Below are 72,089 nucleotides of genomic sequence, written 5' to 3' on the forward strand. Positions count from 1 at the left end.
ACTTGATCTGAATATTGGTCTCTTATGAAAAGAACTACAACATTATTGAGAAATCTTACTTGGCAATTGTCTTTGCTTCCCAGAAGTTGAGACACTACATGCTTGCCCACACTACATGGCTCGTGGCTAAAATAGATCCACTACAGTACTTCCTCAGTAAGGCAACTCTCACAGGAAGATTGGCTAAATGGGTTATGATACTCAGTGAGTTTGACATCCAATACATTGAACACAAGGCTATTAAGGGACAAGCAATTGCAGATCAACTGGCCAATGCACCCATATAGAGTCTTCTGCCGATGAACATTGATTTCCCAAATGAGCTGATTCTGGCACTCACGCATCACACATGGGTTACGTTCTTTGATGGGTCCTTCACACAACAAGAATCAGGTGCTGGATTACTCTTTATTACACCACAAAGATACTCATTGCCCAAAGCATACAAGATTCTATTTCCATGTACAAACAACATTGCTAAATACGAGGCTTTTATCAATGACATGAAAATTGTAGCTGAATGGAGAGTGGATTAGTTAGATATCTTTGGTGACTTTCAGTTTGTTGTCAACTAGGTTAATGATGTGTACCAAACAAAGGATGAGAAACTAATTCCTTACAAGCATACGGTTCATGACTTAAAGAAGTATTTTGCACACATCACCTTCTAGCAAGTTCTACGAGCAGACAATAAAGTGGCTGAGTCCATGGCCACCCTGGCCTCCTTGCTACAAATGCCTAAAAATGATCTCCGAAATGAGTTCTTAGTGGAAGCATTACACTACCTAGCCTATGACACCCCTGATTCTAAGATGATCTATTCCATTATAGGATAAGAGTCATCTCGCTACCATCACATCTATTCCTACCTTCTTAATCAAACCATTCCAGAAGGTTTGACCCAGAATGAGAAACGTTATCTAATTCATAATCCATCACATTATGTCATTATTGTTGATGATCTATTTAGGAGAGGTCTCAACGAAAAAATCCTTAGGTGTTTAGAACCTGAAGAGTCCAAACGTGCACTAATTGATGTTCATGAGGGCATTTGTGGATCTCATTCCAATGGCTTGACACTAGCTCACAAACTCCTTCATACTGGTTACTACTTGCCCAAAATGGAGCAAGAAGCTATCAAGTATGCTACGTCCTGCAAGCAGTGTTAGCTACACGAGAATCTCATCCACGCTTTAGCTAGAGAGCTAATTTCATCTACTACAACATGACCATTTCAACAATGGGCATTTGACTTGGTGGGACAGATCCACCCAACCTCCTCTAATAGACATAAGTTCATTATCATGGCTATAGATTATTTCACAAAGTGGGTAGAGGAAATACCTCTCACAGTTGCTAATGGAAAAACTATAGCACTTTTTATCATAAACTACATCATCTGTAGATATGGTGTATCATCCTCAATCATTACTAATAATGGAGGACAATTCAAGAATAAAGACCTCAAGGAACTGTGCAAGAAATTCAAAATCACACAACATTGGCCTTCCATTTATTACCCCCAGGGTAATGGCCAAGCTGAGGCATCCAATAAGGCAATCCTCAAAATTCTCCATCGCATAGTTAGCAAGTTAGGGAGAGACCTACATCTCCAGATCAATCCAGCTCTATGGGCATATAAGACAAGCATCAGAACTCTAACGGGAATGACTCCCTTTGCTTTGGTGTATGGAGCAGATGCTGTGCTTCCAATAGACGTTGAGATTCCTACCTTGAGAATCTCTATGAAGGGCCTTATCACTGATGATGACTATAGGATAGCTTGGCTTCAAGAGCTTGTGTTACTAAATGAACAACGACAAGTGGCATGTGATCATCTGCAAGCATATCAACAAAGAATGGCTAGGAGCTACAATCGGAAGGTCAAGCCACGTGATTTCCAACTAGGTGATCTTGTCCTAAGAGAGAACCCCAAGAATCAACAACAATGAGTACAAAAGGGAAAGTTTGAACCAAACTGGCTTGGTCTGTACATCATTACTACAGTATATGGATCTGTTTCTTATCAGCTTTCCATAATCGAGGGAGAAGTTCTCAAAGAACCTATCAACACTCTCCACCTAAAGTGGTTTTACAATTGATCTAATATCAACAAGCTCTTTGTACATATCTATATGTCCTGAAAAAATCTAAAAATCAGAAAAAGTCCTAAAAAAAAAATTGTTACCCTGGTGAAAACCTAGCAATAGGTGCCTTGGTAACACCAAAAAAAGTGAAAAATCTCAAAAATACAAAAAAAATCAAAAAAAGAGAAAAATACCAAAAAAATTGAAAAACAAAAAAGTGCCATTGGTGAAAATCTAGAAACAGGCATCATGGTAGCAAAAAAAAAGAAGAGAAATTTCTGCCAAGAAGGTGAAAACTTGGTAAACAAGCACCTCTTATTCCCAATGCTCTATTTTGTAGCACATCTCCTTGCTATTCTGTACAGTTGCTTTCATGCTTTCGCTTTCCTAATTTTCTTGCTTTCTGCTCCTGTATGCATGGATTGAGTCTTGTCATAGCTCGGGGGCATTCCCCCTTAGTGTCACTCTTTTTGACATTCTCCTCATAGAATCTCCTTTCCAATAGTCACCAGTGGTCCTCACTACGTCTATCTACTGTCGCTAGTGTCACTCTTTTCAAAGATTCTCCTCATAGAATCTCTTTTGCAACAGTCACCAGTTGTTTCAACTATGTCTGCCTACTATTGCTTGGGTTATGTCTATATATTTCTTTTTGGAAGATCTCTCTTGCGTCATGCACCAATCATTCTGGCTATGTTCGTCTACTATCACTCAGTCCTTCTTAGGTTCTTCATCGTGAAGATTCCTCTTTGACCTGAATCACCAATCGTTTTGATTGTATTTGTCTACTGTTGTCACCCTACTGAAGAGATTACTTTCAAGTGTGTTCTGGACACTAACAGTTGACATCAATCCCAAAACATTGAGCTAAAAAATGACATACTTGTTTGGATATGCTGAACATTTTCTTTGTTTGCTTTTTTTTTCTTTATCATATCTCGTTGAGCAACTCGATGATGTCATCTTTGAATAGAGAAGTAATGACTAGGGGCATGATCTTTTCTTTGCTTTTTGTTTGCAGTTTAGTTCCAATTAGTTGACATATTCCTATAAGAGGGGTGTCCACTATAAGAGTCTCCATCTTGTATTGGATGGCTGTGTCTACCTCGACTTCTTTTATATGAATACATCAATAACATTGGTTCTTCTCCTTGTTTGTTGGAGTGAACTCTTCATTCTACAATAAATACTAATACTCGTCCTACTAAGTGAACATATGGGTCACTGTGAGTATATCTAGCACACTTCTGTCTTAGGTTACAAATGCAAGGGTCATTGCAGATAGAATAAATACTAAATACTTAGCATAAGATGGATCTCTCATGTGTCTGGTGTGTTTGTATGCAAGCAACATTCAGGTCATCCTAGTGTTTATGCTTTGATGCTTATGTTAACTTGCTACATTAAAAGGGACAAATGTTCTGGTCATTATGGCTTATTGTGCCTCGAATGCTTACATTTAATCTCAAAAAACCAATAACGTATGTTATATTCATATTTCCATGATTGCAATGTTAGTGGGAATTGTATGACATACGAGCTTTGTTCTATATCCGGTGATGATTAAATATCGAGGCTTGGTAACCAGACCTAGGGTTGCATTTAACATAGTCTATCATTACATACTTCACTTGCATATGCACACAATTCGGTTATGATTCTATTTCTCCCCTGTGTGATGAAGGATTGGGGGCATCTTCAAACATGTCAGGTTTTTCCATAGCTACACAAGAATTTTGTTCATTGACTCTCGCTCCTCAATGGAATACCTATTACTGTCAAGCAACAAACATGCAACACTATGTTAGATGTCAGTCCTTTTCCATGTGCATCCCATCCATATAACTCATGATATCCATCCTACATAATCACATCACATCACTGCACTCATATCAAAGTAAAAATTGACATCTCATGTACATCAAAGTAAAGAAAAATAGACAATGACATGTATATAGGGATACTCAACTCAAGATCTCGTATATATATATATCAAAAGAATGGATCAGTAAAAAAAATGGACACTACTCAAGTGCAATTGATAAAAAATGATACATATGGTGCTAAAAGACCAGTCGATACATAGCCAGAGATCAAAATCATAGTCAGGCATAGATCATCTAACTCTATCCCATACCCTCGCCTCCACGAGCAGGAGTAGCAGGTGGTAGAGGCGGCAACAACATCTCTGGTCTGGCAAGAGGTTGTGCACCTCCAGACTCTCGTGCATATTGAGAAAAGTGTTGAGCCTACAGTGTCTCATCTGGTACTACAATCATATATGCAGCATAATAGTAGGTGGACTAAGCTGACTAAAAGTGGATCTCATCTTGTGCTAGCTCCAATCTCTACTCGGCAGTCTCTGTACACTCTCTCCATCGATCTATCTCTCACTGTCTCTCCACCAGCTGCGCATCTTGGACTGCCACTAAAATTTGGAAATCCCCCAACTGTTGGGAGGCTTGAAAAATTTGCTCTTGGTACCATCATCCCGTGTCCTACACCCCACATGCTGATTGATTTGACATATCCTCATCCAGCATCTTCAGTGCCTGCTACTATGGTGGTGCCTCCTGCTCAGTGGTCTACTCCTTAGTCTTCTATCTTTGCTATCGACCGTGTCCTGTCCCACTGCCCCCGAAACCTAGGTCTAATCCCATATGATGTGGAGGAATCTGCATTTGTTGTACCTTTTGCTGAACCTGTAACTGCTGCTGTAGTTGACCTAGCAGCTATGGCTATTCCTGCTGCTGCTAGGGCACCTATCTCTGTACCTACCCTGCCATCCCCAGTGGATCTATAAACTGTGGGAATGGATGGCTGATAAAAAATTCTTGATACACAGGTGTCATCCCTGTATCTACTACCTTTGGTAGGTAGTCCCATTGAACTGTAGCTAGGCTATGAATATCTATCATGGATTTCCCTAGATCCATCCATGCTGGCCATCCCCGCTCAACATCCTTCTGCAACTTGGCATAGGCATAGTACTCAAAAGAAATGTCCTATGGTCAGCCATACTTCTGCCACACTTGTGGAATCACAAATCTCTCTATGACTAATGTGGTCCTACCTGCCAAAGGTTGAGAACTAAACATCCATGGTAACTCTTTGGGGGCATCATCCCAGTCGTCTGTCTCTTGCCACGGTCGCCATACAATGGACACTAGGTCATCAAGACGTATCCTCCAGTGCTCAGTCTTACCTAGGTGGACTTGGGTAATGTGCCCTTGATATCTACATATATAGGGCTCCATGGGCTCTCTGGCATCCTCAAAAATGGGCCTGCATACGGGAAGGTGCTCCCATGCTAATACTTGTAAGATGTACACTCCAGCCACCATCATCTTCTTCACATGGAAGATGACCTCGTGCATCTCATGGAAAAGATGAGCCAATATGCATTGACCCCACCCAAACATCTCGAGTGCCTCCAACATCTTGTGAAGCATGGCTCCCCACTCGCACTCCAAACCATGTTGTCCTCTGTCAGGACATAAGAAACAGCTCAAAAAGATAGCCAGCACAGATGCCAGCCTATGCATCGGTCCATAGGTGTGCATCAGCTCATCCCAACTGATGGCCTTGCCCCTCGGTTGCTCTCTCCCAAACATAATGGATAGTGCCTCTATCCCTGCTTGGGGCATTGTATCATAGACGACCCGAGCACCATGAAATGGGATCCTCAGTATCCTTCATACATCCTCTGGGGTAATCATCTTCTCACCCATCGACAAATAAAATGTGTTTGTTTTCAAATGGAAATGCTCCATCAAAGCTATCAGTGAGCTGTGATTCACCATCACGGCTAGAATCCAACATAATGAAGACAAACCCAATCGAGCAATGTGTGCCTGATCAGCATCATCGAGACTCCGCAATAACTCCCCATATGGTGGGTAATGCAATCTGAATGCGATATCATCAAAGACCTCCTACACACACAACAAAAATGACAAATGAAACAATTAGTAGCAAGTTTAAATGATACACCAAAACAAATTAAAATGCAATTTTTGAGCACAAAATTGAAACTTTTAAGCATGACTGTCACGAGATTTGATGCAAAATTCATGAAATCTCATGCGAAGTCCTAATTTTTTTTGTGAAGTTCACCAAGTCTCACACGAAGATCTTAAATCTCACATGAAGAATCACGTCATTGCACGAGAAAAGATATTTTAACATGAAAAAAAAAATCCATTAGGGTGAAGAATCTTGTTCTTCTCGCGAGAGATAAGTGCCTCCTGCGTGAAGATCCTCCCACCGTGCACAAATAAACAACACACCCTATTTCTTCACATGAAGAAAGAAGATCTTTGCATGAAAGAAGATATGTCTCGTGCGAAGACTGATTGGACCCCCAAAAAATATGCTAAAATACGCAATAAATGACCCCGTGAAGTGTGAAAGTGAAAGTACAAAGATGGAAAATCGATGACTCACTGGTGGTCCATAGTCTACTGGCCGACTGTGATGTCTAGAGTGCTTGAATCAATGATATCTCACATTAACTGCCATGTCTCTCTTAGAGCTCAAAATCACTACAAGACAAAAGCACAAATGAGTTTGAAAATGACAACTTGGACCCTTATATAGGGGTGGACCTAATTTTTGAAAGTGCTCAGATTTGCACAAAAATCACCCCCTAGCTGATTGGACCATTCTGAATCCATTTTTGGGATCAAATTCAAAATTTGACACACTTAAGTGCCTCAAAAATGTGTTTTAAAATTTTGCGAACACGATCGAACGCTTGTGCAGATCAAATCTTTCTAATACTTTGCGATTCTTGGAATTCTTCAACTCTACATTCTTCATGTTTTCAAAACTCATTTTGGAAATATTCAACTAAAGTCAACTCTGGTCAAATATGGGTCAAACTTGGTCTTCAAAACCTCAGAAGCATGCTAAATTGACTTTGAATCATCTTCTGATCATTTTGATCTCTTCTATATTCTACTGAATCTTGGATTTCTCCAATATCTCTTTATGTTGCCTACATCATATTTCTGGTGTGTCATCTTTCGATTTCACTCCTGAAGGGGCAAGATGATTACATCATTGAACTAAATGCAACTCAATCTCAATCTCATTGCTTGGGGCATCTGGTTCCCATCTTATGTCCTTATGACTTGGGGCATCTCATCATTCAGGGCATCTTGATCCCTCTTATCTGGCATCTTTGCCATCTATCTTATCTTTTCATCAAATTGATCAACCTTATAACAACTCTTATCAGAGTTCGATGGACAGGTATTGGGATAGTCTAAACCTCAACTCTTGAGGATCTAGCCTTTCTCTGGGGATGATTCTACGACTCATGATTGGACCTTGTTATCTGCTATCAATCTCGGGTATCTAGGTGTTCTATCTAGATTCTTGAAGGTTAAGCTCCATTCTAGAAATAATCTTCTAAATGCTTATCAGTCTCAGGTATCTAGGTGTTCTATCTGGATCCTTGAAGGTTAAACTCTGTTCTAGAGATAATCTTCTAAATGATTGTCAATCTCAGGTATCTAGGTGTTCTATCTGGATCCTTAAAGGTCAAACTTCATTATGAAGAAACCTTTTAAATGCTTATTAGTTTTAGGCATCTAGGCATTCTGCTTGGATTCCTTGGGATTAAGCTCTATTCTAGAGATAGTCCTTAAAAGCTTATCAATTGGTCTTCGTAGCATCAACTTCACAACCAATCTTATCCTCACATCATGCTTTCTGATTTTCTTTGAATTGAATGCACTGTTTGCACATTCATTCAAAGAGGGGAAAAATGTAATACCCCAAAATTGGCTTATTGCCACGATCACCAATTCTGGTCTATTTTTGATCGATTTTGAAGTCCTATGTCACTAGGAAATTCTTATTCTACTACTCACTACCTGACTTAATTGTCAAATACTTGAGACCCTAATCTACATTAATCAGATTCATTATTTAATCCCTATAGTACGCACTCATATTAGCCACATTAAACCTATTTCATTTCAATTTAATTTAATCTAAAGTATTCATACTTTATTAAATTAAATTATCTCTTAATGGCTAATGTACTACGGAATTAAATTTATTTAATTTAATAAATATGCCTATTTTAAATTAATTAAACAAAATTATTTAATTAAATGGAAAGCTATTTCTAATTAGTTAAGCAAAGTTATTTAATTAAATAGGAAGTCATTCCTAATTAATTAAATGAAGTTATTTAATTAAATAGAAAAATATCTCTAATTAATTAAATGGAATTATTTAATTAAATAGAAAAGGTATTTATGAGAGCATATCTCATTTTATTAAATTAAATATCTCTCCAAAATCTCTCTTCAGTTCAAAAAAGGGAAATTCCTAGTTCACTACTGATCAAATTGGAAATGACTCAATTCACTTACTCTGACACTAAAGTCTATCTAAGTTGACTGACTGTTACACTCATATCTAAGCTAGTTAACCTCCTTTGATTTGGGAATCTTCCTTTATGACTGAACTTCATCTTCAATCCTAACTTTTGATTGAAATCAATCTCAACCGTTGATGGATTCCAGGAAAGTCTATTTAAGAGATCCTCATTTCTTCATTTTGGGAGGATGAAATAGAATTTGCATCGAATTAGTATTGAAATTCATACTCACAATTGCTCACATTTTCTCACATTTTTTCATACATCTTGCATTCTTAGTTTATTTTCATTTAGCTTAATTATGCATAGATTAATCTAGTTTTGTTTCAATTGTTCCTAGATTAGAATGCATTTCTCATTTTAGAATAACTTGCATATTCATTTAGACTAGCTTCATTTTATCAAATCCTTCATTCTTAGAGGGTCTAGTTGCTTAACACCTCAAATTTGAGGATATCTAACAAGCAAAATCCCTTTAGATAGAAGGCAACAGGTCGCCTTGCCAGCTGATTTTTGGATGAAAAATCCAATGTTCATTCCGAGATGAATCTGCAAATAAGGACCATGTTGAAGTGTGTGTGTGAAGTGTAAGGCCACATTCCACATATGCACTTAGTAAGTATTCTATCTACAACAACCTTTACATTTGTAACCTAAGACAAAAGTGTGCTAGATATACTTGTAGTGACCCATACGTTCACTTAGGAGGATGAGTATTAGTATGTACTGTAGCATGAAGAGTTCACTCTAACAAACAAGGAGAAGAACTAACATGACATATTCATATAAAAGAAGTCAAGGTACACCTGACCATCCAATATGAGATGGAGGCTCTTGAAGTGGACACCTCTTTTATTGGAATAGGTCAACTAATTGGAACTAAACCATAGATAGAAAGCAAAGAAAAGATCATGCCCCCAATCATGACTTCTGTAGTGAAAAGGACATCATCGAGTTGCTAGAGGAGACAAGATAAAGATAAAACAAAACACACAAAGAACATACTCAACATATCCAAACAAGTATGTCATTTTGAGCTCATTTTTGTGTCATAGGATTGATGTCAAATATCAGTGTCTAGAACATGTTTGAAAGAAATCTCTTCAGTAGGGTGACAACAGTAGGCAAACACAATTAGAATGACTAGTGATTGAGGTCAAAGGAGGAATCTTCAAGATGAAGAATCTAAAAAGGACTGAGCGATAGTAGACAGACACAACCAGAATGATTGGTGGCTGACACTAGAGGGATCTTCCACAAATGAATCTGGAAACATGACCTGAGCAACAGTAGGCAAACAGAGTTGAAACATTAGGTGACTATTGTGAAAGAGATTCTATGAGGAGAATCTCAAAAAGAGTGACACTAGCAACAGTTGGTAGACATATCTAGAATGACTGGTGACTATTATGAAAGATATTCTATGAGGAGAATCTCAAACAGAGTGACACTAAAGGGGAATGCCTCCGAGCTGTGACAAGACTCAATCCATGGATACATGAGTAGAAAGAAAGAAAAGCAAGAAAGTAACTATACAAATAGCTAGAAGATGTGTTGCAAGATGGAGCATTCATAACAAGAGGCACCTATTTGCCAGGTTTTCACCTTCTTGGAAGAGCTTTCATTTTTTTTCTACTATGATGCCTATTTCTAGATTTTCACAAATGACACTTTTTCTGTTTTTCAATTTTTTTAATTTTTTCTCTTTTTGATTTTTTTTCATTTTGTAATTTTTCAATTTTTTTGGTGTTACCAAGGTGCCTATTGATAGGTTTTCACCAGGGTAACAATTTTTTCAAGACTTTTTATGATTTTTATAAATTTTCAAAGGATATTTAGGTATGTACAAGGAGTTATTGATATCAGATCAACTGTAAAAATGCTTTAGGCGGAGAGTGTTGACAGGTTCCTTGAGCACTTGTCCTTCAGTTGTGGAAAGCTAATAGGTGCTGGATTCATATACAATAGTAATGATGTAAGGAACAAGCTAGTTTGGCTCAAACTTCCCTTTTTGGATTCACTGCTATTGATTCTTGGGGTTTTCTCTTAGGATGAGATCACCCAGCTGGAAGTCACATGGCCTAACTTTCTGATTGTAGCTTCTTGACATTCATTGTTGATAAGCTCACAGATGATCACACGCCACTTGTTGACGTTCATCAAATAACACTAGCTCTTGAAGTTGAGCTATCTTGTAATCATCATCAGTAATAAGATCCTTCATAGAGATTATCAAGGTAGGAATCTTAACCTCTATTGGAAGCACAACAACCACTCCATACACCAAAGAAAAGGGAGTTGTGCCCATTGGAGTCCTGTTGCTTGTCCTATACACCCACAAGGCTGGATTAATCTAGAGATGCCAGTCTCACCCTGATTTTCCAACTGTTCAATGAAGGATTTTGAGGATTGCCATAGTGGATTCCTTAGCCTAGCCATTACCCTAGGGGTAATAGATGGAAGACTAATTTTTTGTGATTTTAAATTTCTTGTATAGTTCCTTGAGGTCTTTGTTCTTGAATTTTCCTCCTTTGTTAGTAATGTTTGAGGATAGTACACCATATCTATAGATGATGTGGTTTTTGATAAAAAGAGCTATAGTTTTACCATTGGTGACTATGAGAGGTACTGCCTCTACCCACTTTGTGAAGTAATCTATAGCTATGATAATGAACTTATGTCCATTAGAAGAGTTTGGGTGAATTTGACCCACCAAGTCGAAGGCCCATTGTTGAAATGGCATATTGTAGTAGAGGGAATCAAATCTCTAGTTGGAGCATGGATTAGATTTCCATTAAGTTGACACTACTTGTAGGATCTAGCATACTTGATAGCTTCTTGCTCAATTTTAGGCCAATAGTAACTAGATCTAAGGAGTTTGTGAGCTAGTATCAGGCCATTTGAGTGGGATCCACAAATGCTTATGTGAATGTTAATTAGTGCATATTTGGACTCTTTGGGTTCTAAACATGTAAGGAGTGTTTCGTCGAGACCTCTCCTATACAGATCATCAGAAATAATGACATACTGTAAAGCATTATAGATTAGATAACATTTCTCATTTTGGGTCAAACCTTCCAAAATGGTTTGATTATGGAGATATGAATAGATGTGATGGTAGCAGGATGACTCTTGTCCTACAATATAACAGATCATCCTAGAATCAGGGGTGTTGTAGGCTGGGTAGTGTAACACTACCACCAAGAATTCATGTCAAAGATCATTTTCTAGCATTTGTAGCAAGGAAGCCAAAGTAGCCATAGCATCAGTCACTTTATTATCTGCTCAAGGAATCTGCTAGATGGTGATGTGTGCAAAATACTTCTTTAAGTCGTCAACCATGCATTTATAAGGAATTAGTTTCTCATCCTTTGTTTGATACATTTCATTAGCCTAGTTGATTACAAGCTAAGAGTAGCTAAAGATGTCTAACTGATCCAGTCTCCATTCACCTACAATTTTCTTGCTATTGATCAAAGCCTCATATTTAGCAATGTTGTTTGTACAAGGAAATAGAATCTTGTAGGCTTTGGGTAATGAATATCTCTATGGTGTTATGAAGAGTAATCCAGCACCAGATCCCTATTGTGTGGAGGACCCATCGAAGAACATGACCCATGTTTGGTGTGTGAGTGTCAGGATTGACTCATCAAGGAAATCAATTTTCATTGGCAAGAGACTCTGCATAGGTGCATCAATAGTTGAACCCCCTGGATGAGATACAGGCTTTAGACTAAAGCTAAGTGGAGCCAGACTGGGAGTTTGCATCGGGCTATGGACTATGAGCATTTATTTATTTGATCTATAGTTGCCTGTCCCTTGATAGCTTTGTGTTCAACATATTGGATGTCAAACTCATTGAGTATCATAACCCACTTAGCCAATCTTCCTATGAGAGCTACCTTACTAAGAAAGTAATTTAGTGGATCTATTTTAGCTACAAGCTACATAGTGTGGGCAAGCATGTAGTGTCTCAACTTTTGGGAAGCAAAGATCATTGCCAAGCAAGCTTTCTCAATGATGTTGTAGTTCCTCTCACAAAAGATCAGTGTGTGACTCAAGCAATAAATAGCTCTCTCTTTGTTGTTATTGTCTTCCTAAGCCACTAGGATTCCTAGAGATGTTTTAGTTGCTGAAATGTACAAAAGAAAAGGCTTCCTATGGATAGGAGGCATCAAGATTGGTGGATTGACAAGATATTGTTTGATTTGTGTTAAGCTTTGCACACAATCCTGGCTCCAATTGAATTTCACACCCTTATGTAAAGTCTTTGTAAAGGGTTGTGATCTATCTGCCAATTGTGAGATAAACCTATGAATAGATTGGAGCCTGCCTTGTAGACCTCTCATCTGAGTAGTGTTCTGAGGTGGTGGCATATCCATTATTACTTGTAATTTCTCTAGATCCACCTCAATTCCTTTTGCAGAGATGATGGATCCCAACAACTTTCCTGATGTGACAACAAATGCACATTTCTTAGGATTGAGCCACAAGTTGAAGTTTTCCATGTGATCTAGGATGGGTCCTAAATCTTGCAGATGGGTATTTAATTTGGCACTTTTGCCGAAGGTATCATCAACATAGTCCTCCATGGTCTTATGCATCATGTCATGGAAAATTATAGTTACCACTCATTGATAGGTTGTGCCAACATTTTTCAAGCCAAATGGCATTACATTCCAACAAAAGGTTTCCCACACACATGTAAAAGCAATTTTCTCCTGGTCTTCTAGCACAATTTTTATTTGATTATAACCAAAAAAACCCATCCATAAGTGAGTACATCTCATAGCTAGTCATCATGTCCACTATCATATCAATATTGGGAAGCAAAAAATCATCCTTAGGAAATGCCAAGTTGAGATCATAGAAGTTAGTAGAAACCCTGATAGATTTATCATGGTTAGAGATTGGAACACTATTGGATATCCATTCAACATAATCAATTGCATGGATGAAACCAACTTTTAGAAGCTTCTCCAGTTCTACTTTGATGAGTAATGCAACACGAGGATGCATTTTTTGAAGTTTCTATTTAACTAGTTTGATGCCTAGTGCTATGGACAAATGATGCATGATAAGGTGAGGATCCAGTCCTATCATTTCAGAGTATGTCCAAGAAAAATTTATCTTCTTTTCTCTGAAAAAGGTAATGAAATATTCCTTTTCTTTAGGTGACAATGACTATGCCAGATGTATCATATGAGGATGTTCTTCTATACCTAGGTTAATTGGTTGTGTTGGCTCTATCAATACTGATGATCTCTCCTAAAAGTGACTTGGAAGTGCATCAAATATCTCATCCACAACACCTTAGAGAGGTTTTCACCCTTGGATACATCTTTTCTTTTTACTTTTTTGGGTTCTGATACTGCCATAATGTGGTTTTCACCATCAGAACTTTTGCATTTTTCTTTTTAATTGTATGACTGAGATATTTTATGTCAACTTCAATCGTGTTGATGCTCTATTCATTGGTGGAAGATGTTACAAGTTTGACATCATTTAGGTAGCAAGTGAGAGCATAGTCATTCTAGAACGTGGGTACTTCATTGGATACATTAGGGTTCCAATCTATATGCTTAGGATGTGTGAGTGAGAGAGTAGTGGCTAGTTCAATTGCATTCATAGTATAGTCATTAAGTGCTTGGACCAGCAATTTGAGACCTATGGAAACTTTGTCCATAGATGTGTTTGAACACCTCTGAGTACTAACATCAGCAATTGATGCCTCTAGGACACTAGTTGGATTAGACCCATCCAACCTAACCCTAGATGTTTCACCCACTTTGATTTGGTTTTCATAGACATGAACTTGGTTAATGTCTTTATCAGTAGTCATTTCTGAAAGAGAGTCAAACTCATATTCCTTAGAATCAGTGCTACATGGTGAGAGGCTATAGAACTCCCCAACAGTGATAAAGATATACTTGCCTTCATCATCTAAGTTCTTACATAGATACTCAATACGTAATGACTAACTAGACTCTCCCTTTTCTGAATGATCTTTGGGTTGCTTAGTATTGTCCTCAGAAGAATCACTAGTATCATCCATAGTGCTAACATGTGGTGCAAAGTCATCTGGCTTAACAAAGAATTTAGCAAGATCATGAGGAATAGGATAAGGATAGGGATCCTCATCATCAAATTGTTCCTCTTGAGTGTCTGACTCAGCTTGTGACTCATTTTTAGATGAACTCTCAGGTTCTAGTATGAATTTATTAGGTCCCAAATGGAAAGGAACCTCCTTAAATCCTAGGCTAGTTGTATCATTTTTGCTTTGAGCTATTTCCTTTATAGGATCAATTAGGCCATTGTTATTGCACCCAATAGGGCCAGTTCCCTTGTAACTAAAATGCTTCATGAGCCTAAGGCCAGACCCATATTTCTCAGAAGTGATTTCTTGAGCTTGCTCTGTTAAGTCTACTAGAGTCTCTTCTTTGTAAAGCCATGCAACAATGGCTCTATTTTCACTTTCATCCTCTAAGGGAATTGTAGCCTTGACAAAAGTTCCATTATACTTGGTCTGTGGTGTTAGTAAAAATGACTTTTTTGATTCTAAAGGTCTCCCATAATGACAAGGAGACTCTAGAAGAGATGTTAATGACAAAAATGGCTTGGTATAGTACTCTCCCATGCCAACTTCTTTTAGTTTGAATGATTGCTCAATTTTTTAAAGCTTATTGTCATGATAATTAGTGCATTCCTAATTAGCAGGGATGAAATTTTTAGCAGCTTTGAGCATATTTCAGGTTTAGCTAGTGGTGGTAGAAATAGTAGCTTCAGAGCCATGAAATGAGAATTTGATGCATTGGTGATATGTGGATGGAACAATGTGCATCTCATGTATCCATGGCCATCCTAACAGAATGTTGTAAACCAAGGGAATGTCAAGCACCTGACAGGTGACATCCCTTTCTACAGGACTGATGCAAATGGGTAAGACCACAAGACCAAAAGACTTTTGTTCCACTTCATCATACACTTTGATGGTGATCTTGCATCGAGGATTAATAGAGTCCTTAGAATAATTCAATTGTCTAAGAAAAGTAGCAAAGACAATGTTTAGGCAACCACCATTATCGACGAGTACTTGAAAAACACATGTCTGATAGATCATAACCTTGATGTGTAGAGGTTGATTGTGCAGGTGACTCAGTGAGTTATCATCCTCCTCAGAGAAGGTCATAAGATAAGGTGAGGTCAGGTGACCTACCATGGATTGAAATCACTCAAGATCGAGATCTTGAGAAACATTTTCCTTAGTGAGGGCTTTATCTAGAATCTACTTGTGAGCAAGCAAGATTTTAAGCATCTTAAAGATAGATATTTGAGCATTAGTTCATTTCAGTTGATCGAGAACACTATAATTGGTTGCCATTGAATTTATTGTGAGTTTTGCACCTTTCTAGATGGACCAGCAAGGGCTTTGTCTTTATGTTGTTCAGGATCGTGAGTAGAAGGTGTAGGGCCTTTGAGCACCAACTTGGCATGAGAGCAAGTGACAAAATTAGCACAGTGTTGCGAAGGTGTGTTATCCATTATGTTGGAAGTAGGGCTCCTCAAGACAAATGGTATCTTGGGTTTGTTGTTATCTTGTTTGCCCTTAATTGTAATGACATCATAGTATTTAGAATCCACAAGTTCATCCATGTTGATCACATTGTCATCATTGGAATATGCATAGTTGATCTTGTTGTTCGATTTTGGTTTTGAAGTCTCTCCTTTTTCATATGCTGGGAAAGGCTCTTTGAATGCCTTGTGATCTGAGTTTTTGTTATGTCCATCTACCACAAGTTCACCAGCATCAATCATGTCCTAGAATTTATGGCACAGGTTTATGTAGTTGCTAGTTTTGTGTCCCTTATTTTGGTGATACTCATAGAATGAGGTTTCATTCCACCATGGTGGATGTGGTTGTGGATCATAGGGATGAGGGTTGTCCATTAGTGAAATAAGCTTGTGTTGTAGCAATATTTTGTAAACCACACCCAAAGGTTCACCCAAGGGTGTACACTCTAGCTTAGGGTGTGTGGCTCATGAGTTTTTCAATTTGTTCCCAGATGTCTTATTGTTAGGATGTGGCTTCTCAACATTTTTGGCTACATTGAGACCATTTGTGAGATTAAATGATGCCTTAGCAGGTTTGGGAGTGACATTGTCAACAACTCCATCATGTACAATTTCTTGGTTCTTGTTGACATAGTTGGTTTTATCCCTATTGGAGGTTGTAATGAACCCTTTTTGGGAGTCCATTTATCTACGACTTTTCTTTTATTTATATTCTTTTGCCATATTTTTTCTCTTGATGATTTTGATAATCTTCTATCTACTCTCAGATTGTGGATCATTCCTTCTTTCCCTTTATATTTTTCCTTACTTATGATTTTCAGCCCATTTGATGTGATCATGAAGTCCCTTTTTTTTTATGCCCTTGCTGGAATTAGATTGATGACATTCTTATAGCTTGTAATTTGAAAGGATTGCACCTCTTCATGTATGATAGGACACATCTCCTACCAATCATCCTTCATGTTCTCTCAATCGGATGTATGATAAGGTTTAGTTTATAAATGTTTATTGAATTATATTTAAATGTGTATTAATGATAATATAAATTTATATTATCATCAAATGATTGAATAGATTATAAATATTTATCTTTTGTGAATAACCAATGATAGCATATATATATATATATTTTAATTATATGATTTTATTCAATACAGATTAAATGTGTTTTATAATCGTAGTTTATGTATATTGAATAATTGCTATATTTTATAGGGTATATGTTATCATAAATATGTTATATAATATTGTATTTTATTATAACATATTCAAATATATGTTTTTATAAATATAATGCCATATTGTATTATTTTTTATATTAATTCTTGTATCATTAATATATATTATATTGATTAGTCTATTAATCAATTTATTATAATTATCATTAGTTATTAATATCATATATATTCAAATGTGAATATATTATAATCTTCTTTGGTTTCATAATGTAATTATAATATTTATTATTATCTATTCATTATTATTCTTAATTATTATCATTGTATAATATGTTATTCAAATATTCATATATCCTTAAATTTTGGCTCATGACAAGTCCGCCCCTCTTGAATTTGCTTGTCCTCAAGCAATAATCGTTTTCATAATTGTTTCACCTTATATAACAAAATTGACTACTAGATCCCATTCAAATTTTTACTTATAAGATTACTTCATTAAATTGTATAAAGAGCAACACATGTAGTATGCATTTGAATGCAAAGTATACATATGAATGTATGAAGACACAAAGAAAACACGAAGCATACACATTGATGCATGAAGACATGAAGTAGACACATCATACATAACCTTGATTAGATCCTAAAATGCACAATGACTATACTTCTTTGTTAGGCTTATAAACCCTGCAACCACAAAATAAGTATTAGTACACGCATATATATAAACTTCAAAGAAAATTTGAATGATAATAAGTTAATCCAAGCCAATTCCATGCTAAGCCCAAGAGCAAAACTTTGGCTCCCTTGGCCCTGGTGGTAGGTGTTAGGCATCCACATGAGGTGGTCTACTTAGTGGATTGCTTGTTTGGCTAGAAAGGTTCTTGTGACAAGGAGTCATTACTATCTTTCCCTTAACTAGCACTACAATAGGGTGTCCTAACCACTCTCCCTTGATTGCAGACTCCATAGGAAAGTTGATAGGGTGCCCTTACTATCTTCCCCTTAACTAGTACTACAATAGGTGTTATCCCCTAATTGCAGACTCCATAGGAAAGTGGTAGGATTCCCTCACTATCTTCCCCTTAACTAGTACTGCAATAGGGTATCATAGCAACTCTTCCCTGATTGTAGACTCCAGAGGAAGGATAGATGCCCTTATAGTCTTTCCGTTAACTAGTACTATAATAAGGTGTCTTAACAGACCTTCCTTAATTACAAACTCCATAAGAAAGTTAAATATGGCCTTCCCTCAATTGATACTACAATAAGGTGTCTTAACAGACCTCCCTTAATTGCAGACCCCATAGGAAAGTTAAATATGGCCTTTCCCTTAACTGATACTACAATAAGGTGTCTTAATAGACCTCCCTTAATTGCAAACCCCATAGGAAAGTTAAATATGGCCTTTCCCTTAACTGATAGTACAAAAGGTGTCTTAACAAACCTTAATTGCAAATCCCATAGGAAAGTTAAATATGGCCTTTCCCTTAACTGATACTACAATAAGGTATCTTAACAAACCTTCCTTAATTGCAGACCCCATATGAAAGTTAAATATGGCCTTTCCCTTAACTAGTACTACAATAAGGTGTCTTAATAGAACTCCCATAATTGTAGGCTCCATAGGAAAGTTATATATGGTAGGGTTTCTATATAGTCTATCCCTTAACTAGTACTACAATAAGGCATCTTAATGAACTTCCTTGATTGTAGACTCCATAGGAAAACTGCTTGAAATCCCTAAATCATTTCTCAAATAATCAATTTTACACCTTTATGATTACATTAATTGAGAAAAATTACAATTTCATATTTTAACTATGGTTGAACTTCCTCGAAGCTCCATTGGCTCCCCTCTCTGTTCATTGACTGAATGTTATTGATGTTCCCTTGATCATATCTCATCTTCTTCTAAAGACAATAGTGAAAAAGGATCTTCAATGTTTGTCTCACCCGCTTCTTGTAATGTCCCCTTTAAATTAATAGTCTTTTATATTACTTCACAGAATTTTTAGATTCTGACTCTCATGACTTTATGATTTTGTGATTCGCTGTCCATTAAATCATTCTCGCATGTACCAAACAACAATCTAAATTGGGATTCTACTGCATTCTAGGAATTTGAGATGGTGGAACATGGGAACTAGTTGTGGGAGCACTTTCTATCAGATTGTACTTCTACCATATAGAACTGCACCTATGCATTACAACATCGACTGTGGAGAAGGATAGCCATGCACTACCCATTATAGATGAGGCAATATTTGGATTATCTTTTGTGCCTTAGGATTGCTATATGAATCAAAAAGATTGAAAGGCTTCTTCAATTGGTAAACCAAAATTTATTGCATATCCATAGGCAGCCATTATGAGCTTGCCAACGATTCCAACCTCAAAATATTCTTGACCCTGAAGGATTACTTTCATGAAATTTTCCAAAGCTTGTGTTGAGGGTTTGAAACTTTGAAGAAGTGAGAGGTTTGTGAATTCTCTTCATAATACAGTTGACTCTGAATTTGATGCAAAAATGAATTGTGTATTCCACTGATTTGCAATTCCATTGGAGACTGAAGTTACTTTGACTATGACTCAATCTAATGTACTGCTATGAATAATAATTAGTGTGCTCAACATTGGCATAATTCTCTGCAAATTCCACAAAGTTCTAGTGTTATTGGAAACAATACAGAAGCTGCAATCCATATTGTTGTAGCAATGTTTCCCTTATTTGCATTTGCGATCAAGGAGTTAAGGTGGTGTGAGGACTGGTCATAGAACATCCATCATAATTAATGCACTGCATTACCAAATAGTGGCAACATATTATGTTTTAAGGTTGTGATATGGAATAGAACATTGGCAAAGAGTTGAAATAACTTCTACAAATGAATTTCTTCAACAAATTACCAATCGTCACTTCAATACCAAGTTCCTAAATAAATTGAGTGTTGATGCTCTATTTATATTTTGTGATTCTAGTCTAGATATGGGGAATAATAGCTATCTGTACACTCTAGATAAGAGCAATTTCCTTGCTGATGGCAGAGATTTTGACACCCATATTCTAACTGGTTGGATCTGTAATGGTTTTAGACAGGTTGGATTTATTTCTTTTAATCCTCCTATGCGACATATATTTTGTATCTCGTATTATCTGAAAGGCCGTGTTGATCTTTCTCCCAATATGTGCAATGTTTTTCTTTGCAAATACATTTCACCATATTCATATATTATTGTGTGAATGGAAGCTTCACTATATAATTCACAAGATGGCAGGACTTCTTGCTCTGATACCATTTGTAATGAACCCTTTTTGGGGGGTCCATCATTTATCTACGACTTTTCTTTTATTTATATTCTTTTGCCATATTTTTTCTCCTGATGATTTTGATAATCTTCTATCTACTCTTAGATTGCGAATCATTCCTCCTTTCCCTTTATATTTTTCCTTACTTATGATTTTTCAGCCCATTTGATGTGATCACGAAACCCTTTTTTTTTTTATGCCCTTTCTAGAATTAGATTGACAACCTTCTTATAGCTTGTAATTTGAAAGGATTGCACCTCTTCATGTATGATAGGACACATGTCCTACCAATCATCCTTCATGTTCTCTCCATCGGATGTATGATAAGGTTTAGTTTATAAATGTTTATTGAATTATATTTAAATGTGTATTAATGATAATATAAATTTATATTATCATCAAATGATTGAAGAGATTATAAATATTTATCTTTTGTGAATAACCAATGATATATATATATATTTTTTAATTATATAATTTTATTCAATACAGATTAAATGTGTTTCATAATCATAGTTTATCTATATTGAATAATTGCTATATTTTATAGGGTTTATGTTATCATTAAATATGTTATATAATATTGTATGTTATTATAGCATATTCAAATATATGTTGCTATAAATATAATACCATATTGTATTATTGTTTATATTAATTATTGTATCATTAATATATATTATATTGATTAGTATATTAATCACTTTATTATAATTATCATTAGTTATTAATATCATATATATTCAAATGTGAATATATTATAATCTTCTTTGGTTTCATAATGTAATTATAATATTTATTATTATCTATTCATTATTATTCTTAATTATTATCATTGTATAATATGTTATTCAAATATTCATATATCCTTAAATTTGGGCTCATGACAAAGGTGGAACCTTGTGTGTCCTTCTAAAGAGTGAGTTCATCTTTCTTGACCATAAATTCCTCGATGTGGATAGCCTGTGTGATCATGTCTTCAAAGGTATGGACACCTTGAAACTATTATCCAAAATTAGGTAGGAGATTATCAATGAAGATGTCAAGCTTTTCCATTTCCAAAATTTTGTGTGAATACTTAGTGTAAAGTTATCTCCACCATTGGAGGAATGTGAGAAAAGGTTCTCCAACTTTTTGCTTAAGGTTGCATAGATCTCTAATGTTGATAGGGTGTTGAATGTTATGAGAATACTATTGGACAAATAAGTTGGCAATTTCATCAAATGTCTTAATACTAGGAGGTAAGCGTGAGAACCACTCCAAAGCCTGACCACCTAGGCTCTTGAATAATAAATGCATGAGGTATGTTTGATCATGTATAAACTCCATAGACAAGCCACCAAATTCTTGCAAATGATCTTGGGGATCAATGGTGCCAAAATACTTGTTGTACTTAGGTAGCTCTACACCTCATGGGAAAGGAGGCATGTTTATGCTCTTGTCAGATGGAAATGGACAAAGAGTGTCTAATGTGTACATTTTTGAAGGTTTCTCTTTCTCATGCATCATCTGAGCTAGTTGGTCTTGCATAATTTTCAGTTGTTTTTGGAGTTTGGAAGTCTCAATTTCTTCTTCAGGCATGATGATGGTTTCCACATTAAAATGAGAGGGCAACTTAGATCCCTCTTGGGAAAGTTTGAGAAAGTACTTATCTTTCTCTTCATTGAGTAGGATTCCCATGACCTTTTGAAATTTTTTGTCTCTTTGACATTTTGCTATGTGTTCAGGGAGTATTTCCACCTCTTCCTATTTCTCATTGGTGTCATGGTCTTTCTCTTTCTCATTGTTATTCCTAGGTGGTTCTTGGTGTTTGCTATGACTACCATGTTCAGGTTCATGATTAATCATTATAGGAACATGTTCAATTTTAGTATGTTGTGTTTTGCAAGGTCCTTTGAAAAGGAAGTCAGACATTGTGTTTGGGGATACAAGACCTTTACCAGTCTCAGGATCCTCTTGATATAAAGGATTCCTAGTTTGTTGTAGGTTTGTGGAAAATGTTTGCTGGACTCAAGGTGAGGGAGATCATGAAGATGCCTCACTAGACGAACTTGATACAAACTGTGTAACATAAGGTAAGCAACCTCTACCATGACTATGACCCCTTGCACAACCTTGCCTGAGTCTAAGAGGATAAAACATGTCGCCACTCCTTGTTGCGACTGTCATAGAAAAGGACAAGAAGCAAAAACTTGGACAAGGACCAAACTAAAACTTATTCTCAACAAGACAAGATAGGAATGTTGTATACTAAGGAACGAGTAGTCTAATTTGAAGGCTAGAATAGCCAAAGATTATGACTATTGTAACTCAGAGTATGACAAGCACTAAAGACTGGAAATCCAAAGAATTAAAGGACAAGACTAGACAAAGTGCAGATCACAAATCTTTAGCTTAAGCTAAATGCCACTGTTCAGGACTACGTACAGACAGAGAAGGGACAACTCAATGCAAGAATCAAATTGAATGCAAATCACAGATTGGTCAAATAAGCTGATTTGATAGTTTTAGAACAAGATCTCACATAAAGATTCTTTATGAGCCACGTGAGAAAGTTTATCGTGTCATGCAAAGACTCAAAACAACAATTTAAATTCACGTGAAGACTTGTTGTCTCTTGCCTGAAGAAGTGATAGGACCAACAAAGATAGTTGGAAAGATCTTGCATGGGAATATGCAAGTTCTCACACAAAGACCTGAATTGGCTCATGTGAAAAAGTGAATTCTCGCATGAGGAAATGCAAGACTATAAGCAAAAATCAAGACTAGATTGACAACAGTGTTTGATTTCAAAGAGATTTCTTGACTGCTTGGACTGATTGGATAGACTAGTTGGACTGAGTTATTGGATAAACAACAAGGTTAACATTGAAAATTGTTTAGACAGTGTTTAAGTTTCAACCAAGGCAAATTATTTTTAAACAAGACATTGGGAAGCGATCTATAGTCGAATACAATCCAACTGAGGGCAAAGAAACTCAGAGGGACGAGGGAGTCTTGACTCTTTAGTTTATCTTATCAAGTTTGGACATGTTGAAGACTCGATAACAAACACACTTTATCCCTAGAAATAGAAAATGGTAGAGAAGACAAAACCTTTGTCCCACATCTGATGCACATGTGTGTACCTCACACAACTATGTCACCCCCTAGAGGGCACATATGTTTTTGGTATATTCAAAGGACTTAATAGTATATGTTGAATGAGCACCCTTGTGGTAGGGGACAAGCATGTATACCACCTTGAAACATCTAGTATCATGCCTATGGTGAGTTCTACAAGAGAGATTCTTCCCCCTCCTTGCACAAAGATTATGCCTCCTTTTGGAGGTGAATCAGGTGGCTTCTAACTAAGAGGTTTTTACTTGGATTCTATTTGTATTAATTCCCAGTGGCTATGAGAGTGCACACACTTTCTTAGCAAGATTGGGGCCAATGTTGGCCAGTGCAATAGACAGAGCTTCCCCTTGATATGTAATATCAAGAATCAAGGGAAATAAATTAATCTAGCTTTGGAGTCTTTCACTCTACAAAGCATCTTGATTATAGTGAGTTGGAATCTCCAACGAAAGGTGTGTACCCACTTGGGTTGTTCTCAGAGGTTGGATCACTCTGACAGGCTCTCAAAAGGATTGACTTAGGCTGATGATCCAAACACAAGGGTTGAAGTTTTTTTATTTCCCTCAAGGAGAAAGAGCATACTCCTCTACCTAACTTTCTCATCCAAACACACAAAGCAAGTTGATTACTGACTTAACTTAATCAATCTAGACCTGTCTTTTCTCAAGATTCTGATTCCCTAAAAGGAAATCATCATCCCTTCATAGAAAAAGACCTGTACTAGAGAACCACTAAGCTGCTTGCCTTCTTCAAATTGTCATCTTTCAGAAGTGTCTAGGTTTCTGATTCACCCTTGGTCATGACCTCCAAGTGGTGAAGAGCATAATCCCTTATTCTTTTGTCTTGCACCCTAGGAAGTTCAGAAGCCTTTATTAATCTATGTTTTGAAAGAAAGAAAGAAGACACACTATTTTGTGGGTTTTAAAAGTAGTCTTCATCAAATGTATCTTCGATAATCAACCTGTAAACAAGGGTCAGTTTCTATTTGAGTGGGTTTTGTAAGGAATCTTCAACAAACATCCTACAAACAATAGTTAAGTAAAAGGTAGATCAGCGCCAATAGCAACAACTCAAGATGAAGTTTTGGTAAATTTTGGGTCCGCCCTTGTTTCTTAACAAAAATGATGGTGGACCCAAAATTTATATCGATAATTAAGTTCAATTTTTATTTATTTAAAATGAACATCAAACAAATTTCAAAATTCAAATGTATATTAATGTAATAAATTTTTTACTTTTTATTATTATAGTTATGTACAAAACTACATTATTGAGTCTTTCTGTCATTTACATGTACATTGTACATACTATTAATAAAGCACCTAAAACCATTAATTACTTAATACTTTCATTTTAACTTTTAACTATTAACCTTCTATGTTTTTAGAGTATGAAGTTGAAAGTTCTGCAAGTCGAGAGTCTGAAATGATAGGGTTTTCAAATTTCAAATTTTCAAAGACTGGTAGAATTCCATTTTGTGTTCTGAAGATTGAATTCTAGAAGTGTGAAACTTGAGTATCAAAGGACAACACCAATTATCAAATCTCAATTTTGGGTATTTAAATTTTTAAAAAAAAAAAATCATTGCAATTTACAACAATAGAAATCCTGATTTTAATTATTTTAAGTTTACACTACAAATTTTATAAATAGGGCTTGAAGAAGAATTTTGTGTAATTACTAGTAGTAGGCATGGTCAAAACAAAGTCATAAACCTCCCCTACGATAGGTTCTCTTATGCTTACCAAGGGAAAAGGTGAGGATGAAGAAGGTGATGAAGAAGAAGAAGGAGAAGAAGAAAAAGAATAACATGAATCTAAAGAGGAACAACCAAAGAAGAAAGGTAAGGTAATTATTACCAAACCTAAGAAAAAGCCCACTGCAGTATTCTCTAGAAGAACTAGAAAAGGCAAGCAAGAACCTATACTAGTTAGGCCTCCACCCACATTCGAGGAAAGGCTTAAAAAATTGGAAGAGGGAGCTAGCATCACAAATTTCAAAGCATTAAAATTTGAAACAAGACCTGATCCTAAGAAAATGCAGATTGAGGAATTGGTACTCAATAAGATGGGTAAAGGGAAATACTCCCTGGACCAGCTTGCCTCTCAAATCTCCAAAGAACTGTTGGAGAGATTGCAATTGAGATGGGAGTCAGCCACCCAAACGGTCAAAGACATAAATGAGCAATCTCTGAAGAATCTTCTATCGAGTCTCACTGGAGTAGAAATAAAGGCAGCAATGGAGAACCATGAAGGTAAAATGATGATTAGATTTCACACATGTTTGATCTTAATTAAGGACATTTATCATATTGTAAATGATGCAACAAACATGTGGAAGAACATTTATCATCTATAAAAGCCTAGTGAAGATCTAGTTGAGATCAAGGATGATGATATCAGTGACGGTGATGATTCTGATAGTACTCCATCAATCATAGTTACTCCAGCAGAGTTGCATGCACTTATGGAAGAAAAAGAGGAAGAAGACAAGGAGGAAGAAGCAAATGAAGAAGAAGAAGATCTAGTTAAAATTGCAGCAGAAGTGATTGCATCCCTTCCTCACTCTCCACCAAAGACTGTTACATCCACTATGGAGACAACTTCTGCAAGTGAGATTGTGAGAACAATTGCCACATCAATTGCTCAATCTTCATCGGCCACCTCCCAGCTCCAGGTATCTAAAACAGATGTGCCAAGAACTTCATCTACTGAGCTGACTGTTACTTCTTCAACCACCAAGTCAACCTCCTCAGCTCCTTCATCAATAATAAGTGTACCAATAAGTTCCACAATTTTCTTTTCATGAGTTCCAACAAGTTCTACATTTTTTTCAACATTATCTGCATCTACTTTAAATCCAATTAGTTCAGATACTGCTATACCAAGTGTATTATCATTTTTGGGAAGTACTATCCAGTTAATACTTCTATTGGCATTCAATCCTCAAGTCCTATCCCAGTTTTTACTGCTAGCCCTTCCATCTCCACTATTCTGTCTATTCCTAAGGTCAAACTAGTCATCATAGAAGTCAAACAAAAGCATCCATTAAGACGTCTGATCACTGGAAAGGAAATTGCAAAAGATATTGACTTAGACATAGAGATAGTAATTCCAAAGGTTGACTATGAAAATGCTACCATTGAAGAGATGAGGTTAGCTAGTCAACTAATAGAGATGAAAGCTACGCAGAAGCAGTTAAGGTCTAAAAGGGATAAGGAATATAGAATAATTGAGAATGCCAAGAATATAATTAAAGATGCTATAGGTGTTGAAGTAGATTCTACTGAACACATTTTGATCCAGTTAGAAGAGGTTGTACAAAAATTCAATGAGGATTCTTCCGGACAAGAAAAACTTATTGAGAAAGTTGAAAAGAAATTTGATAATAAGGTGCTAGAGCATATTGCTAAAAAGATATCAATAAAGCAAGTTGAATTGTCAACATTATTGGGAAATTTTGAAAATTCTTTTAATAATGCAACATCACTTTTTGCTAAAATTTGTGATGTTTCTGATTTTACTAAAGAAATAAAGGATAAGTTAAATAAGATTGACATTGATATGCAATCAAGTGCCTCCAAGCTAAAGGTGGACTCCTCCATAACCTCCCATCACACCAAGATCAGATATTTGGCAGATGTTGAGTAAGAATTATTGAGAGAGGAAGCTAGGATCCTGTCACAACTCATAGACATCTAGAACATGATCCTTCCTATCATGGACACAATGCAAAAACATCTTGTACATTGCAAAACATTGGTACAAGATTAGAACTTCTCGATGGCTGATCACTTGATCCAATTATCAACAGAAGTTTAAATTGCTCTCTCCACCTGTCAAATTTTGCAGCAAACTTGGGATTGTACTTTTGCAACCATTCTTAAGGTACATCAAGAATTTATATCTCACTTTGGTGCAGCCATATAAATTATATATATGCAGTCCTTTGGCATTATTGTCAAAAAGGGGGAGAGATTTAGAGATTCGGCATAATAAAGAAAGAGAGGTATCACTATAAGTGATAAGGGGAGTTAGCACACAATAAAGTTTACATGTGTACATAAGTATATTTGTATATGTAGCAGTTCTACAAAGATAAATTTTGAAAAACCTATATTCATTCAGTTAGGCTATGTACATATATTTTGGCTTATAAGTGTTTTTGTCATTAATGCCAAAGGGGGTGATTGTTGGCATTAAGTTATTATTTCCATTAGTGACAACACTTATCTGCATCAGTATAGCTACCAAGATCATCACTCAGTTTACAATGTATACTAAATATTCAGTGGTTACCTTGTACATTCATCACTTAAGCAGTTTACACCGAGCAGTCTAGTGTTAACTGAGCTTCACAGTTCACACTGAGCATTCTAGTGTTAACCAAGCTGAGTATAGCTACCAAGTGAATGTGCAATCTAGCAGTGTCTACCAAGTTTATAGTGTTCACCGAGCTTCACAATGTTTACCAAGTGATGGAAGCACAATGTTTACCGAGTGATGGAAGCACAATATTTATTGAGTGAAAGCAAGGTAAACAAAGGATTCAGTTTTTACCAAGTGATGCTATATCCACCGAGTCTCCAATGGTTACCGAGTTGAAAACTATGTTAGGTGATTAGTATGGAATGAGTCTTCACTTTGATCGAGTGCATGATGATGCTGAGTAATGCAGTGGATGCCGAGTATCAAAAGGTCACTTAATCAGTTCACTGAACTTGAGTTATTTACTATTTGGATGACTTAGTAATATTTTGTTCACTTGTGTTTTAGCCAACCTTGTAATTGTAATTATCAGAATAGTATATATGTATTGTATTATATCATTTGCAAGTGATGAGATATGGATGTATGTATCAAGACAGACATGCAATGTTTTGAGAAGACTGAAAGCAAATCAGCAGAAGAGCAAAGTATTCAGCAAGGTCTGCAAGGAGCAGTAAAGATTCATCAGTCACAAAAGGTAATCTATACATCAAGGATCTAATCAAAAAATCAAGTTTGTAAGTAGATCCATTGTTTCATCCTAACAGGTGAATCAGTTTTGTAAATCCTTTAACAGGGTAGACTTAACAGTCTTTTTATAAATCTCCTAACAGAGTGCATACTTTAGTGTATGTTTGTAAATCCTCTAACAAGGTGGACCTAGCAGTCCTTTGTGATCCTAACAGGGTAGATCACCAGAAGTGGTCAATGTAAGGCTTAATAGGCCAACTTCATACTGCAATAACAAAGTTTTGTGGGTATCATCCCCACCCCAATTTTACTTTCTATTTGGAAGGTTTTTGGGTCACCAAATCACTGTGTACATGTGTTTGATTTCTCATATATGCAGTAGATTAGATGAATGAATGGTGAATATTTAAAGTGCTGAATTTTTTAAAGTTTTGTAGTTACTGATTCACCCCTCCCCTCTCAGTAACCTATCATATCTTGAATATTTCCAACAAGTTCAATAGAGTTTTGATAGAAATTCAATTCAACCTTTTTAATGAGGAATTATGACTCCCTTAAATAGAATCTAGGAATGAATCAACGGTCAGGATCAACCTTGATGAACGGTTAAGATTAGATAGAAGATTCAGTTGAAAATGGAAACTTCCTTGTGCAGGTGAAGTAAACTATTTTTGATCTGAATGTAATAAGTAGTTAACTGAACTTGTCATAAGTATGAGAGCAAGTTAACTGGATTGATTCTAATTTCAAGAAGTAGTTCACTCAGAGTTTCCCTTTAGAACTAAAGAGAGGATTTTGAAGATATATTTTAATTTAATAAAGTGAGATATGATCTCATAAATGCATTTGCTATTTAATTGAATAATCATATTCAATTAATCAAAATAAGCATAATTATTAAATTAAATAAATTTAATCCCTTAGTACATTAGCCTTTAGGTGATAATGTAATTTAATTAAAGTATAAATAATTTAAATTAAATTAAATCTTAATCAATAGGTTTAATGCGACTAATATGAGTCAATACTTTAGGAATTAAATAAAGAGTATAATGAATGTAGATTTAGGGTTTTTTTGCATTTGACAATTAAGTCAAGTGATGAGTTAGTAGAATAAGAATTTCCTGATGAGATAAGACTTTAGGATTGATTAGAATAGATTGGAATTGGTCATTATGGCAATAACCTAATTTTGGGGTATTATGGTACACATCATACTATTCATTCTACTTAATTGGTAAAATTTTTGAGCTATAACTCTCACAAAAAATTCTATTATTGGATTATAAATGTTTGTAATGGAAATACCTCATCTATTCCACTTGGCACCTTTGTTTGCCTCAACTTCTTCTTGACTCAAAAATCACATGTTTTTATTATTTTCTAGGATTGGATAGTGTGTCACTCTATGAATCATTTTCTTTGTGATCTTCATGGGTCCATTTTGTAACCAATACTTCATATCATGGATTTTTCTCAATACAATTTTGGTCCATTTAATTTTGAAATTCTTTAGAAACTCTAGGACACAACTTAATCTTTTCCTCTGAATCCTTCAAGATTCATCCATTGCATAACTTCTCATATGCTTCTTTTATCTCATAGTCTCCTGCTTCTCTGATATTACACATATAAAAAATTATAACATCATGGATCATAATAAATTTGGCCAATATTGAGGATAGTGCACCCACTGAATCTCCTTTCATTGCAATTTCTAGAATAACACAAAACTTTGGTGGAGGACAACCTTCACTCTTCACCAGTTGAATTTTACTAACCTCTTGGCTCATTCTAGCGGTAGATGAGGCTTCCATATTTTCTATTAGTGTTTGAAGTCTTTTCTTTCTCCTCTTTTTTCTTTGAATTACTTAACATAGTTTAGATCTTCACTTGTTGAAGCTTCTCATCCAAATTGCTCTTGAAATATTTTTTTGGTCATTCAAATCACTAAATCGCTCTGTGCTCTTGAAATCTGTATACAAGCTATTGGATAATACCATCAAAATTCTATAGATATGTTCTTTTGGTCAATTTAAGGTCTCCATTAATATTGTGTACTTAGGTAGGTGGAAGCCAGCTATCTCAATCAAGTTTGGTGCCTTTTCAACTAGGTCTTTGCTTTACAGCTTGGTCTCTTCCATATCACTCGGTCTCTAACATTTCACTTATGAAGTGCTTGGTCTATGTTTTGATGCTCGATCAACATAGATAGTTTTATTGACGTTCGAAAATCCTCCAAAAATCTATTCTTATGCATCTTTATATATGCAAATACAAACTTTGGCACTTTTCATGTAAGGAAAATATGTATGATATATTAATTGAATATACCATTCCACACATACCTTTCTTTCTTAGTTTGAGTTGACATGATCACCCTCTCCATTAGATTGGATGACCTTAGCTCCATTTTCTCCATTATAATCTTCTGGTCTCTTTTTCCATTTTTGGTTCATTTCCTTCTTGATTTTCTCAATGTCTACTTTACCTTACCGTTGTCTCTTGTTTGATTTTTTGAATGTACTTGATTCCTACAATTCTTTCTGAGATGTCCAAACTTGTGACATTTGGAACATGAATTATTAGGTGCATAACTCTTCCTCTAATTTGTACATTAGGTTTTTCTCTAAGATTTTAATTCATATGATCCATGCCCATACTTTTTATAGTTATGGCAATATCCTTCACATCTAGCTGTAGTAGATGCATTCCTCATTCTTGATCTACACTCATGTATTTGATGGCATTGGTTCTTGCAGTAAAAATAGTAACCGAAAAACTTATGTTTAGGATATTTTATACCATGTTTGTAGTATGACCAAGTATTCCATAGTGATAGCATGTTGGTTGTTATTTGACTTTACATTTGTCACGTCTCCATTCTTGGATGATTCTCCTTACTTAGTGCATGACTGACTTGACCCATCATAACCACTAGATGAATTCAAAAGTTCTTCAAAGCACTTCATTTCCTCTTTTGGTTTATTGAATCTCTCCATAGAGTCTTTCTCAGTTTTTAGTTCATTCTTCAGTATGTCCTTCTATGATTTTAGATTTTTAATTTCCACATCCTTGTTATTCAATTCTTGATTTGCAAGCATTATTTGATTCATCATGTCTAGTTGTGTGTGTGTGAGCTTCTGCACATCTGATATCCTTTCTAAGTGTCTAGTAGCCATTACTCTTTTGTCTTCTTCAACTTTCTTCTTTTGTTCAGTCACTTCACATAATATTACTAATTAGATTTCATGTTCTCTTTTTAGTACTATTATTTCTTCATTCAAGAGTTTATTATTTTCTAGTAGATCTGTAGATGCTTTTTCATTTGGAATGATTGAATCAAACAGTCATTTAGTCTCAACTTCTTCATAGGATTTTTTTTTTTTTTTTTGTCTCAATAGCTAATACCTTCCTCCTTTTTAGATGTTCCTTTAGATCTTTTCTTTCTTTCTCAAGTTTTTGTAGTACGAGTTGGATGTTAGTCACCTGATTGTCAATAACCTTGTCAAGTTTAAAATCCTCCATCTCCAAGATCTAATCTCTAAGTGATTAAGCTTCTCTTAGAGAACCAATTCTTTGATATCAATTGTTGATTGATGGAGGTATAAAAAGGATAACAAGATACTGAGAGGGGGGGAGGGGGTAGGGGTGTGAATCATAACCTTAAGCACTTTTACTTTTCACCAATTCATTCACACATTCACTAGTTAACTTTTGCATGTAAATATGATCTATCACATGCATGAAAATAAAAACATAACACAATATTTGTTACCCGAAAAACCTCCAAGGTGAAAGTAGAACTGGGGTGGGGATGACACCCACAAATCTTTACTATTGCAGAAATAAACTAACCTATTAGAGTTACAATGTTTGATTATAATATATGATCTACCCTATGAGGGGTCTACCCTATCCTATTAAAACCTTAAGAGACTGGTAGGTCTCACCTTGTTAGAGGATTTGACACTTACAATAAAGTAAGGAATATTTTAGAAGATTTTCAAATATTTGTTAAGGCCACTCTATTAAAAGATTTACCTTGATTCAAGTTGGTTAGAACTGATTCAGTACCTAACTCTCAATATGCTTTGTAAGCTGATTTTGAGTCTTCTCCTTGACAACTGATCCTCTCCTTTGATTTGATAATAATTTTATTCCCCTTTATTTCTCTAATTAGGTCACTTTCTTTGTTAAGAGATAACACAAAACTTTCATTGACTTCTAATCTAATTCAATCTTTCACTTTGTTATTCACATATTACTCCTTGTTCGCACATACTTCTTTGATCTCCATGCCATGTGATCTAGGTTAAGATCATCTCTATTTAAAGAGTTACATAAAGAGTTTTTTAGATGCTTCCATAATTAGCCTTTCCATCTGAATTTTTGTTCACAAAACATAGGGATCTTTAATCCATGTCATTCATGTGTAAAACTCTTTGTAACAACCTCTACAAACATTAAATGTTCCTTTCATGTCGACTTGAAAATGATTTACCTCAAAATTTGTTCCATTCCTAACTTACATGTAAACTCTGCATTGCTCACCCTTTACTATTCTCTAATACTCAACATTGTTGTTGCTTGGTCTATATTGTGCTCAAAATGTTCTATGTATCTCAACACTTGTATGCATGAAACTGATCGATTGATGTTGAGCTTAGTGTAAAGAAAATACATGGTGACCATACACTTACTAGGCTCCTATAGAGATTGGTACATACTTACTTATGTACATGACTTGGCCTATATATAGTAGCTTGGTTAGAGTGATGACTGTATGACTCTTCCTTGTATATGACTAAGTGTTTAGTTCACTAATAGACAATAATAGTTAGAAATAATAGCAATGGAGAGGGAAGGTGACCACCATAAGGGAAACATTTTTATGGGGAGAATCCAACTACTAATACCTAAAGGTCCTCTTTCTTTAGGTCCACACTAGGCTCTCTCTCTCTCTCTCTCTCTCTCTCTCTCTCTCTCTCTCTCTCTCTCTCTCCCTCCCTCCCTCCATCTCTCCCTCCTAGCTTCTTAGGGTATCTTTCTCCACCCTAACCCAATAATCAATCTCCTATTCCTCTTACTCTTGGACCCTCACCAATAAACTCAAAAATACTCTTCTACCCTTACAAACACACCCTTCCCTTATGGTTAGCCAACTTACCATTCCAAGTAGTCAAAACCCTATCTAGCTAGTGAGCATTTTAAGACTTCAACACTAACCCTTCCATGTCTTTTGAGGGTTTCTTGGTGGTCATATGTTTCTACTCGATGATCTCTTTGAAACCCACTATTTTGTCTTATAGCCTTTTTTGCACCAAATTAGGCCTCCTAATAGGGAATTTTACTCTTCACCTCAAAAGCTCCTTAAAAATATTATAAAATAACTTGGTATCCTGATGCCCTTTTGGGAAATCTCTAAGATTCAACTGGCCTAGAACCTACAACTCATCTATACACCCCCATGCTGAAATGACACTACTTTTAAGGGTTTAGGGGTTTGTTGTAATCAATTTGGTTTCTAGTGTTTTGAGATAATCAAAATGAGTCAACTCTTACCCACATTTAGTCCTAGGTTCCTTCACCCTATGGACTACACAAATCAGCAATTGATTGTTACAATCCAATCCATCTTGTTCATCTTTTTTCTATATCAATCACCAAGACACCTTGTCAGGCACACCAAGTGTTGGTGGAAAAATTAGCTATCCAAATCCTCAAAATAAAAAAATGCATATTTACAAAATATGTACAATACTCTACTTGATTCCAAGTGGCCATGAGATTTCAACCATTGGAAATCAATTTAGAGCCATGTTTCTACAAGTCACCCTATACAGTCCAACAAACTGGCCAAAATAAACTTATTTTATAACCCCTGCCAAAATGATTCAAAATACTTAACAACTGATGGATTCAACAAGTAAAAAACATAATCTAACTATCCACACTAAGAAATCAACTAGTTGAATCTATTAAATCTTAAAAGAATAATTCTTGAATGGTACTGTATTAAAAATTCTCATAAGAATGTTGACAACTTCTTATACCTCCGTACAATATGAATGACAACCCATATCTTATATAAGCCTCTTGCATGTGTGGTAGTTGAGAAAAATACCCAAAAAACCCCCTAAGGTGAGATTGCACAAAAATTGCAATGTTATCATGACAACTTTGCAAAGTTGTCATGAGAAACTTTTTGTCTTTTGCCTTCTATTCCATTGTAGGACCTCAAATGTGTCTAGTTGGGTCCCTTAGGACTAAATGAGGAAATTTTACATAATTCCACCCATTTTTGGTCTTGGTCAACCCCTTTGACCAATTTTGCACTCCTGAGCCACTTTTTTTCAACTAGTTCCTAATTGAATCCAATTATCTCAAACAACTTAAAAACCCTTGGTAGACCCTCCTAACCTACTTATCTATGTGCTATGGGATTTCATAACTCCTTATTCTCTAGTGGTGTGTCCATGACCACTTACAAACCAAAATATACTAGGAAAAAACCAACTTCCTAGGTGCTCCTGCACGATTCTCCCCTCTATCACACCAAAATCTGGTTACTTATTTTGGAATGAGGTTTGAACCAATGCCTAAATTATTGGAGTTACTTTAAGCAAGCCAAGTAGCCTCTAACTTTGGTTTTTTTCTCCATTTTACCAAGTATTCCATGTATAATTGGTGTCTTGTCTTGTTTTTCACCTGTGAACTCACAACTATCTCTACTTGTAGCTTGGGTTGCTTAGGCACACTGAGCTCCTTAGCACCTTTCTCCACCTCTGAGATGTTATCATTGGTCTTCTACATCAGGTCCTTTGTATCTAATTAGATCTTGTACATTTAAGATAGGAAAAATTGAAAGAACTTTAGGGAGATTTAGTTTGTATGCATTTTTTCCATACTTTTCTAGAACTCTGCATGGTCATATCCTCCTCATTTGTAACTTTTTTGGAATGTTCTTCTTATTTCTTTGTTTAGATGAGCCATCACCAAGTCTCTAACTTCAAATTGTAGATCCCTCCTCTTTGTATCCACCTTAGCCTTTAATTTTTGATTAGTTTCTATGAGTGTCTCATTGACCTATTTATGTATCTCCTTCATCAACTGGGAAAATTCATCAACATTTCCACTTACCCCTTTTTGATATTTCAAGTCTTCAAGTTCACATACATCTCTAAGATATAGGCCATACACTACCTCAAATGAACTTTTAACGATGGCCTTGTTTACACTGTCATTGTAGGGAAATTCTCCCTGAGGTATTTTGATCAAATAATTGACCATATTCCTTAGTTAAGCATCTTAACAACTTCCCAAGAACTTTTTTTATCACCTCAGTTTGGCCACCAGTCTGAGGATGATAAGCTAGCCAAAATATAAGTTTATTCCCAATATTTTCCATAAGGTCTTCCAAAAATGCCCAATAAACTTCACATCTCTATCGAACACTATGCTTCTAGGTAACCTATGGATTGTGACTATCTCCTTGAAGAAAAGATGTGCAAGATGACTAGTATCATTAGTAGTTTTGTAGGGTATGAAGTGACTCATTTTACTAAACCTATCTACCACAAAAAAGATACTATCCAATCCAACACTTGTCCTAGGTAAAATTACTATAAAATCCATGCTCAAACATTCCCATGGTCTATTAGGAGTAGGTAAAGGTTGGTACAAACAAGTATTAGTAGCAGTTCCTTAGCTTTTTGATATACTCCATATTGTTCCACATACCTTCTAACTTCCTTTTGCATCTTAGGCCAGTAGTAGAACCTTTGAACCAATTCCAAGGTCATGTTTAAACCAAAATGTCCAATCAAACTACCATTGTGATTTTCTTGGACCAGGTTCTCCCTCATGGAACCCCTAGGAAGACATAACTAGTTTCCCTTGAATAGTAGTCAATTCTACAATATATAGTTAGCATATTCACCATGAAAATGATTCTTAAACTCAATACACACCTTGTAAACTTTTGCAAAATATTCATCTCCCTCATAGAGAGTCTTAAACTCTTCTATGCCAATGCTTTGTAACTATACCTCCTAAATTATGCGTAGTCTTCTACTCAATGAATCTACCACCATGTTACACTATCCCTTCTTATGCTTGATTGTGAATGTATAGGTCCATAATAAATTCATTCACTTTATATGTCTCAAGGTAAGCCGCTCTTCAGTGTTGATGAAAGTGAGGGCTTGGTTGTCAATAAATACCACAAACTCTTTCAGCAACAAGTAGTGTCTCCATTTTCTAAGGGCTTGCACTAATGCACAGAGTTCTAAGTCATTAGATGAATACCTAGTCTTATCTTTATTCAAATTTTTAGTGAAAAATGTCATTGGTCTTCCTTCTTGGCTCAAGACTGCCCCTACTACTATATTTCTTGAATCACATTCTACTATAAAGGGCTTTTCAAAACTAGGTTGTTTTAAGATGGTTTGTTGAACTAAGTCTTGTGTCCACCCTTTATGGTATCCAGGATAGGTGCACACATCTCACTGAATTTCCTCACAAACTTCTTATAGAACTAATCCAAACCATGGAAAATCTTGACTTTAGTCACTCTTCTAGGTGTTGGCCAATTTAGTATGGCTTCCACCTTGCTTGGATCCATCTTGAGATCTCCTTGTGACACCAAAAATCCTTGGTATACCAATTCTTTCTTCAAGAATTCACTCTTCTCCAAATTGATGGTTAACTTTTCTTCTTGTAGCCTCCTCAATACCAACTCAAGATGTTTCACATTCTCTTTCATTGTCCTATTGAATATGATAATTTCAGCTAGGTAGACTACTACAAACCTACCTATGTAATCTTTCAATACCTCAAATCACCCTCTGATTTTAGGTCCTTATCATCCTCCTTTTCCTCATTGACTCCTTCCAAATTACATGACACAACTCCATTATCGTTACCTATAACCACAATCTTGTCCAAAAGCTCCATGATACCTAAATATGACCACACAACTTTAAAATGTAGTGGTGGAAAAAAAAATGAACTAGTGTTGTTTTAGAGTATTATTTTATATTAAATTTTTGTATGTAATTGTATGTTTATATTTAAAAAAAATTATATTTATAATTATGCCATTGTTGAAAATATTTATTATATAAAGATTATAATTTATATAATATAAAAGTTATCATGATATAAAATGAATAATATATTTGATAATATATATTTAAAAAGTATGTCTTAAGATAAATTTAAGATGAAAATAAAATAAATGTTTTGTTATTTTCTTGCAATTATACCTATAAAAAACACAGACCTATTTATTTTATAATCAATTAGATTATATTTAATTAAAATTAAGATTAAGATTGAAAATAAACAGTAGTTGATATTTCATTAGGATTATAATTAGATTTTCATGTAAGATTGAAACTATGATTAGTTATATAATTTTAAATAAATATTAATATGATATTTCTAATTATATTATTTCTAATATATTATTTACGACAAATAGTAGCCACTATTTGGAAATTCTTTTATATTGCAGTAACTTTAATTTAATTTTTTTTGGAATTAAATTACATTTTGACTTTTTATTATAGAAAAACACAAGAAGAAAGAAAACATTGTTTATAAATTAGTTATTATTACAAGATAGATATTATCAATTAGATGGTGTTGCTTTCATATTAAATTATCAAAGTATATTTCATGAAAAATAGATTGTCTAGAAAAATTATTAATTTCAGTGGAACTATTAAGTATCATTAAAGAATGCATCAATTATTTATCAATAAATATATAAGATATATTCAATTTGGAAAGTTTTTGCATTTTTTTCTTAACATTTATTTCATCAATGTCTCAATTTATGACTATTCTCCATGATTTATCATTAAGATGACTAAGCATGGAAATAGAAGGTGGAGAATTATGCAAAATTGTTGTTATACTAAATCTAAAATATTTCTAAACAAGAGCTATGTTTTTGATAAGATAAACAAGTTTTATAAGGACCCTGAAACCCAAAAGTAGCTACATAAACAAGGCTGATAATAAGCAAAAGAAGCCCAGCCAAAATAAAACAAGTCTAACGGCTAATAATAAGCATGAGGCCCAACCAACAACAGAGGCCAACATAAAGGCTAGAACAAACTATCTTTAACAAAACAAATCAAAATCTAGAACAAAAAGCCAAAAGAGAAACAACAAAAACACAAAAAGACAGAACAAGAGGGCTACTCTTCATTCTTCTTCTCAAGATCCTACATGTTCTAGGCAACCTCATAAATCTTCTAGTGCTCCTCAGCCTTATGCTCCTAGGCTTTCTCTATTTCATAGTCCAAACTGGTAAAGGTGATGTCAGTGGCCATATCATCATTAGACTTGGCTCTTCCTCTATCCTTTCTATCCTCACCTACCAGCAGGCCTCTGTCTTTGAACACACCATTTAAAGAGAGAATATTGTCATTGATTGAATTAAAGAGAGAGATCATCTGACTAGCCAAATTATGATTGTAGTTTTCAAGATTCTTAGTTCTCCTCTCAAATAGACTGGCTCTATTGTCTTGGTCCTCCTGATTCTCATTTTCAGTCTTGTTGTTGTTGCCCTCCAATTGACAAACCTTCTCTCTGACCTCTTCCAGCTCATGGTATAGCCACTTGATTGATCTAAAATTATCAATCATTTTGTTACGAGCGTTGTTCCTAAATTCCTAAAGTTATATTGTATGTACTCTAGGTCTATGGTGGCTAATGCAAAATACTATAATTTGATGTTAAGAAACATGTTAACAATTATTTTAACTTTCTTCCAAAAATAACATTCTATATTCAAATTATTGACAAAACTCAACTCCTATAAGTATCATCTTTAATACTTATGGGGATTGAATACAAGGAATTTCCAAAAATAATTTGAAGTTTTAAGGAAAATGCAACAAAGAATAAAAATACAAACAAAAACAAAAAAAAGTGGTCTTTAACACCAATTATTCCCAAAGTTTGCACATATATTTCAAAGTCAAGCAAATAGTTAGCAATCCTATATTCACAAACATACCTGTTTCACCACTCCATAAAATTGAGCAAGAGAATCGTTATAAATCAATATCGTACCACAATTACTTGTAGATAAAATTTGATTGTGCTTGTTTAGAAATTAAATTGTTGTGTAAATATAAATAAATATTAATATAAAAATTGATTATTCCAAAATATTATTTTCATTGAAAAATTCTTATAAGGTTGAATAGATAATTATAAATAATTAACTTGGTAAAGATGTTACTTTTTTTCCTCATCATTATTTTTTCTTAAATTTAATTAGTTTCATCTATAGAGAAGACATTGAGATACTATTCAAGCTTTTAATATATGAATTCTTGTAAAATTTATAAAACCCAAAACCAATGTGCAGTTTGGTCTTTTGCTAATGTGGAATAACAAGTTTGATAAAGGCTATCAAATTCAAAGACAATATAAGATGGTGCCAAATTTGTAGTTGTGAAGTTGCATGTTATGATAGTTAGTGTAGAAATTTGTTTGAGACATATTGCAAACTCATGGATATATGTTTCATACATGCATATAAAATATAGATAATTATGAAAGAAATATATGAGTTTTAAGCAAATTTGGTCAAAAGTGCTCTTTAGTATAATAGTACAAAATAAAAAATAAAATAATGTTCAAATATTAATTAGCATTAAATAGATTACAATGAGTATAAAATTTGATTGTAAAATATTGAACCATACATATTATCAAGTTTAGAGAACATAAAAAATTACTAAATGAATAGATCTATATACTTTTAGCCAATATTTACTAAATAAATAAAAATAACACAAAGCTTTTTGCATAATTCTTTCAAATTATTAATTACTATTATTTATTAAGTCAATAGGCTTATATCTCCCAATTTTTACAATTTTTTTTTGAGAAAATTTTAGCCCTATTTCCACTTTTTTTTTTAATAAATATTTTTTGATAAGAATAATTGTTCATCTTATTTTTTAATTATAGAAACTATCCAACAACTTCTAATTTTTTGTGCTATCTCTATTTTGTAGCTCCTAAACTTATTCATTTTAATTTTCTTGGATCATGAGCTTGTAATTTTATTTTTGTTTAGTTACTCATATATTGTCTATACTTTTTTATAGATTTAGATTTTTTTAGAACTAGGATTTGAGTTTTTTCTAATATTGAGCCAATTAAGTTTATTATGTTATTGAACCAATTAAAGATACTATTATTCTTGGTTGACTAGTTGTGATTTATGTTACTATGATTAATAGATACAAATATCTCTTTTAAAAGTATTTAAAATTTTCATTACAGTTCTAGGAGGAGTTGAATCTAGGCTATGTACCTTATTGCATGGTTTAGATGTGATGTATTTTGTTCTACCTCTTGCCGCGAGGGCATTTGAAATCCTATACCATTTTAGGAGTTCAACATGAACATTTTATTTAAAAAAGAATTATTAATTTTGATTTCTTTAACTTACATAATCATCTAAACTTTATTTTTTATATTACCAATAGGAAGAGGGTCCTAGCTCATGATATAAGCAACACTAAGGAAGTACATTATGAAATGATTAACAAATTCCATAGAGCATAAATAAAAGGAACCCCATAGAACTTGCCTCTATAAAAAACAAGCTTAAGAAAGGATTTAGGCAATAGAGTGACAACATTAACATCTAAACAACCAAAAACACTATAAGAGTTCATCATAATATAGTAAACTAAACTGTTAAGCCACACATGGATAGAGTTTTTAAATATAAACATAATAATAAAAGTTGCATAGCCCCACAAGCTATCAAAGAAAAAAAGGACCAACATAAAGGAACCTAGCTACCCACAAGCCTCTTAGACAATATAATATTTTCCATTCTTCATTCAAGAATTGGAAGAGATACTTGGCCTCTTTTTCCTAAGTAGCATCAAAACCAAGACTCTTTCCCTCGAGAGCACACAAGGTGGTAGCCCTAACATGCATGATCTTTAGGGAAAACTCGTTGATGTCCTTGAATATTTTGTTTAGGCCAACAATCTCATCTTTTAATTAGTCCACTATTTTTTTGAGTTGTCCTTAAGCAAGTCGAATAGACCTCCAGAGTGATTACCCACCTCAACATCACCTATCAAAAGAATATTAGAGGGAGGGGCCAAGGGGAATTAGGGTGATAATTTGGGGAAAAGTGGGTGACCGAGGCTAGATGGGAGATGGGGGTTTGGTGCACAATAGGTCTTTCTTTGGGGTTTTAGTATCCTTGAAAGAAAAGTTAGTGTCAAATTTTAGGGTTTCTTTAGTAGTAGTGTCCTTAAAGGACTCTTAAATAGCCATGTTCCTAATGGCCCACTTCACTTTTTCTTTAGAAATTCTTGACAAGCATTTGGTGTGGAAAAAATTCTCATCATCTTTTTCAAAAAAGTTGAGGATGGATCTTTTGTTTTTTCTTTCCAAAATCTCAACAAGGTTTTCAAGCTCTTCCCTTTTTCTTTTAACACCCAAAGTTTCCAATCCTTTGGTTAAGGAGACTGGACTAGAATGCTTAGCCTAACTAGAGGTTGAGGGAGTAATATTGGGCTAGTTAGCAAAGAGAAGTAGATTAGGGCTAGGGGGAAAAGGACATGATGAAACTAAAATAGAGGGAAATAAGGCCTTGGTGAAGGATAATTGGCTTTCTTCCAATGGTAAAGGCCTCAAGCAACTCCAACACATTATTTGCTAGAGAGTGCAGAAGGAAAAATGAGATGCAAATGAGATCTTTATTATGAGTGTGGTTGAAAAAAGGGAGGTGATAGTAGTAATAAATCCCATACCTACCTTCTAGGGTAATGTACTTGTTAATGATTTCAAAAATTTTAGTCTAGATATCCTTGAGGTACTCTGAGCTATAGCCACCATGTTTCTTGACATGCATCTCCTTGAAGTGTTTGAAGAATTGTTCAAGACCCACCACATCTAGAGACCTGCTAGTGTTCTTCCACTTATGCCCAGTGGTGTTAAAGCCAGTAGCATGAGCTATGAAATCTTCATTAACTTTAAAAGTGAGCCCTCTCATTGTGACCTTTCTATCATTCCAAGACTTGACAAATTGGACCAAAAAAATTTCTTCGTGACCCATCATACTTTCCATGTAAGGTAGAATGCCACCATCCTTACAAATAAAGACATATGCATATTCATAAAGACATACGCATATTCATAAAGACATACACATGAGAAGAAAGAGTACAAACCCTAGTTAAGCACACAAAAAATTTAGAAAAGGCTCAAGTATAGAAATGGTCACAAAGAATGAACAAAGAAAATAAAGACCTTGGATTTTCAAGAGTGAAGAAAAGGTAGTAAATATAATAATGGCTCATATCATATCAGTGGTAATTGAGATTAATGGTACTCCTCTATAACCCTTGATAATTAATCAAATTGATGCAAAGCCCATAGTTGCACAAATGATTGTGCCCAAGATGTCTTTTCATAATTTATAACTCTCTATGAATGAGGCTAATATCATAGGGGTGATATCCAAAATCCCAAGTAAAATGGATAGTTTCCCAAGAAGCCCAAATATCAGCCACATGGTTAGAGATAATCCAATACCCACCTTTATGCATACTTCTTAGGTGATTAGTGAGACCCAACAAATCTAGTGTCCTTTTCTAGTGACAACTAGCACAAAAATTATCCAATCTGTAGTAATGGATGAGCTGGATATGCCAGCTAGGCATGGTCACCCCCAAAAAACTATTTAAAGTCTAGGAGGGATTAATTTAAACTTTTGAAAGAGTGGAGACAAAGCTAGGAAGCCCTCTTATAACCATAGCCACAAAAAGGGAACCAAAGTAGTTAGCAATCGTGCATATTGTTAGACTGAACTCCTATTTCCCTATTAATGAGAAGTTGGGTAGGTTGGGGTAGCTATGTGACTTGATGCAACATTGTGAATTTTTCCAACTAAAGACTAATCATAGAAATAGAGTTTGCAACAAAGTTTCCTTCCATATAAATGTGTTGGACCAAGACAACCTAGAAATATCTAGGATGCTGCGAATGTCATCAAGGATCATAACCACCTTCCATCTCACATTTATGTCATTCTTAACAACATCTATAATGATTTTTGAGTCCCCTTTTATAACCAATCTAGTATATCCCAAATCATTGGAAAATCTTAAGCCCCATAAAAGAGCCATACTTTTTTCTTGGTAAATCATACAGTCTCCTAGAGGACCCACAAAGGCCACCATAAGTTTTCCCTCAAAGTTTTGAAAGGAACTACTAGTAGCTTGCAAACTACCACTAAAAATACCATCAAAATTAAGTTTTAAGCACTAGGGAGTTGAGGGGGTCAATTCTCCATCTCATTGCAACCTAGAGCTCTGCCGCCTTAGGGGGAAGTAGAAAATTTTCCTATGGGAAGTGAGGAAATTTTCTTTGCAGAAAGAGAAGCCCTTCCTGAAAATAGTATTCGAGGGAAGAGAAATGTTCCTGAAGATCTTGTCATTTCTTTCTTTCCAAATGCACCAATAAATGTGCAGTGGAATTTGATGCAAGAGAAGGTGGAGGATGGGATTTTGGAAGGGAAAATTTAAATCCAAGAAGAACTGCAGAACAATAGAGTTGAATGCCCAAACAATATTCAGGTTTTCTTGAGCAAGGCCCCAAATGGCTTTGAAAAATTCATAGTGAATAAAGAGGTGGTTAATACTTTCTTTACCTTGAAGACATAAGAAAAAATGATTAGCCATGCTAAACACCCTTTTGGCTAGATTGTCAAGGGTAAGAAAAAACCCCTAAAAGACAAGCCACCAGAAAAATTTGACTTTGGGTAAAAGTTGATGTCTCCACACCTTGCCCCAAATGGCAAAATTAGTGAAAATATTGATAAGCATAATTTAGGTCAACTTAACAAATAATTCCCCATTTTGATTAAGTCTCCAAAGAACCCTATTCGGTATGTCCATCAAGGGGATCCTATAGCCAAGAAAGAGACAATTAAGTTCAGCTGCAAGAAAATTCATGTCATGGTTATCACTCACCAAAGCATCCAAAACTATCCACTTTCCATTGGAAATATAGCTACCCACTAGTGACCCAATATGAAGATGAAGGTTATTCTGAATTGGGAAAAATTGGTTGTTCAATAGAGGAGCACATAGGAGTCAAGAATCCTCCCAAAATCTAGTGCCCCAACTATTATCAATATGTCAATGAATACCCTTCTCTAGGATACTCTAAATTTTTAGAATGCCATTCCAAATTTTAGAGCCTTGGGGGTGGCCATTATCCATGAAAATTTTGTACTAGCTTCCCCAGTCCAAGTACTTAGCCTCCATGATTTTGTGCTAGCTAGCCTTCTTAATAAGGAGATTCCAAGCAACCTTAGCTAGGAGAGCATAGTTTAAGTTACGAATCTTACATAGATTGACCCCCCCCACTCTTGGGCATACACACCCGGTCCCAATTAACCAACAATAATCTCTTGTGTTCTTGAAGATACTATCTAAATATAATAATTTAAATAATTAAATTTTGTTTCAAAGAAGGTAGACACACCTGACATCATCTAAATTTTGTTTCAAAAAGAAGTATGTTTAATATATATTAAAATATTATCTCTAGTAACATCTTGAAGATATAACATTATAATTCATTTTTTAATTTTTAAAAACACGTACGAAAAATAAAATTTATCATTTAAATTTTGTCTTGTAAAGAGTTGATACTTGATGATTTTTGTTTTGATGTTGGATTTTCATTTACAAAATTTTAGAGGTTTTGGCTAAACTCTCCAACTTTGTTATTAAAGCTTACCCTATTTATCATGGTCCAACAAGATTATATTCATAGGTTTCCTTGAATGAAATCATACATCAACAACTACCGGTTCAAGGCTAATATGACCAATCTTTAGATCATGTTTCTTTTCATGGAAGCCATTTTTTTCAATAACAATATCATGGTAATATCAATAAGTTTATTGTTGTCTTTTTTAATAAGCATGTATAAAATAAATGAAAAATTTTATTTCAAGAATTCTATAATGTATTCTATTAGATTTTGTAATAAAAGTGTACATGATACTAAATTCATGGGTGGAAGGCTCTTAGGTCAACATTATTGTTCATTTAGTAATATTGATATCATATTACTAGCAGTCACACATTTTTGTACATGCAATGATGATCCAATAGGAGTTATTTGTTTAGTTTAATGAGAATGTGTGTGTGTGTGTGTGTGTGTGTGTGTGTGTGTGTGTGTGTGTGTGTGTGTGTGTGTGAGAGAGAGAGAGAGAGAGAGAGAGAGAGAGAGAGAGAGAGAGAGAGAGAGAGAGAGAGAGAGAGAGAGAGAGAGAGAACCTTAATTGAATTATAACCCCTTAACTAAAACGTAAACTAATTATATCATTACACACACTATTCAAACTTAATTCTATTTTAATTTTAACCATGAATAAAATATTTCTTTTGTAACTATGATAGAAACACAATCATAATTGAACCCTAATCCTAACCTTAATTAATCTTTACAATTAACCTATAGATTAGGATAATGGTAAGAGTTGGGTTATAGATAAATAATGTTCAACTTTAGGACACACATAAAATTTAGTGATAGGGTTTTAAGGTTTAGATTTTTTTGTGTGTATGAGTTAGGTATATGATTATTATTAGACTATTGTTAGCACTATAGTTAGGTTTAAGGTTTTAATCATTATATTAGGCTAAGGGTTAGTATTATGATTATATTTTAGGCTTAAATATATTTCTAATCATAACCCTAATTTCAATAGTACTACTAGAACCCTAACCTTAAATCAAGTACTCAATTATAATTAGAATTATAGTGCAAAATCTAACACTTACCATAAGATTATTCCTATCTCAATCTCTACCCATAACCTTTATCATAACTATTAGTCTAAGTGAACTCATAACTTAACTATAATTATCATTTGACACTAAAAAAACCTAACTAGAATCTTGAGCAAAAACATATGATTATTTTTAATTTACCCCTCTAATATTATTTCTAACTATAATATTAACCCTTATCCTAAGTTGTACCTAATAATACACATAAATATATCCACGTCTATAACTTAAAATCTAGTCCTAATCCTAAGAGCAACAATAACCATAAGGTTAACCTTGACCATACCTCTAGTCATAAGCATTATACAAATTTTCTAATCATAATCCCTACCCTTGATCCTAATAACTACTTGAATCTGATAACTTGCATATAATTATCATTCTAACATAAAAAACCTAACTACTATCTTGAGAAAAAAAAAGTATGATAACTTTTATTGTATCCTTCTAATACTATTTCTAACTATATTATTAACCTTTATCCTAAGCTTTAGCTAAAAATAAACATAACGATACTCCTAATCTTAAGAGTAACAATAAACCTAATGTTAACATTTACCCTAGTTTTAGTCATAAGCCTTGTGTAATGCTAATCATAATCTTAACCGTTGATCCTAAGTATAACTCTAACTTGACCTTAAACATAAACCTAGTACTAACCCTAACCATGATGTAAACTGCAACCCTAGCCACAACTCTAATCATAATCATAACTCTAAACCTTGACCCTATCCATAATCCTCTATCTGAAAACCATAACCCAAATTGACACCATAACCATATCTAAGTTTGGTATTTAGTTTTATAAATTGTCCAATTTATATATGACACTACTTTATTTCAAATTTCAAGGTAGATTTAGTATAGGTATTTTTTCTTATAATTCATTTAGTCAAGGTTATTCAAATGTAATTTTTTAATATCTATTATATTTTATTGTAAAAATATTAGATAAATAACATTAAAATAAATAAATTATCAAATAGTGATTTAGTATTTTTTATTATATTTATTTATAACAATGCATTTATGTTAAATATATTTTGTATTTTTTTAATAAAATGAAACTTATACTATACAATGGTGGAATTTTAGTGACTTAAAATGGATCCAATATCTTTTTAGTTGTGAAAATTTAATTATAGAAACTAATCTACATATATAAATACTTTTTTAATTCTATTTTTTATTTTTCCATGTAAATAAATTCAAGTTTCAAAATTAAATTACATTCTATTTTTAAAATTTCAACCAGTCTATAAATCTAAAACTAAAATCTAGATATATGGAAAATCTTTCTTAAAAAAAATACACATAAAATCTTTCTAATTTTTTTTGAAATATATAAAAAATATTTCTATTTAATTTTTTATTCAAACTTTTACATATTTCAAAATTCAAATAAATCATAATTTTAGTAAAATTTTAAATGAATAATTAAAGAATTAATTTACAAGTAAGATCTAGATAGAAAGAGAACATATCTATATTTTTAACTATATTATCAAAAATCTCATTCTTTCCTTTTGCATGTAATTTTTGTGCCTCTAATAAGAATAATGCTATAAATGAAATCTACTAAGAACCAAAAAAAGTCCACACTTTTCCTATTAAATAACAATTTTGCCTTATTATTGGCATTCAAAAAGTTCTCTTTGAATTGAATGTCTATGATGTATAATCTCATTTACAGAACAATAAACATGAGTGAGATGGTCTTTAAAATAGTTTGAACAATTTTAGGTAATATTGCATGTGCTTATTTTACTTATGTTTTGTACATATGCAATTTTAAACTAACAACAATATTGAAGATTTTTGAGATGACTATGATTAGGCTTTGAGGTGAATGCTACTATTCTAAACTGACAATGTGTAACACAATAGCCATTAGTATTAGATGAAAAAGAGAAACCATGATGATCAGAAATTTTCAATATACCAAAAGGATGGAGTGAGAGAATTTGATTTGAATGATGCAACATGTAAAACTATTTCTGATAAATGTAATGACACATGGGTCAAAATAAATTATTTCTTACTACAACAAGATCACATTATTGACAATAATCTATTTACTCATGTAGCAAGATACAAACATGCTTAATATAAGATTCAAACCAAATAAAAATGATAGAAAGTTTTTTTCTTTATTTTTAATGTGTGCAACTTGTAGAGCCATGCTTTTGTTGATAGTGAATGCCTAACATAAATTGTAACATTTAGAGATTTTGCTAGAGTAGAGCTCTAGATGAACAAGTCACATTCATGAGAAAGAAGTTTTCACCATTTCTTATAGAGAACACAAAAATATCTCAAGATTAAAAACTATTAAAACAAATTGATCTAAAACTACTTATCCAAAATGTAAGTACACCAAATAGCTACTATGAAAGCCCAACATAAATTGCAAAATTGAGAGATTTTGCTAGAATAGGGCTCCACATTAACAAGTCACATTTATGAAAAAGAGGATTTCATCACTTCTTATAGAGAACATAAAAATATCCCAAAATTAAAAACTATTAAAACAAAATGATCTGAAACTACTTATCCAAAATGTAAGTACTCCAAAAGAAAATGCACAAGTCTAATAAATCCCATAGTGAGTAGAAGGACAACTTAAAGACATGCAACCTAAAATGATTGTGCATGGGAAAGGAAAAAACAAGTTCAAAGGAAATATGTTAATACAACCAATCAATACAAGATGGAAAAAATAGTGAAACAAATAGATGAGAATAGAAAGGAATTTAAAGGAAATAAAAATAATTTATAATAATTTTAAAATAAGTAGAAAGCAACTCAAAATAACTAATTTTCTGGTAGGACTGACAATTTTCTGACAAGAAATTGTAAAAACTTGGAGCAAAGGTCCCACATATAAGCCTATGGACTTAATTAGCACGAAAAAAATTCCAAACAATAATGTGGCTTTAATTTTAAATAGATATTAGGCAAGAGCCTACAACACAATGGTAACTTGTGAACCTCTCATGTGGGAGGTATTGGGTTCAAATTCACTTAACACATAAAAATAATTAATTACAAAAAATAACAATAATTAATCTAGGCTTCGGCCATTTACCAATCAAATTTTTCTAATTTTATTTGAAAATAAATATTTGAAGCCATTATACACACAACTAATTATAAATAATATTTACATAGAATTGGGTGAAATAAATGAATAATTTTTCAAATAAATAATTTATTATGCATGCATGAAATTATTTTTTATTTTAGATTAATATGGTATAAAATAATAAATTTATTATAATCTTTTTAGAATAGTTTTCCATGCAAATCTTTAAATTGGCATTCTTTAAAGAAAAGGCTAAAATAATTTGTAGCTAGATGTTATTTTTCAAATAAGGCTAAAGTTTTTAGAAACAAGAGTAAGGATCATAGTTTTCCTTGCAAATCTTGAAACAAAGAGCTAAAATAATATCTTAAAAATCATACATTTCTAAATTAAATAGTTTTATTACTTTTGAATTTTTTTATAATAGAATATTTTTTTAGGTGATTTTTTTAGATGGTAATAAATATAATATAAAATAAATACTCTTTTTTTATTCTATTAAAATTAAGTTTAAGTTTTATTTCATTTTGATTAAAAATATATTAAAATTTAATAATAATTTTAAATAAATAAGAGTCAATCTTTTAAATATTTTTCCTCTCAATAAATATAGAAGAGGGATTTTAAAAATATTTCCTTTTATGGATAAATATATATTTTTATTTATTTTTTTATCAAAAATATTTTTACTATCTTTTAAAATAGAACATAAATTATCTCTTCAAGTGTTCACTTATGTTTACACAATTTCTTCACTACAAATTATCAATATATTTTTTATATTATACATATTATTTGATAATTTGGTAAAAAACTCTTATTGAACACGAATAAAAATACAAACTACAACGAGTAACAAAGTACACCAAAAACTTATTGCACTCATATTTGTTTAAAACCCATTGTTTGTTGTTAAAGTAAAGAATTAATTTGATTTGATTTATTAAATTACCTTTACTCCCTTCTTAAGATTTCACTTTATGCACATGCATTTCCATTTAATAATTAAATATTAATTATTAAATGGAATTTACCTCGTAGGGTTTTCCTATTAGGGTTTTACGATCTCTTTTATTAGGATTGATCCATTGTACTTTCATTCATTCTTTCAGGTTGATAATATATTCTTCTATATTTTTAGAGCCAAACCCTTTCCTTCTCTTGTCATTTTCTTCTCTATGGCAAGTTCTTACATGCATGTTTTATACTAGATTTATGGATTTGTTCTCATCAAATCCCTTATGGTATCATAGTTGAATTTGTTGTAGCTTGTTCTTATTTAGAGAAAAAGAGGAACAAGGGTTTGACAAAATAGATCTAGCAATTTTTAAGATATTTTTGAGAAAATATGGGGGTCTCTCAAATTTGGAGCACTTTGAGGCCAAACATACCTCATGGTTGGATTCAGAGGATGTCAAAACCCCTATTTCCATATAAAATCCACCCACTTTGGCCAAAATTGCATTCTGAGGCAAAAAAACTACCTACCAAGGTTGTTCAATCCTTGGGCACATAAATTGAGATGTGAAATTACAAAAAATCACATTAAAAATATATATATTTAAATTATTTAAAAATTCCTATGTAAAAAAGACCATTGCCACTAGGAGTGCTACCAACAGCTGCACTTTGCTAGCCCTCCTCCGGCATGTTGTTGCTCCACCATAGCTTAGCTACTGTTATGTCCAACTGCCACCTTCACTTTGCTATTGGCCATTGCACTGCTTGAGCTCTACTCTCACTCTGCTCCCACTCTGCAAACCCTCTTTCGGTCATGTGGGGGGCTTGGGGGCTTAAGTTTAAGCCCCAAATTATCATTTTTTGCAATTCTTTTTTGCAAATTTGGGGTACCTTGTGGTTTTTTGGCTCTAACTTGAACATACAAAGGTGCTTTTGGGAAAAAAAGACATCGTGGAAAAGATGGTTCCAAGACAGACATGATGGTGAAGGTATTTTTTTGATTTTGATTTTTATTTTGGTACTTATTTTTTTAATCAAAGTTTGATAATTCTTTTAGCATTTTGGGGGCATAACTTCACTACAACATTTGGGGTCAAATTACAATGGTAATTTGTAATGACACTGCAATTTCTGGCAATTTTCATGTTTTTTTGTAATTGTCCTCGATGCTGGCATAGTACTGATGTTGGCATCATAATTGTGACACCTATGTGAGTATAAGCCAAAAAAAAAAAAATGACATAAATCATTTCCCATTTATTTTGATTGTGGAGAGTTATGTGTGAAAGAGGGTGAAGAGCTTTGAATGTTTTTGTGCCCTTGTGATCTTTGCATTTTGTTGTTGTACCCTTGCTCTTCAATTTTAGTGTCATGCCCTTGCTCTGTCATTTTTTTTCCATGATGTTCCCTTGTGATCTCCATGCCCTTGCTTTGCAATTTTCTTCAAGGGCTATGCAAATGTTCATTTCTTTTCCTTCTAAATAGGTATTTCTTTATATTTTTATAGGAGTAGAAATTGGGTTAAAACCTAGCATACTATGAGAAACCACAAAAAACTCAATAAACATACACTAAAACTCCTCTAATCTACCATGAAAGCCAACCAATATAAAGAAAGTAACATAAAGTAAAACTCCCTCTTTAGTTGTACCTCTCATGTCCTTCTTTCTTCTCCATTTGATGTAGCTCCAATTGCCTATACAATTGAAAGCAAAGGACTATAATGCTCTGATGATGCTATTGAGAGTACTAGAAGTGTGGTTTGGGCATGATGTGATAATAGAATTCTAAGAGATGTTCTTAAGGATAAAAAATGAGAGCAAGATTACTCAATTTATAGCCAAATTGCAAGATGAGAGAATTGAATGAGAGCATGGACACTTGTCACTTCAAATGTGAAACTTGGCATGATATTCCTTAGAATTTCTATAACAACCATGACACAATATGCCAAATTTAATATTCTATGACACATGAGAGTCAACATGGCTAAAAGTGGAGGAGAATCTATGACGTGCATATGACACCTTAAAGCCACTTATAGGATTCTATGATGCATGAAAGTCAACATAACTAAAAGTGGAGGAGAATGTATGGCATGCATATGAAACCTCAAAGCCACTTATAGCCAAGAATCTATGACGATGGAGGCTTATTATAAACATGTGCAAGGAATAAAATATATCAAATATGACATATTTTAGCCAAGTGTAGGGATAATATCTATGACGCGTCATGTCCATGTGTCAAGAATAGGTGGAATATTTGAATTAAAAATTCATATATCCATACAAATGGAAATTAGAGGTGGAAAATAAAGCTTAGGAAATTGAGAATTCCTATAGTTTGTGAAGATGAATCAATTAATTAATAAATATCAATTAATTGAGAATGTTTGGTTAGCAAAATAATTAGTAATGTGTAATGAAAATGATTGAACTAACATAAGATTAGGTTATGGGTTATCTAATCCTATACGATAAATTAATAAATGATTGGCCAATTTTATTTTATAAATGTAATAATATGCTTTGATGAAATGTGATGATTATGTAGATTGAGTAGGATGATGATGGGTAGATCAAAGCCGTGATCAAATTGAATGACTAATTAGGATTGATAGCATGTCAAGGACACATGACATGGATTAAGAACATGTTACATTTAATAGACCTTGTAAGTTCCACATGATCAAAATTCATTGATAGGGTTGATCATACTAACATTGGTAGACATTGTCAATGTTATTAAATTGGTTTGATAATGCCACGATCTGACACTAAGAGACTCAAAAATATCAATGATTAGAGGATAAGAATGATAGTTTGACCTAGTGCTGAGGGACATGACAATACTAAGGTCAAATTTGATTAGGTTTGATAGGATTTAATAGGTTTCCAAGGCACTAAGAGATGTGACAATGCCTAGGGTTTGACAAATGATGATTGATTTGAGGTATTTGACATGTTTTAGGTTGATTAGGGCTAATTTGGGATGATTTAAAGTTGATTGGGGATGATTCTAGGTTGATTTGGGATGATTCTAGGTTGATTGTGATGATTACAAGTTGATTAGACATGATTATGATGATGTTGAAATGGTTTTGGGTTGAGCAGATGAGATTGTGAAATGATCTGCAATTAATTTGAAAGGGGATACAAATGGTGAAGGATATTTTTGAAATATAACCAAATGATAATCAAGTTAGCCAAAAGATTGAAATTAGTGACATGAGAAAATGGGATGAGTTTGTATGGAAAAAGTGATAAAATCCTAGATGCGAACCATTTTTGAGCATCTACATTTTGCATCTCTTTGATACAATGTAATTTAGAGCATTATGTCAAAGAATAACTAATGAGAAATCCATAACAACTTGCCCCAGTAGGGATGATATTTATGCTTGCCCCTTTAATAAATTGACGAAATAATGCAAATGATAGGCCAATTTTTTGATGGTGAAGAGATGAATCAAACACAACTGACGGATCAAAAATCAAAGCTCAAACACAACAATTATGGGGTCTGAAGTGCAAAACAAGGGTCAATAGAGGCCCCAAGAGTAGTTTCATGGGTACCCCCTCAAGAAATCGACTGAAAAATGAAAATGATAGATCAATTTGTTGATAATGAGAAGACAAATCCAATTTAGTTGACATATCAGAAATTTGAGCTCAAATACAAAAGTTATGGGGTCCAAAGTGCAAAATAGGGGTCAATTAGGGCCCTAAGAAAAGTTTTAGGCATCCAAAAGCCCTGAGTGTACCCAAATGCACCCAAGTGCATAAAGGGTGCATTTGGTCATGCCAAGTATGCTCTAAGATGACCAAGTGTGTCATGTGTGCACTTGGGAAGCCCAAATGTGCTTTGATAGTGCAAACTGCACCCTAGAAGGCTCTTGGGGGAAAAATTAGTGTAATTGGACTTGGAATGGCCTAAAAATTTGCGCGCATGCCCAAAATCATAGGAAGTGTTGGAGTTCTTTAGAATAAATAAGAGGGGGGGGGGTGTGAATCAATTATCCAAGGTCCAGATGTACAAATAAAACTTTTCAATGCTTAGTAGACCCATATCCATAAAAACTTATCATGCATGCATCCATTAGATCATACAATACTTAAAATTTGTAGGTTACTATCCTAGGTCAAAACAAGTTTGTAGAAATGTAAACATGAAACACAATAGATTCAATAATACATTCAATATAAGGATTTTATGTAGAAACCCAATTTGGGAAAAACCACTAGTAACATGCTACTAATTCTCACTCTTCTAAAGTGATGCCCTTTGAAATTCCAACCTTGTTAAAAGTTATAATGCACACTGTTAAATGTGACCCAATTAAAAGATTTCAATCACCCTATTAGGAGTGAGCCTTGTTAGAGGACTTTAGACCATTCCATTAGAATATTAGCTGGTTAAAATATTTATAAATGACTGTTAGGTCAACCTTAATTCAAAAGATTTATCCTAGACTAATACAATAATTAGAAAGTAATAGAAAGGCTTGATTTGATAATAAATTAAAACTCACTTGTAGATTATAGATCTCTAATTCAATCCTCCATTCTGCTTTGGATTCACACACTTTAGCTTTGATAGCTTGTTCACCCTTCAAACATTCATATTCGTAAGCCTTCTTTCTTTGCATGCTAATTGCAATCTCTTTTATTTAGTAACTGAATGAAGTAATACCTTAGACTCCTTGCCTTCCCTAGGTTCTTGCACATGAAAACCTTTACTTCTGACCAACTCTCTCTATAAATAGAGAATTAAAATCTTTTGTTGCTTAACCACAATCATCCATTTTAGGGTTAGGTAGGATTAGGTAGGATACAATGAATCTACCCACTTTTCCATTTGGTTCCTCTAGAAAGTTCTTCCGTAATCTTCCTTGAATTTACAACAAAATAGTTTACCTTGAATTCTATCTCACTAGATCATCATATTTATCCTTCACACACTTCACATAATTCAAAAAAATAAAATAGTCAGCTTAGATTCATCAAATCTATGATTTAACACAAATACTAGCACTCAACATCAATATGTTGTCACTACACTTCCATACTATTCTTCCACTCAGCTCACACTAGTTTACTTGGCGAACACTAAATTTTACTAATGGTTGGCATCAACTAAACTTTACTTGACATATACTAACAACCACTCAGCTTGCACTATTTTTCATCTTTGCTCAATACCCTTTTTTTCTCACTTGACTTCCATATATTTCTACTTAACTTGCATTGACAGCTTGGCAAGGCTCGGCAAACACTTTTCATACTTGATCATCTTCTAGTCTTAACTTGAGTAATCTTTCATTTTAGACTTTAAGTAGATAAATAATACACTATAGTATCAATATCTTACTTGGTCTTAGTGCTTCTTTTACATACCAAATAACTCAACTTTTCTCTAGGTGCTATTGTTATCTCCTTTTTTCAAATCCTCTTCATCAATCAACTAAATGATAGCTTTTAGACCAAAAAGCAATTGTCTCACCAGTAGGTAGCAAGTTTGACATCATTTACAAAATAATGATTGTTCCATTATAGGCTCTCTTTAAAACAATCTTATATCAACAATCTCCATCTTTGGCATTGATGGCAAACTAGTGCAAAAAAGAAAATAAACCTTTGAAATTTCCCCCTCTATTAGTGTAGTATATGTCCTTCCTCTGTGTAGGGTAATGTGAGCTTGCCAACTTCCTTTACTACTTCTTCTCCCCCTAACTTATATCCCCCTCGGTACTTTTTTCCTCTTACTAGGTATATGCATTTCTTCAATTTTATATCTCCCTCAATAGGTCATTTATCCCTATGAGTCATATAGTCATCTCTCCCTCTTTGAAAATAATGCCAAAAGACTTGACATCTTTGTATGTAGATATAGTCAATTTCAATTTCTCCATTTGTCACTTGTTATGTGACTGCAAATCTTCTAATTCAACCCCTTCTTTACTTTAGGCAGCTCCCAAAGTAATATCCACTACATCAAGTTGTAAGATATAACATTTAGCTTAGTTGATGTAGGGCACTACTCATGCTTCTTAAGTATCTTTGAATATGGGAATCACCCCTAGTTTACCTCTTAGATACTCATGAGCATCCTTTGGTAAAGATTTTGTGAAGATATCAATTGTCTACTCTTTTGTATTTACATATTCCATCCTCACTTCTTTATCTTGAACTAACTCTCTCAAGTAATGATACTTAATTGCAATGTGCTTAGTCTTTATGTACATCACAGGGTTTTTGATATATTTATAGCATTTGTATTATCACAATGAAGTACCACATATTTGTTGATTTCCTCCTTCATACATTTGAGTAGTTTTTTGATCCATACAATGTTTGTACAATTACTATAGCAACCACATATTCAGCTTCAATAGTAGATTGAATATGCAATTTTGTTTCTTACTAGTCCAAGTAACCAACCTCTTTCCTAAGAAAAATGCTCCACCACTTGTGCTCTTTCTACCATCAATGCTTCTAGCCCAATCAACATCAATGTAGGCTCTCAACTCAAAATTTTCATTTTTCTTATAGTATAGACCATAGTCTTCTGTTCCTTTTAGATATCTCATAATTCTTTTAACAACCATCAAATGATTCTCCTTGGGATTAGTAGAGAATCTTGCAACAATCCCAATAGATAATGCAATGTTAGGTCTGCTATGTACTACATATTTCAATTCTCCAATCATAAACTTATACAATGTTTGATTGATATCAACTAAACCATCATTCTTTTACAACTTGTGTCCTCTCACCATAGGTGTTCTTACTAGTTTGGAATCTTCCAAGCCAAAAGTTTTTAGTATTTCCTTCACATACATAGACTGAGTGATGTATATACCATATTTCATCTCATATACTTGTAAATCAAAAAATAACTTGATCTCTACAAATATAGACATCTCAAACTGTTTCTTCATTTCATTTGCAAATGCCATACATTATCCATCTTGACCTCCAAATATGATATCATCAACAAAAAAATTAGCTAGTAAAATACCTTTACCTCCTTATGTCTTCAAGTATATATTGTTGTTATCATCAGTCTTCTCAAATCCAATCTTCATAAAATAATTATGAAGCCTTTCACACCATGCTCTTGGGGCTTGCTTTAAACCATATAAAGGTTTGTGTAGTCTACTTGGCCAAAGAAAGGGATCAAAGTACTACAAAAATGGATTGCTTAATCCAAGATTGGACATCCCGAGTGTTTCTAACCCAACTCATTTGGAATCATTTAATTTATCAACCAAGGATGTAAATTGGAGATGGTTTCTACAAAGTATATGCTTCAAACTTCTCTTAACTTAAGAATTACTCTACAAAAATTCAAATGATTATGCCACAACAAATCTACACTAAAGTTGAGAATCAAATCTATTTCAATAAAGCATGAAAATAGAACTGAGAACTACTTCAACTATCTATGTTGTAGGAATATTCCACTAATTCTACTATCAGTGGCTATAGGAACAATAAAGTCTACTCTAGTTCTATGAACTAAAGGTATATCCTATGCTAACTAATTAGTTCACTCCTTGTGTGGCCCCCATAGAGAAGTGAAGTGGAACTACTCAGAGATGGAAACTTGAGATGATCTTTTTATTCATAAAAAAAGTAAACATACATATTGCTAAACAACAAGATCACATTCAGTACTTAAAAACTTAGAAACTTCTTCTTTCTACTAAAAAACATTAATTAATTATCATCTTAGGAACATAGATTGCCAATTATTTAAGCACAAATTAAGAACAAAATTCCTAGATTTTAGACTTCATCAACTATCAAAACAATGGACGAAATTGAATATTACAATAGATGAATTAACTTTGGCACAAATGGAATAGGAATTTAATTGCTCACAACCCCTTGATTTCTTGCTTTGACTCCCATTTTCCTGAAAATAGGTACTAGTTATTATGGACAAAGCAGTTAGTGATGTGGAAGGTCATTAACAAAATCTACCACCATTTGCTCGTGCTATTGACTCCACTTAGCTATGTTAACTTCACCTTTAAGTCTACAAAATATTAGTGCCTCCAAAGAAGTAACATACATCAAGACTAATTCAAAATATTTCATCCAAATTAGTTTACCCTATGCCACATTGCTGCAGGACAACTACCCATCCTAGCTAAGGAAGAAAACCATCATTCTCAGTATTTTATAATCAAATGACATATTATTTCATCACATATTCATTTAGTCCTGGAAAGTAATTATGCGCACATCTATTTAACATTATTATAAACATCATGTTCTTAAACATCAAAATCTCATCATTCCCCCCAACTAAAACTTTGACTTGTCCTCAAGGAAACATGAAATTTTTGACCCTCGTAGCCATTTTGAAATCTTAGGGAACACTCTATCCTTTACCTCCTATAGCATAGTTCCAATAAAAACCTTTATTCTTCCTATACCCTTCCCATCTATGGAGCTCTTTTGTCATATCAAATTTCTGTAAATCTTGCTTATTAGCAAGCAATGGGGACAATAGCAATGGAGGCTGAAAAGTTAAAGGGATCCAATTTCTTTTTCTTTCTTCCCCTAGCTTAATGTACCAGGGTGCTCACCAAGTAGCCATGATAAGATTCAACAAAGAATGAGGTTCCTTCTTCTGTATGTATTCACTCAATCCTATCCAACACCATTGATTTCCCTCCTTTGCTGCAGGAAGATCTATTTCTACCATAGTTATATATTCTTGATAGGCTACCTCCCTTAAAGGAGAAATAATCTGGTTTCCAAATTTTGATTGAGCAACTTTGAACCAATAATAGTACAGTGTTTTGGCATCCTTCGATTTAGGCCCAAGAAAAAGTGGAATCTCATACTCCAATTCTCTATACAGCCTTGGTTCTCTCTTTTAACTTCATTTTGGATCCAATACATCAATGCTCTAAGTTGAATATCACCCACAAAAAGTACAGGGTTCCAATCTCTATTGTTAGGGACAACTAAATTATGTAAAAAGAGTTCACAAAGTAAATTTTTGATGGCTATAGGGGTGGTATGAAAAGCTTGAAAGAATTCCTAAGGAGTATTCAATGTTAAATTTTTACCTTGCATTACATAGGTCATTTGATAATTGACAAATTGTTCTTTCAAAAAGAGAGCATAAACAAGAGAAGGAGAGCAACAAAACATCAATTTAGGAATCATGGTAGTGACTTTTGTAATTGTACCACTTAATTGTTCAATCTTCACATCCTTTTAAATCAAATCTTAAGTTTGATTGAAGATGGTTTTTTTGAGTCTCTCTCTCTCTCTCTCTCTCTCTCTCTCTCTCTCTCTCTCTCTCTCTCTCTCTCTCTCTCTCTTTTCCATTCTTCCCTGTCATGAATTAATTGATTAGATAACTGTGATATAATGCTTAACAATGAAACAATGGAACTAGGATGGTAAGTAACATGTAACACAAGTGAAGGACTAAGAGGAACAACTTGCTAGGCTACAAATGCTAAAGCATCAAGTCCTTGCGAAAGAATATGTTCAAAAATAATGTTAACTACATCCAAAATTTATTCCAATGCCTTTTTCATGAAAATTTCCCCTCTGAAGAATGGAAGAGTTTGAAACTCTAACAGATACACTGTTTTTATTGTCTGAATCTCTGAACATTATGGGCAATTGGATAGAGGATGTTCCTGCTACTATAGGCATACATTCTACACTTTCTTCATTTGAACCATCTTTAATGATGATCTTATCCTTGTCAGAAGGGGACTACTCTACTTCAATAGTAACATTTTTAGACACATAGGATTAAAAAGAAACACCCTCATTGGGTTTAATAGATGGTTGGCTCCTTTGAGTTCTATGCCTAAGGGGTACTTCTACTACCTTTGAAGTTGTAGGAAGTTCTAGAGATGTTTCTGTACATTTCCCTTCTTCTTCTTATAAACCCTAGGAATTGTAGGAGAGCTAGTATTAGGGGAAAATTTAATTTTCCTTTTACCCTTATCAGATACTATACCCAACCTAGAGGTAAATGATACATGAGTAGAAATTAGGGTTCTTTGTGACCTCCTAGGTCTAGACAAGGAAGAACCTAGTGCTATATTTGTAGGATTTTCCTGATGTTCTTTTTCCTCCTCAATTTTCTCTGTAGGCTACCTAATAGGGTTTTACACATTGTTTGAAATAAAATCATCCAAGATATCCCAAGTTGTTCCTTGAGGGATTTTTCTATGACAAGCTTAATAAAATAGTGTTGTGAAACATCTTTTGGGGTTCCTTTTTACACTACAACAACTCTTTTTAACAAAATGTGATACATAAAATGAGGAAAATTTAAAGGATAGTCATCATGTCTTAAGCAACTCAAAAATTAAAATACATGGCATGCAAATATGAATGTCTCCCTTCACATGTAAAATATCTCACAATATAGATAGCACATTGGTTAAACAATTTTAGTAAAGATGTGTAGATTATACCTTGTTTCTAGTCTATCTAAAGCTGTGGGTCTGTGTGCACTATAAATTGGGCTTTGGCCGAAACTAGATCTAATACATTGGAAAAATCCTCTCCTACCAGAGGCAATTCCATTATCTCAGTTGCAATTTTGGGTGAAAACGAAACCTTTATTCGTTTGAATATGGTAAAACCATCCCTTAGTGTCTGTAAAAATTCTAAGGTAAGCTCCTCATCCCATGTAGATAGTTTGAACATGTAATTTTTCCACCCCCTAGCTTGAAATATAGGTAGGAAAATTGGGTCTCCCAATAATGTTGCATGGTCAGCTAGTTCTCTTCTTCTCAAATCACCCCTCATTATTCTTCTAGAGTGATTACAAGAGTAATTTCAAAAATGGAAAAGCTTGGAACAAGACAAGAAGACAAGTGATAGTACTTTTTAAGTAGCTAACATTTTAGCATTTAAGATCACTTAATTCTGCATTAAGTACCTCAGCTAGAACACATACTTGCCAGTTTGCAAAAATGTGTGACATAAAGGTAACTATCACATCACATCATTTTTTTTATTGTGTGGCAGAATATAAAGAATAACATGAACATTTAATGATCACACAAAAAAATGAATGAAATATAATACCCCTCCCCCCAACTAAACTAGGCAATAGCTCCTACAATTGCTAGTGACAATGGTAACTAAAAATAGAACAACACATTAAGAAAAAGATTTAACTTGAGTATGTGTATGGACCTTGTAATTTGTGTTGTTAGATGATACTGTCAGGCAAGTTGATGAAGGATGAGGTGACGTGGAAGACAAGAAAGAGTGGAGTGAGGTGGAATTATTATAGAGAAAATACTTTCACTAGGAAAGTAGTTTATTATGATGAGTGAAATGTACTTAGAGAGAGGATGGAAAATGAGCAAGAAAATCATCTTTAGTTGTTACAAGAATTGTAGGATCAATAGGTGGTTGGAATTACTACAGGAACTCTTCACCACTAGATAGCTTATGGTAGAGTTTTAAGCGGTGCCCATTAACAACCAGTTTAAAGAAAACAAGATCAATGGTAGAGAGATGCACTGCACCATTCTCAAACATAGAAATGATTTCATAGGGTCCAAGCCAATGTGTTTGGAATTTTCCTAGAGTTTTTTGATATTGGGAATCATATAGTAGGGCCTAGTCTCCAATAGAAAACTTCTTATCACGGATGAACTTATCATTCCATTTCTTTCATTACTGTTGGATTATCTTAGTATTATGCATGGAAAATTTGCGATATTTGTCAGGGGCATTCAATTGCAATAACCTATCCTCTTGAGCCTTTGAAAGATCAACATCCAATTCCAAAGTAGTTTTTAAAGTCTTGTGCTCAAATTTTATAGTCATAAATGGGGTAAATCTAGCAGTGCTCTTCCATGTAGTCCTATAAGCCCAAATTGCTTCAAGAAGCTAGGTAACCCAGTCCTATTTGTGAATAGCAACTATTTTGGTGAGGATTTCTTCTATCTCTCTACTTGTGATTTCTACCTAACCATTAGCTTGAGGATGTTATGGGGAAGATGTGCTATGATGGATCATGTACTTCTTCATGAGCTCTACAATCAAGTTAGATGTGAATTGAGCTCCTTGATCTAAGACAATTTCTCTGGGTACTCCAAATCAAATAAATATGCATTCATATAAAAAATTTGATACTTTTTGATCTTTGTCATGTGTCATAGCTTTTTCTTCAACCCATTTAGTTGCATAATTAGTACATACTAAGATGTATGATTTTCCATGAGAAGAGGGTTCTATTGGACTGACAAAGTCAATACCCCACTTGTCAAAAGGTGTGACTACCACCTGTGGTTGTATGTGCATTTGATTGAATTTAGTGGGCCTTCCCATGTGTTGGCATTGATGACATTGCCTTGTATACTTTGTTGCATCTTTGTGGAGAGTAGGCCAGTAGTATCTAGTTGTCAAAATCTTGTAGGCTATTCTCTTTGTTGCAAAATGACCCCTATGTGGTTCATCATGACATGCCCATAGGATGTCATAGGTTTCATCTTCCCTCACACACTAGTGAGTTACTTGATCTAGTCTAGTGTAGAACATCAACCTAGTTATCTATGAGAAATTGAAACTCTTTTCCACCAAGAGACAACTTTGCTTGGGTGAAAAGTGTGGTAGTGTTCTTCTTGTAGCGAGGTAATTTTCTATATCTATGAACCATGGGTTATGAAATTCTATTGAAAATAGATGCTCATCAGCGAAGCTTTTATCTATGGCTACAAGATCATTAGGTACTTGAAGTCATGACAAAAAATTTGTTACTACATTGGCTTATCCTGGTTTATCTATTATCTTCACATTAAACTCCTACATGAGGAGTAGCCAACATGCTAATCTACTAAAAATAGTAGGTTTTTTCATCAAATATTTTATAGTAGAGTGATCAGTGTAGATAAAAACCTCATAGCTTGTGACATAATGCCAAAACTTATTAAGTCCATACACAACAACAAACAATTCCTTTTCAGTGATAGTATAATTCAACTCAACACCCTACAAACTCTTACTAATATAGTAAATGGCATGCTCAACAATACCTTCTTTTTTTCCCAAAATTTCTCCTAAAGTAGCATCAGATGCATCAGCATGAATGGGAAAAGGTAGCTTCCAATCAGGTCCTCTAAGAATAGGTGTTGTAGCCAAAACATCCTTCAATTGCTGGAATGTTGCTTCACAGTCTTCTGTCCACTCAAATTTATCTATCTTCTTGAGCAAGTTGTACAAGGGGGTAGGAAGCTTACTAAAGTCTTTGATGAACCTCTTGTAGTAATTGGCATACCCAAGAAAGATTTTGACATTTTTTTTCTTGGTTGGTGTTGGTAGATTAGTAATTACAACAATCTTTGTAGGGTCCACTTGAATTCCAAAAGAGGAAAGGTAGTGGCCAAGAACAACTCCTTCTTCCATCATGAAATAACAATTCTCACTATTAAGAGAAAGGTTGTGTTCTTGACACCTTTTTAGTACCTTCTCCAAGTTGGCATTAGCTTGTTCAAATGTGTCACCATAAGTGGTGAAATCATTCATATAGATCTCAACACAATTAGTAGCTATATCAAAAAATATGCTAAGTACTAGTTGTTCAAAAGTTGTAGGTGCATTACATAATCCAAATGATAAGATAGACTAAGAAAATGTTCCCCATGGTTAGGTGGAAGTTGTCTTATCTTGATCTTCTAGAGAGATATGGATTTTATTATGTCCACTAAAACCATCTAGAAATGAAAAATATGTCCTTCCTACTAAGTTATTCGATACTTGATCAATAAATGGAAGAGGAAAGTGATTCTTTTAGTGGCTTTATCAAGCTCCCTATAGTCTACACATACTCTCCATTTTTGTCCCTTTTTGGGAACAATAACTAGAGGTGATACCCAATGGCTATTAGAAATAGGATAGATAAATCTAGCACTAAGAAGTTTTTGTAACTCTACTCTAACTATATCTTTTAATGTTGGGTTTACTCTCCTCTAGGGTTGTCTCACTGGCTTACATTCTAAGTTAATAAGTATCCTATGTGTACAAAGACTAGGATCTAAACCCTTCAGGTCAGTATAGTCCCATGCAAAGGCTTGTTGACTATCTTGCAATAGTTTAATGAGAATTTTCATTTGAGATGTAGTAAGGTCATTATTGATATTCAGCTCTTTTCTTGCAACAATCTCAGCTCTCTTTACCTTGTCCATCATTAAAACCTCTGCTATTGATGGAGATTTAATCTCATGGGGTAATAATGTATGAAGGTAATCAAGTGCTATAGGAGATTGAGGTGCATCACATTTAGGAAATACAATTTGTAAGGATCTGGTAGGATTTTTAGAAGTGGACTCCTTAGAATCATACTGGTTATTAGGGATTGTAGCCAGTATATCATCTTATTCCTAGGATACAACAAATGGGTTTCTCTCAAGCATCATGAGTTGTTGAATATAATTAACTTCTAAAGGATCATCACCAAGGTTTGGCCAAGAAACTTGGTCAAGATCTAGTTGTGGTTGTATAGGAGAGTATAGAGTTAAATTTTTAGTCTTGGCACCATCTGATATTATCATTTTTCCTGATCAACATGCAATGCATGCATCTGTAGTGGCCAACCAAGGTTTTCCTAAGATTAATGGATATCCTCCAAGGGTGCCTCTAGGTGATAACACAACAAAGTTTGAAGGAAAATCTAGGGAATCCAAGGTTACAATGATATCTTCTATCATACCATCAGGCTTGATAGTCGAGTTGTCTGCTAACTAAAGTATTGTAGGAGTGCCCCTTAATCAATTAATACTTATTCTTAACAAGAATTCTCTTGTTATAAAATTAATTGACACTCCCAAATCAATAAAAAAAATTTGAACTTAGATGTCATTTATGTGTATGGCAACCACATGACTTCCTAGGTCAAAATACTTAGGTGTCAGGGCTTTACTCAACATTAAATCAAAAAGTTGTCCCAACACATGGAAAGTAGGAGGATCCTTTTTCTTTCTACTAGACTACTTGACACATGCTTCATTTAAAGCTTTATTTTAAAGGGGAATATCCTTAAGCACATCCAATAAGGGAATTTGGATAGTCATTTTCTTAAGTTGGTCTAGGAGATCAATTGCTATAGGATTTGGTTTAGATGGACTACAAGAACTAACCTTTGTAGATACAGAGAAGTAGATGCTTGTATAGATGGGGGAATTGGAGCATTAGATAGTTGACTTGTTGGAACATTTTCAATATTAGCTACCTTATTTATTATAGGTCCTTAGGTGTGGGAAACTTGGTTCTGAACCTTAGATGAATATCATTTACCTGCAAAGAATAAGCCTATTGCTTATTGTTGGGATTTGGTGCTCGCCGAGTAGGAAGTTGTGATTGTTTCTATGGGCTAGCATTGGCTGCAGGAGGCAAAGGCATTAGGGCTTATTGTTGAGGTGGAGGCATCAAGGCTGTTGGGGTGGTTGGCTAGGCCCCTACTAAGGTGGTTGTTGCCAATTCCCCTGGTATAGAGGTTGTTGACCTTAGGAGTCCACTAAGGATACTAGTTATTTTTTTGAGGCCATTGATTATTTTATTGGGGATATCGATGTGGTTCTTGGTAGGCTTGGTTAAACTTTAGCTACTGGTTGGGCCAATTATTGTTCCAATTTTGTCCTTGAGTGGTAGAATTTGGAGGAATAGTGCCTTGCCACTAATTATTATTATAGCCAAAATTATTTAGAGGGTCTTGAGGCATACCTTGTCTCTAAGCCCATGGTCATCTTTGAAAAACATAAATAACTTCTCCTATATCATCATCAATTGCTTTGAGCTCAGTGGGCATTATCTATGCATTCATGGCTGCAATGGTCTTGCATGTGTAGTTCTTCTTCCTTTCTCTACAATAAGAGCAACATTCAGTTAGCATAGCATCAGTTTCATCATTTTTCCTTCGGGCTTGCATGGTATCCAACTAATTAGTCCACATCATTAATGATATCTTGCTTGAAGTCAGATAGTAGGTTAGATAACCCCTTCTTAGATACTCCTAACCCACCATTGGTCTTATGTGGTAGGCTCCTTAGTCCTCTACCTTTCTTCATAGTAGCTCTTGAATAGTTCTAACATATCTCCTTGATTTCATTCCAAGTCCTTTTTGTAAAATCTCCTCTAGCCATTAGGTCCAAGGCTTCCATGCTTTCTTCTTGCACACCTCTCAGAAAAAGATGCTTCTTAGATTCTTCATTTAAGTTATGCTGTGTATTCCATTGTACATTGAACAAGAATCTGGAAACATAGTCTTGCAATGTTTTACCCTCCTTTTGTGACATTTTAAAAATGTCATCCCCCTTCATATCTTGACCTCTACAATATTATTTATATTTTTGAAGAAATAAATTACTCATTTCACTTCAGTTTGCTACAATATTTGCACCCAACCCCATGTACCATCTTAGAGAAGCCTCCTTCAGAGTAGAGGGAAACAACTTCAACTTATGGGCATTAGTTGTGTAGTCAAAGCTCCTACAGAGAATGTTAAACTCAAAAAGAAAGGTTTCTGGGTCTTCTATAATAAGGCCATAGAATTTTGGAAGGGCAACGATAGGTATGTTCTTCAAATTTTGATTCACTTGCTAAGGTGGAATAGGAAAAGGGAAGGTAGGAATAGCCATTCTTGGAGGAAGAGGTGGTGCTTGATATATAACAATGGCTGGTGGATTATCTTGATATGTAGACTCAACAACAAGTTCATTCAAGTGGAGTGATTCTTCTGAAAATGAAGAAGACATTTCAGCTTGAATATCAACAAATAAATTTTCAAATGTTCATCTTTTTTGTTATCTTTTTGGGGTTCATCTAGTTTAGGATGAAAATCATTGGATGGTTCTTCCTAATTATCATGAGGAAGGAATCTCCCAAGGTGGTCTCTTCTTCTATGCATAACATGCTTCTTTAATACTAAAATCTATTCTACAAGGAATAAAAATGCAACTACAAAGATTGGTTTGAATTAACACCATCCCCAACAATGGCGCCATAAATGCTTGGTCAAAGAAAGGGATCAAAATACTATAGCAATGGATTGCTTAATCTAGGATCAAACATCTTGAGTGTTTCTAACCCAACTCATTTGGAGTCATTTAATTATCAACTAGGGACATAAACTTGAAATGGTGTTTGCAAAGTATATGCTTCAAACTTCTCTCAACTTAAGAATTACTTTATGAAAATTCAAATGATTATGCTATAGAAAATCTACACTAAGTTGAGAATCAAATCTATTTCAACAAAGCATGAAAATATAGCTAAGAACTACTACAACTACCTATCTTGCAAGAACAGTCCACTAATTGTGCTATCAATGGCTGTAGGAACAACAAAGTCCACTCTGGTTCTACGAGCTAAAGGTAAATCCTATGCTAACTAATTAGGTCACTCCTTGTGTGGGCCCCCACAGAGAAGTGAAGTGCAAATACTTAGAGATGGAAACCTAAAATGATCTTTTTATTCATAACAATACTAAATCTACATGCTGATAAATAGAGAGATTACATTCAATACTCAAGAACTCATAAACTTCTTCTTTCTACTAAAAACCACAAACTAATTATCATCTCTGGAATGCAAACTTCTAGTTATTTAAGCACAAACTAGCAACATAATTCCAGATTTTAGACTCCATCAACTACCAAAATAATTAACGATATTGAATATTACAATAGATGAATTAATTTTGGCAGCAAATAGAATTGGAATTTAGGAGCTTAGGACCCCTTGATTTCTCACTTTGACTCCCATTTTCCTAAAAATAGGTACTGGTTATTATGGATGAAACAATTGGTAATGTGGAAGGTCATTGATGAAATCTACCACTATTTGCTCAAGCTGCTAACTCTGCTTAGCTGAGTTGACTTCACCTTTAAGTTTGCAAAATATTAGTGCCTCCAAAGTAATAACATACATCAAGAATAATTCAAAATAGGTCATCTAAATTAGTTTACCATATGTCACATTGTTGCAAGAGAACTACCCAACATAGCTAAGGAAGAATAACATCATTCTCACTATTTTGTAATCAAGTGACATATCATTTCATTGCATGTTCATTTTAGTCTTGGAAAGTAACTATGCACACATTTGTTTGAAATTATTATAAAAATCATGTTCTAAAAAATCAATCTTTAGAAAGTTTGCAATTCAACTCATCATAGTCTACATACCATGTTCTTGTTGTTAGCATCAACAAATCCTTTTTGTTGTTCTATGTAAACCTCTTCTTCTAATATGCCATTCATAAATGATGACTTTACATCCATTTGATAAACTTTGAAACCTTTGTATGTAGAGTAAGCAAGCAAAGTTCTTACTGCTTCCAATCTTACAACAGGGAAAAATGTTTATCCATAGTCTGTTCCTTCTTCTAGTGCATACCCCTTGCAAACTAGTCTTTCCTTATTCCTTGTGACCTCACCATTCTCATCTAACTTGTTTCCATACACCCACTTGGTTCCTATAACATTCTTGTCCTTTGGTCTAGGAACTAAAGTCCATGTCTTGTTCTTCTCAATTTGATCAATCTCTTCTTTCATGGCTTTACTCCAATCCTCACTTGCTAAGGTACCTTTCACTATTTTAGGCTCATGCATGCTCAACAAACATGTATCACTTCTTAACCTATTTTTTGGCATTGGTCTAGCATCTTTGTCTCTAATAATTTGTTTAGTAGGGTGATGTCTTTTGACATACTTTGACAATCTTGTTTCTTCTCTACTTTCCTCATTAGGTCTATCAACTTTTGAATGTGCTTCAACTCCTTTCTATAACTTGACTCTTGACTATAGCTTGGTTCCTGAATACCACTTGACATTCATTGTATGTGACTTTGCAATCACTGGAACTTGCTGTTGATTTGCAACTTGATTTACATCATCTTCATTAATAGACATACCTTCATAAAAGTATACAAAATATTTGTACTCCTCTTGTTCTTTCATAGGTTCAACTTCATGTACATTTGTATATTCATCAAACTTCCCATTTTCATTTTCCACAACTTTGTTAGTGTTAGTATTTAAACACTTAAAAGCTTTACTTGTTGTGGAATAGCCAAGGAATATACCTTCTTCACTTCTAGCATCTAATTTACCATTCTTGAAATCCTTAAGAATGTAGAACTTTCTTCCAAATACCTTAAAATATTTTGTAGTAGGTGAGTATCCATACCATAATTCAAAAGGTGTTGAATGAGTACCTTTCTTGACTTGCACATAGTTCAAGGTATAAACAACTATTCTTACAACCTCTCTCTAGTATCTCAAAGTAACAGCCTTCTCCATCATGAGCATCTTAGCATAGTCCATTGCAGATATGTTCCTCCTTTCAACAATCCCATTTTGTGGATTGATTGTTGGTTCACATTTCTTAGATAGTTCAATTGTCATTCAAGTGTAGTGCTTTGAGTTTCAATTTGTGAAAGTGTGAGTGTTTAAGAAAAAGAGGTGATTATCCTTAGAGAGTATTTACAAGGTTTATTTCAAGTTTACAGTGGGTTTTTTGATTTTTAGGGCTTTCGAGGATATTTAATGATTTTGGTGTTGCTCATTTTTTTTTAGGACATTTTATGATTTTTAGGGTTTATTTTAGGATGTTTTATGATGTTTAGTGTTTTTAAAGATATTTTATGTTTTTTTTGTCAATTTTTTTAGGACATTTTATGATTTTTATGGATTTTTTAAGGACATTTTACTATTTCTATAAAAAATTTCAGGACATTTTATGATATGTAGATTTTTTTTAAAGGATTTTTTAGGGTCGTATTTCAATTTTCAAGATTTTTTCAAGATCGTAAGGATTCATATGTGTTAGCACCAATATAATGTGTGATAAGTCCAATGGATAAGATGTGCTTAGGTACATGCCCCTAGTTTAATCTCAAACTTGTGCATTGTCTAGGTGATATGCCCCCAAAATAGACACAAACTATGTACAAAGGCCAAAGACATAATATGCCTAGACTGGTGACACTGGGGTAAGATAATAATAGATATTAACCAATCCATGGGCCATGGTAAAGGATGAGAGATGTCTTACAATATGAAGGATGTGATCAGGGAATGACAAGGGGGAAAAACTAGATGGAATCCAGATAGATGGAGGAGCAACAACTCATTACACATGGCACCAGTTTGCTAGGTTTTCACCATGGTACTTTCCCAAAGTGCATGTTTCCCAAGTTTTTAGTTTTGGACAAAATTTTTCTCTTGACTCAAATTTTCATGCCAAGACACTTGTTTGTCAAGTTTTCATCAAGGCATCCATTTTTTCATCACTTTTTGTTGATATTTTTTGTTTCCTTTTTCAAGACTTTTTACCATTTTTTTGCTATTTTTTCATGACTTTTATATGGAATCATGGATGGTGCTGACAAATGTTAGAAGTGAATTTGTTGTCGATGTTGCTAGCAGATAACCTCTGAACCCATAAGTGACTATAACTACACAAGATTATTTGCTAGTTTGTAGCTAAAATCAAACCACTAGAATGACCTTGAGATATACCATCATGTACCATATGTAAGATAGTGTTTGTTTCTCATGAATTAAGACATATGAGAATAGTTGGCTTAAAGTATATTTTGCATAGGATATCACTAATGATGATGCACTCAAAGGTTTTCTAGATAGAGGTTGTAATTTTGGTGTTGAATAAGTTAGGTAGTAGGATTTGGGTTTAAGTAGCTAGATGCAAGGAAGAGATGGGAGGATTGAGACCAATGACTTTCCACATTGATAGAGAGAGCTCAAAAAGGCTTCATGGCATGTTGAACACTGGACCACTTATACTCATGGCATCAACTTGTTCATCTTATATCCTTGGGAGCTACTTAGCTTTTGATTTTTCATGGTCTAATGGTGCTGTCATGTCCCCTTTTCAAATAATTAAAAAATAATAATCTTTGCTAAGGCAAGCAGGCCCAAGAAAGTGAAGTTTCGGAAAAAGGAGGTTAATCTTTGGAACCTGTTGGACTAATAAATGAAAATTATTATTAAAATATGTTTCATTAACCTTTCTTGGACGTGAGTTATAGTTATGCCCTCTTTTAAGGGGTTTGGAGGCATTTTTGGGGGATACCAAAACTTGATTTTTGCTCATTCTTTGTTATTCTTCAGAGGCTGCCAAACCTATGGAGAAGGAGACCCAAGAATAGGAGTTTGAAGGTTTCTAGGAAGGTTAAGGATGGGAGTTTGAAGCCATTCCATGTGCATGCTCATACAGAGTTTTCCTTTGTGCTGAACAGTGTAGATTTGTGGGTTTTTGGGTGTGTTTTGCATGAGTTTGGTGTTTTCAGTTGAGCATTTCATATCAGTTTTGGTTGCTGCTGTATTTCAGACTTTAAGCTGTTAAAATAGAGCTGAATATATGTATTGGGATGTGATTAAACTTCTAAGAGAGTTTATTAGTGTTTTTGTGGTGTTTCCGGGCATTTTTGTGTTAATTTCGGGAGCCCGATGAGCATAGTTTTTGTCCTACATTTGTGAGCTGTTGTGTAAAGGCTATATAGATCTGGAAATGTCAT

This window comes from Cupressus sempervirens, chromosome 11, assembly GCF_028749045.1.
Source record: "Cupressus sempervirens isolate cs-2001-9-10 chromosome 11, ASM2874904v1, whole genome shotgun sequence".
Classification (NCBI taxonomy): Eukaryota; Viridiplantae; Streptophyta; class Pinopsida; order Cupressales; family Cupressaceae; genus Cupressus; species Cupressus sempervirens.